Source organism: Arachis ipaensis, chromosome B4, assembly GCF_059453495.1.
Source record: "Arachis ipaensis isolate K30076 ecotype BB chromosome B4, ASM5945349v1, whole genome shotgun sequence".
Lineage (NCBI taxonomy): Eukaryota > Viridiplantae > Streptophyta > Magnoliopsida > Fabales > Fabaceae > Arachis > Arachis ipaensis.
In genome coordinates, this window is record NC_142439.1 from 122,142,550 (window position 1) to 122,214,638 (window position 72,089).

Genomic DNA, 72,089 nt, shown 5'->3' on the forward strand with positions numbered 1-72,089 from the left:
AATGCATATTTCAGGGATGGTGGTAGTGGTTTGAGCTCGGGTTTAGGAGGTTTCTCCTCTTCCTGAGGAAATTTCAGAGGCTCTTTCAGTTCCTCTGAACCCTCTAGATCAGGCTGAACATCTTTAAAGATGTCTTCCAGCTCTGATTTGAGACTCTTAGCCATGTTGACCTCCTCTACCAAAGAGTCAATGAGATCAACTTTCATGCAGTCTTTTGGTGTGTCTGGATGCTGCATGGCCTTGACAGCATTCAACTTAAACTCATCCTCATTGACTCTCAGGGTTACTTCCCCCTTTTGGACATCAATGAGAGTCCGTCCAGTTGCTAGGAAAGGTCTTCCTAGAATGAGAGTAGCACTCTTGTGCTCCTCCATTTCCAGCACTACAAAGTCAGTAGGAAAGGCGAATGGCCCAACCCTGACAATCATGTCCTCAATCACGCCTGATGGGTATTTAATGGAGCCATCAGCAAGTTGGAGACATATCCGGGTTGGTTTAACTTCTTCAGTTAAGCCAAGCTTTCTGATAGTGGATGCAGGTATTAGGTTGATGCTTGCCCCAAGATCACATAAAGCTGTCTTGGTGTAATTACCTTCTAATATGCATGGTATCAGAAAGCTCCCGGGATCTTTAAGCTTTTCTGGAAAGCTTTTTAGAATGACTGTACTGCATTCTTCAGTGAGGAGAACTCTTTCAGTTTCTCTCCAATCCTTCTTATGACTCAAGATCTCTTTCATGAACTTGGCATAAGAAGGTATTTGCTCAAGTGCCTCTGCAAACGGAATCTTTATTTCAAGAGTTCTGAGATAATCTGCAAAGCGAGCAAATTGCTTATCCTGCTCCTCTTGGCGGAGTTTTTGAGGATAAGGTATCTTGGCTTTATATTCCTCAACCTTAGTTGCTGCAGGTTTATTTCCTACAGAGGTGGTTGGAGAAGCCTTTTTAGAGGGGTTGTTATCAGCACTTGTGTGTGTCTGATCCCTCACTGGAATTTGAATTCCAGAGTTAGAAGCTGGAGTGGCATTGGACGCCCACTCCTTACTTGTTCCTGGCGTTTGAACGTCAGAACTGAGCTTTCATTGGGCGTTTGACGCTAACTCCTTGCTTGTTTCTGGCGTTTGAACGCCAGAGTTATTCCTCTCTGGGCTCTTACTGTTCTCAGAGGGATTTTGAATAGCAGTTTGTTCTTTTCTTGGCTTCCTGCTGCCTTGAATTGAGGTATTTAATGTTTTCCCACTTCTTAATTGAACTGCTTGGCACTCTTCTGTTATTTGTTTTGATAACTGTTGTTCTGTTTGCTTCAACTATACCTCCATATTTATATTAGCCATTCTTGTGTCTTGTAGTATCTCCTTGAATTCGACCAGCTGTTTTGTTAAAAAGTCTAATTGCTGATTGAATTCAGTAATTTGTTTGCAGGACTAATTTCAGCAGTTATTGTTTTAGCCTCTTCTTTCATGGAAGATTCACTATTTAGGTACAGATGCTGATTTCTGGCAACTGTATCAATAAGCTCTTGAGCCTCTTCAATTGTCTTTCTCATGTGTATAGATCCACCAGCTGAGTGATCTAGAGAAATTTGAGCTTTCTTTGTAAGCCCATAATAGAAGATGTCTAACTGCACCCATTCTGAAAACATTTCAGAGGGGCATTTTCTTAGCATCTATCTGTATCTCTCCCAGACATCATAAAGAGATTTATTATCTCCTTGTTTAAAGCCTTGGATGTCCAGCCTTAGCTGTGTCATCCGTTTTGGAGGGAAGTATTGATTCAAGAATTTTTCTGATAGCTGTTTCCATGTCCTTATGCTAGCCTTAGGTTGGTTATTTAACCACCTCTTAGCTTGGTCTTTTACAGCAAATAGAAACAGTATTAATCTGTAGACATCCTGATCTACTTCCTTATCATATACTGTGTCAGTAATTTGTAAAAACTGTGCCAGAAACTCTGTAGGTTCTTCCTGTGGAAGACCGAAATACTGGCAACTTTGATGCACCATGATAATGAGCTGAGGATTCAACTCAAAGCTACTGACTCCAATGGAGGGTATACAGATACTACTCCCATATGAAGCAGTAGTGGGGTTGGCATATGACCCCAGAGTCCTTCTGGACTGTTCAATTCCACTTAGATCCATGATGGAGAGAAGGGAATTGATATGAATAGCAAATAGAATATATTTTTATTTATTTATTTATTTATTTTTTTTGAAAACCAAAATTAAAATAAAAGAAAAGAAAAGAAATGAAAAATTAACTATAATTTCGAAATTTTGAAGAAAAATAAATAAAAGAAAATTGAAAACTAAATTAATTAATTAAAAAGATTAGAAAAAGATGTGGGTGAGGATTTTCGAAAAAAAAATAAAGAGAGAGAAATTGGTTATGAAGTTTTGAAAAAGATATGTCTTAAAATTAAAGATACTTGTAAGAAAATAAAATAAAATAAAATAAAATAAAAGATATGAAAAAGATTTGATTTTAAGATCTGAGATTAGAAAAGATAAGATTTTGAAAAAGATATTTTTTTTTTTGAAAAAGATTTGAATTTTGAAATTTTAAAACTAAGATAAGATAAAAAATTTTAAAATAAAATCTGAATTTTAAAAAGGAAAATTCGAAAAATCAATTAAAATAAAGGAAAAAGATATTTTTGAATTTAATGAGGAAAGAGAAAAAACAATAAAAAGACACAAAACTTAAAATTTTTAGATCTAATGCTCCTTATTTTCGAAAATTTGGAGGAAAAATACCAAGGAACATCAAACTTAAAAATTTAAAGATCAAAACACAAGGAAGACTCAAGAACACTTTGAAGACTAACAAGAACAACAAGAACATGAAGATAGAACACCAAACTTAAAATTTTTAGAAAACCTCAATAAAATTTTCGAAAAATTATAGAAAGATTAACAAGAAAACACCAAACTTAAAGTTTGGCACAAGATTTAATCAAAGAAAAATTATTTTTGAAAAAAAAGATTTTAAAAAGAAGATACCCAATTACCAAGAACATAAACCAACGCTCTAGCCAATTGAGCTGTAAATGTAACACTTGTTTTGAAGAGGTATTTTTAATAACTAAGAATAAATTTTTTTTTTTGAAAACTAATGTTTTGAAAAAGCACAAGAAAAACAAGAAAAGAAACAGAACAGGAAAAACTAAAGATCAAACAAGTGTTACAGAAAATGTAAATACCTGCCATTTTTTCTTAAATGAAAAATGCACCCATAGATATCAGTCAGATACACCCATAGATCAGCCACATACACCTATACGGTTTCTCATAAGTATTTAATTAGATCAGTTCAAAATGATGTTCAATTCACTCAAACATGCATAAATATACAAGGTCAAGCAATATACACCTAAGGACAAGCAATATTAGAATAGTTGCAACTGTTGATTACATTATAGTATATCAGTTCAGAAATATACACCCAACAAATTATGCCATATACACCCAACAAATTACTCTATATACACCCACCAAATTACGCAATATACTCCCAAAAATCAGTTACGAGAAGAACTAGAACAAGAAGAACAGTAAAACCTAGAACAACTAAGAAGACAGTAAAACCTAGAACCAAGAAGAAGGTAAAACCTAGAACAAAAAGAACATTAAAAATAGTAAAATGAGAGCTAGAACAAGAACACTAAAACCTAGAAGAACGTAGAAGAACAGTAAAACCTAGTTTTCGATTTTGAAATGTGGAAAATCTACAAGATGAGTAAAATAGTAACATACCTTGAGTAATATTTCTTCGTTTTTTCTGGAGATTATTGATGGAGAGTTCTATCTTTTGTTGATGGTTTCTGCTAATCTTCGCGACGAGTTCTATCTCTTCAGTTTGGAATGTTGCTCGATACTTGACGGTTTGTGTTTTCTTCGAAGCAGAAGAGGAAGAGTGCGCCATAAACGAGCGCTTTTTGCGAAGTGTAACCGTTGAGTGATGCGCGTGGCATTGACGCTCCATTCAAAGGGAGTGAGTGCGCGTGTAGTGTTTATGGGCTGGGCCAACTTGTAACGCTTGTAGGCCTTTTTTGCTTGTATGTGTAGCAGGCCCCTTTGTTATATTATATCTATTTCTTGTGCGTTAAGTTTGTAGCTTCATGTGTACAGTTTGCACTTTTCGAATCCTGTTTTTTAGCTGTATCCTTCATCGGGCTTCTTGAATATATTACTTCTTCTAGATATTATATGTATAAGCCTTAGACTTGTCGTAACCTTTGATTAACCTTTGCTTTATGACGTGAGGTAAGGCTTAGGGTAATTAGGGTGTTACAAGAGACACCCTAACACTCTTCTCATATACATAGAAGTGAATCCAAGAGAAGAGTTTCTGGCTCTCATTAGTTCCACGGAGGCTGAGCCTCGGATGGTACATATTGTTGAGGAACTAAATGAAGAAGGGACTCAAGAAGAGGCTTGGAGCACATTGTTGCATGCCCCTCTTATGGGAAGAAAGCCTGAAGTACCACACCCTCAGATGTCCCAAAAGGAGACCAAGGATGAGCAATGCCCACAATCCTTGGAAGGCTCTGAAAAGATGTAAATCAATATTTCTTTTGTTGAGGTTGTGGATCAATGGTCTCTATATACTGGAAAAAACCTCTCTGATGCTAAGAGAGGCGAATTAGTGATGAGGTTACAGAAGGATTACATGGTTATGAAGGTCCTTCAACCTCCACTACCCCCTGACAAAGGAGGTACTTTCATGCAGAGTACCATACTGGAGACTCCTCCCCTGGTAAAAACTCATATAGTTTTCCCAGACATCAAACTTAAGTTTGGTGTTGCGCAGTCATCACCCACCAAGGAGGAAGGTCCCAAGAGGAAAATACATAGGGGATGGAGAAACAATACAAGCCCTACCCTAACAAAAAAGGAGAATCAAGCTTATCACACTAAAAAAAAGCTTGTTAGGAGGAATTCAAATCTGATGGCACTAATCTCCTCCTCTTCTCCCATGGAGTCATTTTTGTTAACCAACTAGAAGAAGAGGAAGAAAGTTAGCAATCAAGTGTCAAGCTAATGACATTAAAGAAGCGCTTGTTGGGAGGCAACCCAACCATGAGTAAAGTATTTCTGTTCTTATTTCTTTTGTTTATTTTCATTTGAGCTTATTTTATTTATTTTTAGAGATTTCCCTTGCTTTCTAATGTTTGTGATCATGTACAGTAGTTAGAACAGAGTACAGAAAGGTTCAGCAATGAAAACAGAACACTCTGGATGGAGTGTCTTGCTGGCGATGAACGCCAACCATGGTGTAGTAGCTGGGTGTTCAACGCCCATATGGAGGGCAGGGAATTCAATTGCCCTAGCCTCTCAGGACCAGTAGGTCTCATAGAATCTCCACCTACACCATCCTCTTTTACTCTATTCTTCCCAATTGTTCATATTTGCTCGAGGACGAGTAAAACTCTTCAGTTTGGTGTTGCAAAAGCTTTGCTTTTTTACTTCTACTACTCCTAAGTATGGCACCAAAGAATGGTGAAACCTCTCTGGGAGAGTGGAGCTCAAACGTGGAGCAACTGAGGTTGGAACATCAAGAGCACTCCACCATCCTCCATGAAATAGAGAAGATAAGAGAGCTATGAGGGAAGAACAACAGAGACAAGGGCGTGACATTGAAGAGATCAAGCATTGGATCCTCAAGGAGGAGTAATAGCCGCCATCACTAAGGTGGATTCGTTCTCTTAATTCCCTTTTCTCATGTTACTTTTTTCTGTTTTCTATTATGTTTTATTGTCTGTTCTCTTGTTCTTGTTGCATGATCATCTATGTCTTAAGGCTATAAAATGTTCCATATATCCCTCACCTTGCTTAAAAGAAAATTTTTAATTGAAAAAGAATTGAGAAATACATGAATTTTGAGTTATATAATAAGAATAGTCAACTATTTTGATGTGGTGGTATTGTTTTTGTTTTCTGAATGTATGAATGAATAGTGCATATTTGAAATTGAAATTAAGAATATTGGCTCTTGAAAGAATGATGATAAAAGTGAAGTATTATTGATAATTTGAAAAATTCAAAAAATTGATTCTTGAAGCAAGAAAAAGCAGCAAAATGAAAAAGAAAAAGTATGTTGCAATAAAAGAAAACAAATATATATATATATATATATCAATAAATATATATCAATAATACTTCTCTAAATTCACTGTTCTTCAAGAGCCAACATATTCAACTCCAATATCAATCATGCACAGTTAATTCATACATTCAGAAGATAAATGAAAGGCCACCACATCAAAATAATTAGAATAACTTATGATATAATTCAAAACTTATGTATCTGAATATTTCTTTTTCAAATAAAATTTTTCCTTTAAGCATGGTGAGGGATAGATTGGATATCTTATAACCAAAACAACACAAGAAAATAAAACTAGAAAAGAACAAAAGACTACACGTGATGATTTATGAGCGGATATTTTATATGCTTTTTGGCATCATTTTCATATAGTTTTTAGCATGTTTTGTTTTAAGTTTTATTAAGTTTTCATAGGTTTTAGTGTAAAATTCACATTTTTGGATTCTACTTTGATTTTGTGTGTTTTTTTACAATTTCAGGTATTTTCTGACTGAAATTGACGAGCTGGAGCAAAAGTCTGATTCAGAGACAAAGAAAGCACTGCAGATGTTGTCTGGATCTGACCTCCTTGCACTCAAAAGAGCTTTTCTGGAGCTAAAAAAGTCCAAATGGAGCGTTCTCAATGGCTATAAAAATATGACTTCTAGAGCTTTCTAACAATGTGTAATAGTTCATACTTTGCTTCAGAATTAAAGGCCCAAAACTGGCATCCAATGCCAGCCTCCTGCCCCAGTCCAGGTGTCCAGCGTCCAAAGGAGGAGACCAGCAACCAAACGCCCAAAGAGGACCCCCTAACTAGCATTCAATGCCCTAGAGGCCTCCTAGCACATGGATCTCATCAAAGCTTAGCTCAAACACTCACCAAGTGGGCCCTAGAAGTGGATTTTAGCACTAAAAGACTGTTTTACCCTTTCTTATGTAATCCTTAGTCATTAGCTTAGTATTTAAAGAACTTTTACACCTCTCATCAGGGGGGATCTGTCATATTTTCATTTATCATTATGTTTTTCTATCAGTATGAGTTTCTAAACCTCTTAGGTTGAGGGGAGGAGCCCTGCTGAGTTTTATGGATTAATAAAAGTACTACTATTTCTCTTCAATCCGTGTTTGATTCAATTCTAAGATGTATCTTCATTCTTCAACTTGATGAATAGGATGACCCATGACAATTATCTTCGTTCTTCACACTAAGACTACGTCCCTAACAACCACCCGTGTTCTTCTTGGGTTCGTGTGAATATGTAACTAGAAAGCATCGAACCGCCAGCTTGATTATACATCTCTTAGACGGCTAATCCATGACTTCGTTGGGGACTTCTCGAGACACCATTTTAGCCGAGGTATGGGAAGATTAGGGTCTCTGTGGTAGAGGCTAGAACACAAAGGAGCAGCAATCTCTGATTCGGAAGATTTGTCATTGTCTATGGTGTTTTGAGTAGGATCATTAAGGAGGATGGACTGTAGGAGCTTTACCCTTAATCAGAATGGATCCACACTAACCCTGGGGTTCAGATCTGGAGTAGATTGCCAATCGCGACCATACAACATTGATCATAAATAGCCTGCCATAGAAGAAATCAGTCACAATTGAAGAAGACAGTAAGACCAGAGTTAATCCAGAAGGACAAAGCATCTCCAAGCCTTAACCATCTTCTTATCATTATAAACTTGTCAACCTAGTTTAGCTCTCGCAAATCCAACAACTCTTCTATCTGCCTGACTAAGATCTGCAAGATAACCATTGCTTTCTTCAAACCACAATCCTCGTGGGATTGACCCTGACTCGCTCAGGTATGACTTGGACGACCCAGCGCACTTGTTGGTACAGTTGTACAAAGTGTGGGGATTTGTGCACTGACGTCGGGTTTTCTACCAGTAAAGAAATTCATAGAAACGGTTGCGTTGTAGATATAGTTTCTAAACCGGCAAAAATCCCTTCGTACAAACGTGTTGGGTGTCACAAGTAACAAACCCCTTAAAAATTGTTAACCGAGTATTCAAACCTCGAGTCGTCTTCTCAAGGAACTGCGAGGAAGTATGTTCTTATTATTGGCTATAAAGGTTGTAATCGGGGTTTAGAAGGTAAGAAGCAAGTAATTTAAATGACGAGTGAATTAAATGGCAAGTAAAAATAAATAATAACTGTAAAACAACTTTTGGCAAGATAAGGGAAATTAGAAGTCCAACTTAGTTATCCTTCTCAACAATAATGAGAGTTGTATCTTAATTCCACTTGGTCAACCTTTACCGGAGCAAAGGAAAGTCAAGGGACTAATTAAATTGACCTTTGAATCCTAATTATTTCCTAAGAAAAGGTTGGGATTATTTAAGTTCAACTCAATTAGCAAGGTAACGATTATCAATTATGTTGAGTTTAATGACTGTTGAGTTACTGAATTCTTAACCAAAACCAAAAGGGAAAAAAGTAAATTGCTGAAATAATAAAAGTGTCCTTAGATGGGAAGCAATGGCAACTTAAATCAAAGAGAATAATCGTAAACTGAAAATACCTCAAATTATCATTAATTCAATTAGAAATCTGTAACATGGAATAATTCGTAAATTATAATAATCAATTCAAATGTTGGAATAAATAAATAAAAGTAAAACTAAAAGAACATTAAACCTGGATCCAGAGTTACTCCGAAAACAGGAAGAAATCCTAAATCCTAAAAGAGAGAGAGAGAAGATCTCCCTTTCAACTAAATCTAAATCATTGAAAGGTGAAAATATGCGAGCTCCCTTTGAATGGAAGCATTCCCACACTTTATAACCTCTGGTCTATGCTATCTGTACTTGGATCTGGGCCAAAAAGGGCTTCAGAATTTGCTGGGGGCGTATTCTGTAATTTCTGGTGCGTGGCCTCTGTCACGCATCCGCGTGGGTCACGCGGTTGCGTCATTCGGAGCTCTACCTTGCCACGCGGTCGCGTCAGTCATGCGACCACGTCATGTGTATTCTGCTTAAGGCGCGCGGTCGCGTCAGTCATGCGGCCGCGTCGCTGCTGATTCGTGCTTGGCACGCGATCGCATCATCCATGCGATCGCGTGGATACCAGTTTCTTTAAAGCTCCGTTTTGCTTCCTCCTTCCATTTTAGTATGTTCCCTTTTTCATCCTTTAAGTCATTCTGCCTTAGAAAATCTGAAACTACTCAACACACTAATCACGGCATCGAATGGAAATAAAGGTATTTAAAATAATTAATTTTTAAACCTTAGAAAACATGTTTTTCATTATATGACATAATAAGGAAGGAAAAGTAAAACTATGCAATTAATGTGAATAAGTAGGTGAAGAGTTGAATAAATCACTCTAATTAAGCACAAAAGAACTCATGAAATATGGGTTTATCAACCTCCCCACACTTAAACACTAGCATGTCCTCATGCTAAATCCAAGGTAAATAATTAAGGGTAAAGTGATGGAATGTTATGAAATGCAACCTATGCTAAATGCATCTACCTAATGAGTCATGCAATTCTAATTCATCCACTCATATATAAAGTTTACATGTAGCTAAGTTAATTCACATTCTCAAGGAGTTGTGTGTATATATATAGCCAACCCTTAAATAATAAAGCACTTTAGCAAATGAGATGGGAAAGAAAACATTGTACAAACTTGCAAAACAATTAGTAAATTTTAAGCACAGATATATGTTGATGAGTTATTGAACCCTCACTGGATTTTGTGTTTACTCTCTAGTCACTCAGTGTTTATTGGGTTTATTCACTCTATTTTTCTTTTTATTCTTAATTTCTACAGCTTTGTTTTTCATCTAACCAATCAACAGTTATAGAATGTAGTCATACCAAAAAGTCATGAGGTCTTAATTAAGGTTGTAATGGGGCCAAGGTAAAGGTAAGGATTTATGTATAGGGTTAAGTGAGCTAATAAGCGAATCCCTAATTAGACTAAGATCTCACCTAACATACACATCTAGTAAAATAAAATTTCTTTACCTAATTTCCCATAATTTTCCACTTATTGTTACATGCTTATGTTTCACTTTTTATTTTTTTTTATTTTTTTTATTCCATGTGCATTGTTTTCATTGGGGAATTTCCTTTTTGTATTCCCTTTTATTTAGATGCTGAAAAATAACTTTTTTTTAATGCACATGATAATTAAATCACTTAGATTTTGTCATGAGCATGCTTCCCAAATTTTATTTTATTCCTTTTTACTTTTTCTACCCTTTTTTGTTTCTATTACCATGTTTCCAAAAGGTTTCCCACATTTAACTCTATTTATAATTTTCTATCTTAAGCTAACTAAGGATTCACTTGGGATTTTCCTTTGTTTTTCTGCTTAAGGCTAGTAATTTGGCTAAATAGAATAAAGGGGTTTTAAAAGGCTCAAGGGAGTTAACAATGGTGATGTAAAAGGTAGGCTGATTTGGGGTGAGTGAGCTAAAATCAAATGATGGCCTCAATCATTCTCTTGGTATGTATCTATTCTATATTCTATAGTTGGACATATAAATTAAAGCAAAGTAAAGAACATCAGAATAAAAAGAAATGTGACACACAGAAATGAAATTATGGTTTGAATGCAACCATACAATTTAAGCTCAAGACTCACAGGCTGTGTGTTCTCTAACTCAAGCATCATATATCATTCATATATTGTATGCAGGTTTAGTTAAAAATTCCCATTATTCTCTTGAAAAAAATTATTTAGGGTAGCTTTTAAAGTTTTAATGTTCCTCCTTGATGAAATGTTGTCAACTAACATGTAATGCTATATATACAAGGTGTGGGTTGTTTTGATTCTATTAAAGTTTCTAGTTTACTTCTTTTTTATATTTTTCTATTTAAACTATACTATCTTATGCTAAAAAGGGTAAACTATACTAATTAATCCACTAATAAATCAGAATTGCAAACTAAACTAAATAACTAAAATATGAACAAAAAATGCAAAATGCAGAAAATGGAGTAAAATACACAAGTAGCAATGTATAAGTACTCAGAAAATAACAGTAAAAGAAAAAGAGGAAAATACAGAAAAAATATCCAAAATAAAAGAAAAAGTATGTAGTGGTTCACCAAAATAAACGCCAGAGATGGTGACCTCCCCACACTTAAAACGAAGCATCGTCCTCGATGCTCAATCAAGCCTGGTGTGAAGGAGTGTCATCAATGGTAGGGATGGTAGCTGGGGTCTCCGTGGCGGTGGTGGGCTGAGGGACTGGCTGCTGTGGAGGTGGGACGGACTGGAGCGGGATCTCCGAATCTGCAGCCTCTATCTGGGGCATAACCTCCTGATGCGGGGCAGCCTGCTCTGTGGCTGCCTGCTGATGAGTCTCCGCCTGGGAATGAGGCTCCTCCTCGTGCTCATCCTCCTCCTTGTGCTCATCCTCTGATGGCTCTGAAGGGGTGTCGGGCTCGGAGGGGATGTCGGCGCCCTGTCTGATCATCAGCTTCAGATGGGAATAGCGTCGCCTGCTGCGGCGCTCTAATCTCTCATACCGGCGCCTGTTACGGCGCTCCATCTGATCAAGCTGGCGGAATAGACGATGCACGAGGCGATAGACTAGCTCAGAGGCGGGTGGAGGTGCAGTGGTAGCAGCAGGGGCAGCTGGGGCAGCTGTGGATGAAGAGGGTCCAGCAGACGGAGGGGCTGTCTCATCAGTAGCAGTGACAGGTGGTGGTCTGTAGCCCAAAGCAAGGAAGTTCCTGCTGTGCGGGATGATCTTCCTGCAGTCCGCTGCTGGGGGTCTCTCATCGGCATCCTCCCAAGGCACATCAGCCTGACGGCCTAGCCGTGTAACCAGGTAAGGAAAGGGGAGGGTTCCTCGTACATGGGCCTTGGCCATATAATGCCGGATAAAACGAGGTAAGTATATGTCCTTACCCTCCAGAACACACCAAAGGAGGGTGATCATGGTAGCCGGGATCTCCGTCTCGTGAGTACTCGGCATCACAAAATTACTCAAGATCTGATGCCATAGCCGAGCCTCATCGTTCAAGTACACTCTCTTGATCCCTCTAGGCATAGTGGTGTTCTGACCCATCTCCCAAGGAACATCAGGGTCGAGAGCTATCCGTGCCTTTACGGCATCCCAGTCAAACTGCATCTGGCCCATGTCCTCCTCAGCCTGTGCAAAACCATCTGGCTGATCGGACTTGGCTGGGAGCTGGAGAATGGTCTCTATGGCCTCCTCTGTGACCAGAATTTGCTTTCCCCTCAGGTTCACTGCATCAAGGGTAGTAAGGTAGTAGTTGCAATAGAATTCCCGGACCCAAGATGCATTGACCTTTGTCAGTGATCTCTCCAGAAAGAACCAGCCCCTTTGCTTGATTTGCTCAGTAGTGTATTGCTGGAGGGCCTCTGGAATCTTCAAGGTACGTTCCAGGTGTAGGTTTCTGGAGTTTGCAAAAGCCGGGTACTTCAGTTCACAGTACCAGTTTGCAAATTTTATAGGATCATCTGCAGGAAGCAGCTGGTTAGCTTTCTTCTGCTGTGTGAAGTTCTTCTCCCACCATGATGAATCGTGCATTAGAGCAATGATGGACTGGGAGGAATCTCCTCTCTTGCGCTTGCCAGTAGCCTTGCCTTTGCCTTTCCTTTGTGAGGCAGACATCCTGAAAAACAGAAAATCAGGAATGGATAAAAAAAATAGGAAAGCAAATAGGCAATTAAACAAAGAAAACTCAAAGCGGTAAGGGAGAAATAGAATAAGGAAAATGAGTAATTGAATTGTGATTGAATGAATGTTAAATGGAAAGAAAAGAAGCAATATGCCATGGTTAGAAAGTTAGAGGAAAGTGAAAATAATCAGAAAAGAGACCAAAAGGGTTAGTATGGTTAGGATTTGAAAAAGAAATTAGTAAATTAAAAACAGTGAGTTAGTAAAGTGCGGGTTAAAGTAAGTGGCATAGAGAAAAAACCATATAACAAGGATTCATAGGTAAGAATAGAAGTACTCATAATTGAACAAGCAGTTTATGAACCAGGAAATCAAAAAGGGTGAGAAGGTCTGCCATAGCATTCATGTAATGGTTTGGGTAAAGCAGAGTAAAACAGATTTCAGAAATGCCAAACCAAGACATGAATGAAAACAAATTTAAAAAATTGGGCAGCATTCCGGCTAAAATTGGATTGTCCCGGAAAATAAACAGCAATTTAACCAGTTCATATGAATTAAAAAAAATTAAGCTGCATGTACATAAATATAAAATAAACATAAAAACTCAATGTAAACAGCAGCAACATACAAGAAAGCAGCATATGAATCATGATTATAGCAGCAACAGATTTGCACATAGGATAACATAGAAGTAAGAGCAGTGCAAGTAAACAGACCTAGATCCACTAACCACAGCCTAAGCTACCTAACAACCTAAAAATCCACTACAACATGCAAGTCTAGCTATCCTAATTATGAACATAAACGGAATAAAAAATACAGAAAAGTTACGAACAGATAAAAAAATGGTTGCGTGTTGCGGAACCTGGGAAGCGGAAGGGGTTGAACAGGGAAGAAGGTGGCTGCAGCGGCGTCCGACGCGGTGGCGGGGCGCGGCGTCTGGGTGGTAGCGGAGGGGGTTGGTGGCGGAGAAAGGGTTTAGGTTAAGTGTTGGAGGAAGAGGATAGGGGTGGGAGGTGGGGGTTGGGGTTGCTGGCTGAAGGGGTGGGGGGCGGTGGATGGCCGGCGGTGGTGGGCGGTGGTGGTGGCGAGCAGCGGTGGAAGGGGGAGGAGAGTGGAAGAAGGAAGGAGAGAGAAGGGGAGGGGGTGGTACGGCGGCGGTGGCGGGTCGGCGGCGGCGTCTGGGTGATGGTGCGGTGGCGGCTGGAAGGTGGTGGGTGGTGGTTGGAGGGAGAGGAGGCAGAGAAGGGGAAGAGGGTTGGGGGTGAGGGCTGCGCGACTGATAGGGTTCGCGGGCTGGAGGGTTATATTTTCGAATCCACGCGGCCGCGTGGGACACGCGGTCGCGTGGTTGGGACGAGAATAGGAGTGACGCGATCGCGTGGGGTGCGCGATCACATGAGAGGGGGAAAGAAGGGTGACGCGATCGCATGGGTCGCGCGATCGCGTCACTGGAAGTCGTGCTAAACACATGACTCCAGCGCCGTTTTAGCGCAACTCTCTGTCTCCTTTTGGGGTGATGTGCAATCCATGTGACGCGATCGCGTCGCTCACGCGGTCGCGTGGGATTGATATTGTACATGTGACGCGATCGCATGGGGCATGCGATCGCGTGGGCCAATTTGTGCGAAACGCACAAGGGCCACACGATTCCAGCCCAACTTTCTGTTCGTTGGATCCTTACGCCGATATATATATCACGCGGCCGCGTGGGTCACGCGGTCGCATGGGTGGTGTTTTTCGCGATATGACGCGATCGCATGGGGTATGCGGTCGCGTCATGCAACCTTCTTTTTTTTTATATGCATGAAAAGTGCAGAATGCAATGACTATCATGGATGCTTATGCATGATTCCAAGTTTAATAAATTAAAATGAAAAAGGAAAAATGAAAGCAATTAACAAGAAATAAATTGAAAAAGAAGCGACCATACCATGGTGGATTGTTTCCCACCTAGCACTTTTAGTTAAAGTCCTTAAGTTGGACATTGGAAGAGTATCCTGTTATGGTGGCTTGTGTTTAAATTCGTCCAAAAATCTCCACCAGTGCTTGGAATGCCAATAGCCTCTGGGGTCCCAAACTAGGCATGTAAAGCTTCTGCGCAGCTTTAAACAGATATCCAGCCTCCCGAGATGATGAATGTCAGAACATAATCCATGATCCCAAGCTGTGTTTTTAGATTCGCCTTCATTTTGATTTGTAAGTTTCCATTCGGGCGGGTTAAAGAGTAGAATCTCACCGTGGTGACCAAACGTTCTCCGTGATCCATGCAATTGAGCACGATACCAATCTGTGTACTTCGAGGTGAAGCGTGGAACCTTATTGAACCTGGTGCACCAGCTCTGAATACGAGCCATTTTCCTCTTACTCTTAAAGCCGCAGAGAGATCTAAGCTGGCCATCTGTTTCAAGCAAATCATATTCAAGTGAATAAGTAAAACTATAAGTTAAGGATTGTACCTACTTGAAGCTTGTATTGGGTGGTAATGGCCTTGGGACAGGTGTTTTTGGTAGTTCTGCGAGTTCCGTTTCTTTGTGTTCTTCTGTGAATTCTTCCACTTCCTTGCAAAGATCTTCAATTGTATCTGTATCCTGGTCAAAGTCTTCTATGTCTTCCTCATCACTCAAGTCATAGATTGGAGGTTGAGAAAAATCTACCTCCGCATCATCTTCATATTCACTTGGGGAAGATTCTTCGATCTCAGAGAATTCACTTGCGGACGCAAGTTCATCACTAGGAGAACTAGACTTGTGACTATCATCATCAAGGAAATTTGCTTCTTGGATTATTCCGTCTGATTCTTCGTAAACGACTTGCCTTGGAGATTGTACGGTATCCTCCTTAGCATCAACTGTGGTATCTCGGACGGAGTTTTCCTCAATTCTGTATTCCCAAGGAAGTTCAGCATCGCCTAGATCTTCAACCAATTCTTCTTCTTGAACAATGACAGCTTCTTCCACTTGTTCTAGTACGAATTCATTTTCTGTCTTGTCCACTGGAGTCTCTAGTATTTCTTTCATGCTACGCTCTTCATCGGGCTGTCCACATGGGGCTGTGGTTGATCCTTGTATACTTGAGCGCCTAGTGGCCCATTGAATTAGTGTTTTCTCTAGTTGTTGAATGGTTGTTTGAAATTTAGTTACTGTTTTTTTTAGGCGATCCTTTGCTTCGCGGTTTGCCAGACTTGGACATGATACAAAGGAAAATGGTGATGATTAGGAACGATTGGATTGGTATTGGGGTAAGGAAGGATCATATGATGGCGAATGGTGAAGAGAAGCTTGTGAGTGTGGTGGTTCGAGGTTATGTTGAAAGGATTGTTCATATGCACGGGGTGGGGCTTGTTGGTAGTTACAAGGTTGTCCACCATGTCTTACAGCTGGGTATGCATGGTAGAATGGTCTTTGTCCAGGATATCTCGGAGGGTGTTGCTGCCTAAAGGGTTGATTAGATCCTCTTGGCTCCATCCATCCTTGATTGGTCTGACCTTGATGCACATTCCTGCTATAACTTCTATTTCCTTTAACAATATTAGAACCAAACTCAAAGTGAGAGGGGTGAGAGTTCATAGTAGCAAATAAAGAGAAAAAGGAAAAACAACAATAAATAAACAAGCAAAAGAAAAATATTTACAATAACCAATAATAAGGCACACGTTAGCAGTTCCCCGGCAACGGCGCCATTTTGACGTCGGGTTTTCTACCAGTAAAGAAATTCATAGAAATGATTGCGTTGTAGATATAGTTTCTAAACCGGCAAAAATCCCTTCGTACAAACGTGTTGGGTGTCACAAGTAACAAACCCCTTAAAATTGTTAACCGAGTATTCAAACCTCGGGTCGTCTTCTCAAGGAACTGCGAGGAAGTATGTTCTTATTATTGGCTATAAAGGTTGTAATCGGGGTTTAGAAGGTGAAAAGCAAGTAATTTAAATGACGAGTGAATTAAATGGCAAGTAAAAATAAATAATAACTGTAAAACAACTTTTGGCAAGATAAGGGAAATTAGAAGTCCAACTTAGTTATCCTTCTCAACAATAATGAGAGTTGTATCTTAATTCCACTTGGTCAACCTTTATCGGAGCAAAGGAAAGTCAAGGGACTAATTAAATTGACCTTTGAATCCTAATTATTTCCTAAGAAAAGGTTGGGATTATTTAAATTCAACTCAATTAACAAGGTAACGATTATCAATCATGTTGAGTTTAATAACTGTTGAGTTACTGAATTCTTAACCAAAACCGAAAGGGGAAAAAGTAAATTGCTAAAATAATAAAAGTGTCCTTAGATGGGAAGCAATGGCAACTTAAATCAAAGAGAATAATCGTAAACTGAAAATACCTCAAATTATCATTAATTCAATTAGAAATCTGTAACATGGAATAATTCGTAAATTATAATAATCAATTCAAATGTTGGAATAAATAAATAAAAGTAAAACTAAAAGAACATTAAACCTGGATCCAGAGTTACTCCCAAAACAGGAAGAAATCCTAAATCCTAAAAGAGAGAGAGAGAAGATCTCCCTCTCAACTAAATCTAAATCATTGAAAGGTGAAAATATGCGAGCTCCCTTTGAATGGAAGCATTCCCACACTTTATAACCTCTGGTCTATGCTATCTGTACTTGGATCTGGGCCAAAAAGGGCTTCAGAATTCGCTGGGGGCGTATTCTGTAATTTCTGGTGCGTGGCCTCTGTCACGCGTCCGCGTGGGTCACGCGGTCGCGTCATTCGGAGCTCTACCTTGCCACGCGGTCGCGTCAGTCATGCGACCGCATCATTTGTATTCTGCTTAAGGCGCGCGGTCGCGTCAGTCATGCGGCCGCGTCGCTGCTGATTCGTGCTTGGCACGCGATCGCGTCATCCATGCGATCGCGTGGATACCAGTTTCTTTAAAGCTCCGTTTTGCTTCCTCCTTCCATTTTAGTATGTTCCCTTTTTCATCCTTTAAGTCATTCTGCCTTAGAAAATCTGAAACTACTCAACACACTAATCACGGCATCGAATGGAAATAAAGGTAATTAAAATAATTAATTTTTAAAGCTTAGAAAACATGTTTTTCATTATATGACATAATAAGGAAGGGAAAGTAAAACTATGCAATTAATGTGAATAAGTAGGTGAAGAGTTGAATAAATCACTCTAATTAAGCACAAAAGAACTCATGAAATATGGGTTTATCATGCACCAATCATGAAGTTAGATGAGAAAACAGACAATAAGTTAAAGTACAATGAAAATAGAAATAAAACAAATAGAGGGATAATGGGACTCAACAACCTCAGTGATGATGGCTGCTGCTTCCCCTGGAGAATTCAATGGAGCGTTTGAGCTCCTCTATGTCTCGCCCCTGTCTCAGCAGTTCCTCTTTTAGCCTTATCTGATCTTCTCTTAACTCATGGAGGGTAGTGGCGTGCTCTTTGTGCTCCACTCTCAGCTGATCCACGCTTGAGCTCAGCTCCCCTATTGAAGTATTCAGTTGATCCCAATAGTCTCGGAGAGGAAAATACACCCCTTGAGGTATCTCAGGGATTTCTGGTGAAGGCGGCTGCATAGGTTCTTGCTGTGGTTCATGTGTCGGCTCTCTCACATGCTCCATTCTCCTCTTTGTGATGGCCTTGTGGTACACGAAATTGCAATCATCAAAAATGGAGCCAAAGACTTGGTGCTCTCAAATGTGAATCACACTTTGTCACAACTTCGCACAACTAACCAGCAAGTGCACTGGGTCGTCCAAGTAATAAACCTTACGTGAATAAGGGTCGATCCCACAGAGATTGTCGGCTTGAAGCAAGCTATGGTCACCTTGTAAATCTCAGTCAGGCGGATTCAAATGGTTATGGTGAATTGATAATTAAAATATAAATAAAATATAGGATAGCGGTACTTATGTAATTTGTTGGTGAGAATTTCAGATAAGCGTATAGAGATGCTTTCATTCCTCCTAAGCCTCTGCTTTCCTGCTGTCTTCATCCAATCATTCCCACTCCCTTCCATGGCAAGCTGTATGTAGGGCATCACCGTTGTCAATGGCTACATCCCATCCTATCTGTGAAAATGGTCCAATGCGCTGTCACTGCATGGCTAATCATCTGTCGGTTCTTGATCATACTGGAATAGGATTTACTATCCTTTTGCGTCTGTCACTACGCCCAACACTCGCGAGTTTGAAGCTCGTCACAGCCATCCCTTCCCAGATCCTACTCGGAATACCACAGACAAGGTTTAGACTTTCCGAATCTCAGGAATGGCCGTCCATCGGTTCTAACTTATACCACGAAGATTCTAATATCTCGGACTCGGTCCCCTGTATTAGATATCTAAGAGATACTCATTCTATCTCATCTTCATGTAGAACGGAAGTGGTTGTCAGGCACGCGTTGAAAGGTGAGAATGGTGATGAGCATCAAATAATCATCACATTCATCATGTTCTTGGGTGCGAATGAATATTTTAGAATAGGAATAAGCTTGAATTGAATAGAAAAACAATAGTACTTTGCATTAATTCATGAGGAACAGCAGAGCTCCACACCTTAATCTATGGTGTGTAGAAACTCTACCGTTGAAAATACATAAGAATAAGGTTCCGGCATGGCCGAGAGGCTAGCCTCCCTAAATGGCATATGAATTCGAAAATAGGGAAAAAGGAACTCTCATTACAATAGTAAAAAGTTCTATTTATGCTAAACTAGTTACTAGGGTTACAGGAATGAGTAAATGATGCAGAAATCCACTTCCAGGGCCCACTTGGTGTGTGCTTGGGCTGAGCATTGAGCTTTACACGTGTAGAGGCTTCTCTTTGAGATACCTCAGTAGTAGCAAGGATTGTGGTTCGTCCCACTTGCTCCAGGTCAGTGATTGTAACACCTGGGTAGTAGAGGGGATTGTGGTTCATCCCGCTTACTCCAGGTTAGTGATTGTGACGCCTGGGTAGTAGCAACAGTAGTGGATTATTCCACTTACTCTAGGTTGAGCTTTTAAACACCCGCCTGGGTAGTAGCCACAGTAGTGGTTATTCTACTAGCTCTGGGTTAAGCAGGTAGTAGCAAGGGGGTTGTAGCTCAAACCTACTTGCTCCGCAATGGGTGTTTCTATCCATGGTTAGCTACCAGGACGTGTCGGGTTGGCTATATAACCGACGGATGATATCATCAGCCATAGGATAGGAATGCATCATATGCATTTGTGTGTCTTGTTTGATTCTGCATTAATTGGGCTTGCTTATGTGATTATTATGCTTACTTGCTAAATTTGCTACCTGCTGTAATTGTATTTTACTCGTGCTTCCTTTGTCTGTATTTTGGTTGTCTGTGCTATAGAGTTTTAGAGGAACGGAGAAAAGTTAAAGGCTAAAGGATCAAGTTAGGTTGAGTTAGAATTTTGAACCCTTAGCTACCCCACTTTGTTTATGGCTTATTTATGGTTGTAAAGAATAGTTTTAAGTTTGAATCTATTGTCGGAAGCTCTAGGATCGCCTTCGGCTTTCCCGAGACATTATATGTTAGTTATGTGGGCACTGTTACTATGCTGATAATCTCTGGTTCTCACCCCATACAATATTTGTAGTTTTCAAATGCAGGACACGAGGCACCTCGCTGAGGCATTCTGGAAGTTTCTGAAGCAAAGAACTCTTACCTTATGGGTTTCTATTTTGTTTTGATATATAAATGTAGATACGTTATATCTCCATTGCATTGATTAAGTTATGTCCCTCTTAGAGGATGATCTGGAGAAACAGGTTCTGCAAGCTATCTTTTGGGCCACTCTCAATTTGCACTCCTGAACCCAATGTCCTGCGTCCTTATTGAATTAGAAAATTCCAAGAGCACAAGACTTGTCAATTCACCAAATGAAGAAAGCGAATCATAGGAATTCGTGATCGATATGAGCATGATGAATTATACCATTTCATTATTGATATCTCTTGGAGTTGTTCCTTCATGTGCTTTTATGCTTTGAAGATGAAAATTATCCTTGCATTGCATATCAGGTCACAACGTCATTGAGTACCAAAAAACAATAAAACCTGTTAACAAGCTGCTATGTTTACAAGCTAAGTTCTTTTGGCAACGTGGCTGAGGCTTGTCCTAATGACAAATACAAGTTCTTTAGAATTAATATATGTGCTAAAGAGAACAATAGCATCATTCTTGGGTAGTATCATTAACCTAAGATATGATAATTCTTCATTATGTATTAAACTCTATCCCATTAGTACACAAACATGTTCTTACTTGTAAGAGTAACTAGAGAATCTGTAAGATAGCTAGGCTTGGCTTTACTTAGTTCTGGTGCATCAGCAGCATAATAGGAGGTGTAGTAGTTTAATCCAATAAAATCAAATGGCCCTCTTAAAATCCCTGATTGATATGAAGAGAACTTTGGCAACCTATTTCCCACCAAAAGCTGCATGGAACTTAGGTAGTCTCCTTTTGTTATTGGCTCCATAAACCTGAAATTTCATTATTTGAATAAGCTCTCATGTGATAGTGAATTCATATGACAAAATAAGCTACAGCAGCATATAATTGACAGTGAATTCAAATGACAAAAATTCTTGTGTTCTTGCTTTTATTCTAATTCACTAACTATATGTCATGTTAGTCTTCATTTTCTTCATCACCTAATTTTATATTACATCTTTATTTTTTTTAACCATGAAGTTCATCGGACGTTTAACCAACAGATTAGAGCAAGAAGCATATAAGAATTTCTCAGTGGCAAGATCATATAGTAAAATTCACAAATGAGCCTTTTTCTCATTAAGAATTTACACCATCCAACTATGAAATCAATGGCTCTCTGTGTAGCATGATGACCCAATTCTGTATCATGTAATGGCACTGATGATGAGAGAATTATGCCAATTTGGAATTCACAAATTAAATTCCATTGCAAGTATAGTCCAAATCGACAATGGATCCTCTCAATCAAATTTTAATATTTCTAATTCAAATCATAACCGAGAGTAATTAAACCTCGGGTCATCTTCCCTAGGAGTTGCAATGAGATGTACAATTATTGGCTATGGGGAAGTGGGGGATTGATGGCAGGAGACAAGGAATGTAAATGGTAAAAAATGTAAATGACAAGTAATTAAATGAAAGCTAGTAAAAGCAATGAAAATAAAATTTAAAGGATAAAAGAGATCTTGGCAAGAGTTGGGTAATTAAGGCTTGCTATCCTAGCTGTGGACCACAAACATGGTAATTGTGTGTGAATTAATCCCAATTAGTCAACCCTACATCGAGGATAAGTCAACTAGGCATAATTAATCTCAATCCACAAATCCTAGCCAACTCTATTAATGGGAGGCTTAGCGTTAGTGGTAACCAAATTAATTAACAATCTTCACACAATGTGGAATGGACATCCACCACTCAAGTTCACCCAAATACCCAATTTCCTAACCAAGAGTGAAAAAAACTAGGCTAAAACCAACCCAAGCATTTTATCAAGCACTTGGGAGGCATGAAAATAAAGCATAGTAAACTAACAAGAAATATAAATTCTACAACTACTAAAAGCAAGGAAAGTAAGATAACAACTCAATTGAACAATAAAGGGACATAAAACATAAATTGTATTAAATGTAAATTAAAATAACAAGAGTGTGCATAAACATAAAAGATAACTAAAATGAGAAATTGACAAGATAAACTAAGGAAATTAAGACAAGATAACAAAGAAATGTAGAAAAAGCTAGATGAAATCAAGAATTGAAAGCAGAAATTACAAGGAAATTAAACTAAAAACCCTAGGTTCTAGAGAGAAGGGGGAGCTTCTCTCTTTAGAAAATGAACTACATGATACTAAACAAACCCTAATTTCTCCCCCCTTCCACATGGAAAGAGGGCCTCTTTGATGTAGCAAGAATCAGCTTCAGAAAGTCCCAAAATTGGGTTCTGGAGGCCCAAAAATCGCCCCCAACGATTTGCATTAAGTGAGTCACGCGCTGGGACTTGTGCGTATGCAGAGGTGTGTGCGTATGCACACTTGGTTATTTTCTTCCTGTGCATGGGCACATGTGCTGATTTCCCTTCTGCCTTTTGGGCACAGATGCTAATTTTGACCTTTGTGCGTGGGCACAGATGGTGTGCGTGGGCACAGGCTGAAATGTTTTTCTCCTTTGATTTCTTCATGTTTTCTCCCAATTCCATGCTTTGCTTCCACTCTTATCAAGCCATTCCTACCTATTACACTTGAAATCATTCATCAAAACCATCAAGGCATCGAATGGGATGAAAGTGGGATAAAATTGATTAAATTAGGCACAAAATAGCATGTTTTCACAATTAAACTCAATTTAGGGAGAAAACACAAAAGTATGCTATATATGTGAATAAATGTGGGTTTATATGATGAAATCCACTCAAATCAATCCAAAATTTATCGTAAAATATGGATTCATTAGGCACCATCCAGAAACAAGCCTCAGCCACATTGCCAAAGAACTTGTACATCAAGAACAGACATCATGTCCTCATCCTTAATCATATTTGTCCTAACTCTATTCAAAATCATCTTTATGTCCCTAATTCCATCACATTCAAGCAAACCAGTAACCCTATCAGCATCTCTAAGGTAGCGTTTGTTTTGAGGTACTGGAACAGAGACTGGAAGACTGAGACACAGTATCATGTTTGTTAGCTCAGAGACTGGTACTAAAATTTCTGTCTCTGTCTCCAAAATTTCAGTATTTCAGTACCTCCAAAAAGTAGGGACACAGGGGACTGAAATTTTTAGAGATGGAGACTGAAATTTTAATAATATTTTATACCTAAAATACCCTCATTTCAATTAATTAATTTCAATTTTATCTTTTGTGTAAATTAAATTAGAGTTTTATTCTTGTTTCAATTTCTGTCTCTCACTTTGCACCAAACAAAATACTTAAATTTATTTCGGTCTCTGTCTCTTAGTCTCTATCTCTCAGTCTCAATCTTTTAGTATCTGTCTCTCTACTAAACGCTACCTAAGGAAAGTTATATCTGGTGTGATTATTAGAATTGCCTCGTTCACCGGCATTATGGCGGTGATGAATCCAGCGTCGATGCCGGCGGGACAATCAATGAGGATGAAGTCAGGGCAACCTTTTGTGCGTGATTTGAGAGCATCAATAAGCCAAATTAGGGCTTTTCCTCCAAACCCTAGGGAAAATTTTGACCTAAGTTTTGAAATGCAGAGCAATTCAGAGTTGGAGCAACGCCGGATCTTGACGAAGAAGGGTGGTTTTGTGCTTCTGCTTGGCTTGAGTGAGAGAGACCGAAGTTGACGAAGAAGAGCGATTGGAGTGAATAGGGTTAGAGGACTCAAGAACGATGATGGCCCGATGGACGGTGATAGTGTCCCCCTCCTTGCAGTGGATAAGCTAGTGTTTCTTTTTGGGAGAAGAGAGCTTCGTTTGAGAGAGTGGGAGTTGAGAGGAGTTGGAATGAACAGGGGTTTTGGATAGTTGAGAAACAATAACGGGGCCATGGACGGCGGCAGTGTACTCTCTGTGCGGTGGTGATGGAGGCTACTGCTAGGGTTTTTTTTGGGGGGAGGGGGAGAGCTTTATTTGAGAGAGTGTTGAAAGGAGAAGAAGGAGACTGTTGGACGTCTCACTTTTCCATTTTTATTTTTTATACAAAACGCAAAACCACACTGGTTTTTCTGGTGTGTCAATGCCAATGATTTTTGTAAATTTTTTTCAAGAATAATTATATAAATTAATTATTTTATGAATTAAATAAATTATTAATTTATTTATTGTCTAACCGATGTTGATTTGACAGTTATTTCATCTAAAAAACATAAGCATGAATATTGGAAGAATATATAAAATTTCATTAATAAAGTAAAAAAAATATAAATACAAATATGAAAGTGATTCTCTACGCAAAAATATTAAGTTTATGGAGGTTGCTAATTATCACTATCTAAATCAGCCTTCGGTTCGGTATACATGTCGCCATCATCCGAACCATTAGTTCCATCTTCTATAACGTTGTTGTCAATGTTCTTTTGCCAAGGACATGTTGTCTTCTTATGTCCTTCCATTTGATAAACACTACAATGTTGCCGCTTCTTCTTAGATGGTTGTCCTGAGCCTATATTGATTTCATGCACATACGGATTGTCACTTTTAGCTACACTTGACTGAGGTTGATTAATGCCTTCGTCTGCAGCCTTGTAAGATGAGTACAATCCCATAATTATGTCACGTGTCTCTTCATATCTCTCTAGGAATTTAGCAGCAACAGCAACCAATTGTTTATAAAATTCCATTAAGGCACTTTGACGACTAATAACAACAGCATCCCTGGTGAACCCACTTGCATCATTGAGTGCTGATTTTACTTTTTTTGTCCATCTATCCAATACTAATGACCGACGAATCTCACAAATGTCTCTGTCAACTAGAACTTTCACAATATGTTCATAAGGAATTCCAAATGACTCCATTCTTAAACAGGTACACATGAAGATAATTTCTTCTTGACAAAATTCAATAGTGCACATAAAATCGGGCCTCCCATGCTTACACACAATGTACTTTATGCAATCATCGTTATTCTCTATGTTTAGCACCCGCATTGATCCAGCTCTAGAGAGAAATGGCCATAACAATAGAAATATCTCATGAGTGTATACCTCAGCAGCAAATCTCTCTAGCAACTCTATACAAGTCTGCATGACGGGCGCCCCACGTGTAGATTCATAATCAGCATTAAATTCTTTAAAGCGCAGGTGTGCAACACACCTTTCAAAATGCTCTACAAAACTTGTCAAATCATACCGCAACCCCACATACCTTGCCACAACTGAGTGTAAACCTTCACATCTTGAGGTAGTTCTAAAGCCAGCAAAAAATTTTCCTATTATATATGCAGTAGCCCACATATGCTTCTCTTCATACATGTTGTTCACCCACAGCTTATCCTCAAAGCCAAATTCTTCAATAAGCTGAACCCACTTACGCTTAAACATGGGAATCTCGTAGTTGCCCAACATGATTTTTCTGAATTTATATGTAAATGATGGATTTCCAACATTGCTAGTTGCATTTCAAATAAGGTGCCAAGCACATAATCTATGTCTGACTTCGAGAAATACATCTCTTACTGCATTCTTAATCGCCATGGCCCCATCAGTTATTATTGAGGTCGGGGTCTTACCCTTCATTGCAAACATGAGCTGACGTAGGAGCCAAATATATGTATCAGTAGTTTCGTCCACAATTAACGCAGCAGCAAAAATAATTGTTTGGTTATGGTGGTTAATACCGCTGAATATGACTAATGGACAACTATACTTGTTCTTCTTGTACGTAGCATCAAAAGCAATAAATCCCCGAAGAGTTGGTAGTCTAGCTGGCTAATCCCATCAGACCAAAACAAGTTACGTAACAAACCTCTTGAATCATGACATGCCTTGAAATATAATTGTGGATCCTTCAACTGCATATCCTCCAACTTCTTCAACACTTGTGTTACATCACCAGGAATTTGACGCCTTTTTCCAAGCAATCTCATTGTACATATCTCTAGGACCATAGCCAACAAATTCATACCCGCCTGCTTGACTAGCTAGAAAACCAAATATCTGTGAAGTGCTAATCCCAGACTTTAGCATGTTCATCAATTGCATAATATCTACCTCTGACATTTTTTGTGGGCAGGCAACATAGCACTGAATTGTGTATCCAATAGATCATGGTTGTGTTCGTAAGAGAAATAAAAGATATGCCATCTTCCAGTTTCTAGTACAAATTTAATATCCATTCGGGCTTCACACCCAGTTCTTATTTCCAATCTAGGCTCCTTCTTCCTTTTTTCGATCGTGTAATAATTCTCCTCCCTGAATCCTTGCCTATGACATACAAACTTTGGTTTGTAAATCTCGCCAATACTATTCTTGAAAGTCTGACTCTTCCTTGCACTAAAACCTTTCGACTTTGAGTACTTCAGATAAAAATCAAATACAAGCTGCAAAGTAGAAAAGTGATATTTACCAATTTCTTCCGCACAATTTTCACTGAAATTCAAAGTTGTAATGTCTTGCACAGAGTCAACCACATAAGCAGCTTCAAGGGTATTTTCTGACTGATCAGATTCAGAAAAATATGCTCCCTCAGTAAATTCATCTCCGAAATCTTGTTCGAATTCATTCTGTTCATCCATCATATCTTGGTCACAAACTAGCTCTTCTTGTTGGTTAATGTCATCGTCCTCCTCGTATTGCTTATCCATCTCAATGTCCGTAAATATATCTGACATCTTAAAAATGTCCAATGAAAAAAAAAGTTTCAGTACACTCCGTCTTATAACATTAAAAAAAATAAATAGCTTCTAATATTGCTAGCAGGGACAAATCCATAAATTTTAATATGGAGGGGCCAAATTTTAAATATTTTTTTATTCTATAAAAATAATTAACATATAGTTATTAGAGTTAGTTTTTTAAAAGATTTCTTAAAATATATATATATATATATATATATATATATATATATATATATATAATTTTTTTTCACAATTTTATTTTTAATATGATAATTACATAAAAAAATATAACAATATCAATAGTACATTCTAAAATTATAAAATACCAATAATTTATAGCATGTTTAGTTAAAAATTATCACATATCTTATTAATTAAAATTAATTCTTTCAAAAATTTTAAAAAATTTGAAAATAAATTATTAATTATTAATTATTTGAAAGACACAGTATCCTTATAGAATACAAGATATAAGATATCTTGATAAAATTTTTCTTTTAACAGTGTAAATTTAGAAGAAAAATGAGTATTTTTTACAAGAAAATAATATCTAAAGTACATAATGTGATTACCAAAATATAACTACGTAAGTTATTATTAATATAATAATATGAATGTTAAATATATTAATATAAAAAAACTAAAAGATTTTTTTAAAAATAAATATAGAGATTATTATATAAAAACTAATTTGAAAGATACAAAGACTTGAGGGCAGATATTAAATTAGTTAAGTAAAAAATATTAGTGAATTAAACAATTAAGACATAAATCCATTACATAGTAAAAAATTAATACATATAAAACTATTAAATTATATAATATTTTTTTATTTTTTAAACACATATCTTATATATAAGTATAGCTTCTTAAAATTTGGGGGGAGGGGGACCGAGGCCACTACTCCCCCTCTAGGTCTGTCCCTGATTGCTAGCTAATTAATAATAAAAAAATAATAAAATTTATTTACTTTTTAGTATTTCTCAATGTCTGTGAATTAGTAAAAGATAAAAAAATATTTTTTCATTACGAAATCAATTTCACGAATAAAGTATCGAAACAAAGAATTGCAAAATTAGAGATTCTATTCACTAACCTCGATTTTGTAATCAAAATGGTGGATTATTTTCTAAACACTACAATGAAAAAATTGATTGGACCTTTGTTGATTGTTGCAACTGTGATTATCAATTAATGATGAACAAATATTGGTTATTAAATAGACAGATAAAAAATAAAGAAAAATTAGATATTAAATAGATGGATATTCAAAAGAAAAATAATGAAATTTTTTATAATCAAAGAGATTGATACACGATTCCAATTGTGGGATTGAATAATTGGTGATAGATTATTCTTCAATTTATAATATTAATATTAAAAAAAGATAAGATTAGAGTATCTAAATCAAAATAAAAATTTAAAAATTGAAGATAGAATTTTAAAGATAAGATACATGAATAATAAGATAATAATTTATAAAAAAGATAAGAAAATTGAAAAGGGCGTAGTGCATAATTCAATCGATTGGGTAACACAACCAATCAATTGAATTGGGCAAATCCATATTGCTTTCAAGATTTCAATCGATTGGGTAACACAACCAATCAATGAATTGTGAAACCTCAAGTTGCTATGAAGCCTTCAATCGATTGGGTAATATAAACAATCGATTGAATTATAAAAAATTCACATTCTAGTCAACGTTCAATCGATTGGGTAATATGATAAATCGATTGATTTTTGGGCAAACTACACTGCCTTGCAACTTTCAATCGATTGTTTTGTGATAACCTGAAGTCCAATTATGAGAAACCTGAAATTCAATCGATTATTTTGTTATCCAATCGATTGATTTTCTAAGAAACACGATTTCACAACCCTCTACGGATGTAACGGATCAAAAATAAACTTTTAATCGATTGAGATTGCGAAAAAGTTATTACGATCAATGGAAAATCTAATTCGTTATTGTTTTTATTTTGATTGTTAATAAACATCATAGATGAATGATAAAATAATAATTTATAAAATAAAAAATAATTTTTATAATTAAATAAAGTATATGGGATTAATTTGTAATTAAAACTAAAAAAAATTATTTAACAATTTTTGTTATGAGACTATTTAATAACCCAAATGTTTTGGAACCATCTAATCTTTTGCTTCTTTTTACCACCACCATGCACTTTACTGTAACACTCAGGAAAAATTGAAAATTTCATCCAGCAAACCCAAAATAAAAAAATAAAAAGAAAAATATGATACCAAGCTGGTGCACAAAATTATGATCTCTGTAACGGCGCCAAAAACTTGGTACACACAATCGTAATCTCAATTCTTCTTCACAACTTCGCACAACTAACCAGCAAGTGCACTGGATCGTCCAAGTAATAAACCTTACGTGAGTAAGGGTCGATCCCACGGAGATTGTCGGCTTGAAGCAAGCTATGGTCATCTTGCAAATCTCAGTCAGGCAGATTCAAATGTTATGGGATTTTGATAATTAAAAGATAAATAGAACATAAAATAAGATAGAGATACTTATGTAACTCATTGGTGAGAATTTGAGATAAGCGTATGGAGGTGCTTTGTCCCTTCTGAATCTCTGCTTTCCTACTGCCTTCATTCAATCATTCATACTATTTTCCATGGCAAGCTGTATGTTGGGCATCACCGTTGTCAATGGCTACTTCCCGTCCTCTCAGTGAAAATGGTCCAAATGCGCTGTCACCTCACGGCTAATCATCTGTCGGTTCTCACTCATGTTGGAATCGGATCCATTGATCCTTTTGCGTCTGTCACTACGCCCAACACTCGTGAGTTTGAAGCTCGTCACAGTCATCCCTTCCCAGATCCTACTCGGAATACCACAGACAAGGTTTAGACTTTCCAGATCTCAGGAATGGCCGCCAATAATTCTAGCCTATACCACGAAGACTCTGATCTCACGGAATGGAAGGCTCGGTTGTCAGGCGAGGCAACCATGCGTCGTGAACCAGGAGGCTAAGCTATTGCAAATAGAACAGAAGTGGTTGTCAGGAACGCGTTCATAGGTGAGAATAGTGATGAGTGTCACGAATCATCACATTCATCAGGTTGAAGTGCGAGTGAATATCTTGGAATAAGAATAAGCTTGAATTGAATAGAAAAATAATAGTACTTTGCATTAATTCATGAGGAACAGCAGAGCTCCACACCTTAATCTATGGGGTGTAGAAACTCCACCGTTGAGAAATACATAAGTGAAAGTGGTCCAGGCATGGCCGAATGGCCAGCCCCCTAAACGTGATCAAGAGATCAAAAGTGATACAACGAGTCTCAAAAATGATCAAAAGATGTGAAATAAATCACTAAAAGTAGTTTTTATACTAAAGTAGTCACTAGGGTTTACAGAAAATGAGTAACTAAGTGCAGATAGTGCAGAAATCCACTTACGGGGCCCACTTGGTGTGTGCTTGGGCTGAGCATTGAGCTTTACACGTGTAAAGACTTCTCCTGGAGTTAAACGCCAGGTTGCAGCCTATTTGTGGCGTTTAACTCTGGTTTGTAACCTGTTTCTGGCGTTTAACTTCAGAATAGAGCAGGAAGTTGGCGTTTGAATGCCAGTTTGCGTTGTCAAAACTCGGGCAAAGTATGGACTATTATATATTGATGGAAAGCCCTGGATGTCTACTTTCCAACTCAATTGATAGCGCGCCAATTGGGTTCTTGTAGCTCCAGAAAATTCATTCCGAGTGCAGGGAGGTCAGAATCCAACAGCATCTGCAGTCCTTTTTCAGCCTCTGAATCAGATTTTTGCTCAGATCCCTCAATTTCAGCCAGAAAATACCTGAAATCACAGAAAAACATACAAACTCATAGTAAAGTCCAGAAATGTGAATTTTGCATAAAAACTAATAAAAACATAATAAAAACTAACTAAAACATACTGAAAACTATGTAAAAATAATGCCAAAAAGCATATAAATTATCCGCTCATCACAACACCAAACTTAAATTGTTGCTTGTCCCCAAGTAACTGAAAATCAAATAGGATAAAAAGAAGAGAATATACTATAAATCCCAAAATATCAATGAAACTTAGCTCCAATTAGATGAGCGGGACCAGTAGCTTTTTGCCTCTGAACAGTTTCGGCATCTCACTTTATCCTTTGAAGTTCAGAATGATCGGCATCTATAGGAACTCAGAATTTAGATAGTGTTATTGATTCTCCTAGTTCAGTATGTTGATTCTGGAACACAGCTACTTTATGAGTCTTGGTCGTGGCCTTAAGCACTTTGTTTTCCAGTATTACCACCGGATACATAAATGCCACAGACACATAACTGGGTGAACCTTTTCAGATTGTGACTCAGCTTTGCTTGAGTCCCCAATTAGAGGTGTCCAGGGTTCTTAAGCACACTCTTTTTGCTTTAGATCACGACTTTAACCGCTCAATCTCAAGCTTTTCACTTGACACCTTCACGCCACAAGCACATGGTTAAGGACAGCTTGGTTTAGCCGCTTAAGCCAGGATTTTATTCCTTTGGGCCCTCCTATCCATTAATGCTCAAAGCCTTGAATCCTTTTTACCCGTGCCTTTTAGTTTAAAGGGTTACTGGTTTTTTGCTCTTGCCTTTTAGTTTAAAGAGCTCTTGGCTTTTTCTGCTTGCTTTTTCTTTTTCTTTCTTCTTTTTTTTCTTTTATTTTTGCCATTTTTTTCGCAAGCCTTGTTTTTCACTACTTTTTCTTGCTTCAAGAATCAATTTTATAATTTTTCATATTATCAATAACATTTTTCCTTTTTCATCATTCTTTCAAGAACCAACAATTTTAACATTCATAAACAACAAATTCAAAAGACATATGCACTGTTCAAGCATTCATTCAGAAAACAAAAAGTATTGTCACCACATCAAAATAATTAAACTAATTTCAAGGATGAATTCGAAATCATTTACTTCTTGTTCTTTTGTGATTAAAAACATTTTTCATTTAAGAGAGGTGATGGATTCATAGGACATTCATAGCTTTAAGACATAGACACTAGACACTATTGATCATGTAATAAGACACAAACATAAATAAAACATAAAGCATAATTTTTGAAAAACAGAAAGATAAGCGCAAGGAGATTAAGGAACGGGTCCACCTTAGTGATGGCGGCTAGTTCTTCCTCTTAAAGATCCAATGGAACGCTTGAGCTCCTCTATGTCTCTTCCTTGCCTTTGTTGCTCTTCCCTCATAGCTCTTTGATCTTCTCTAATTTCATGGAAGAGGATGGAATGCTCTTGGTGCTCCACCCTTAGTTGTCCTATGTTGGAACTTAATTCTCCTGGGGAGGTGTTAATTTGCTCCCAATAGTTTTGTGGAGGAAAGTGCATCCCTTGAGGCATCTCAGGGATTTCATGATGAGAAATTTCCTCATGCTCTTGTTGAGGTCCATGAGTGGGCTCTCTTGTTTGCTCCATCCTTTTTTTAGTGATGGGCTTGTCCTCTTCAATGAGGATGTCTTCTTGGCCACAACTTAATAGAAGTGGTCTTGATGGACCTTTGAGATGAATCTCTCCATCTCCCATGACTCAGAGGTGGAAGCAATTGCCTTCTCTTTCCTCTTTCTTAAGGTTTCTCTGGCCTTAGGTGCCATTAATGGTTATGGAAAAACAAAAAGTAATGCTTTTACCACACCAAACTTAAAATATTTGCTCGTCCTCGAGCAAAAGAAGAAAGAAAGTAGTAGAAAAAGAAGAAAATGGCAGAGATGGAGGGAGATATGTGGTTCGGCCAAGGGATAGAAGTAGTGGTTGTAATGTGTGAAAATGAAGGAGTGGTGAGGGGTTTATATAGGGGTGGGGGGAAGGTTAGGTTTCGTGTATTAGGGTTGGGTTTGGGAGGGAAAGGATGTTGAATTTGGAGGTAGGTGGGGTTTTTGGGGGAGAGTGGATGGATGTGATTGGTGAAGCGTATTTGGGAAAGAGATATGGAGGTGATTGGTAAAGGGTATTTGGGGAAGAGAGAGGGAGAGGTGGGGTAGGTGAGGATCCGGTGGGGTCCACAGATCCTGAGGGGTCAAGGACTTATCATCCCTGCTCCATTTAGGCATGTAAATGCCCTTAGAGTGCAATCCTAGCATTTAACGCCAGACTGCTGCTTGTTTCTGGCGTTAAACGCCAGCTTTTCTCCCTTTATTGGTGTTTAACACCAAGTTGGTGCTTGTTTCTGGCGTTAAACGCCAGACTATAGCTTGTTTTTGGTGTTTAACGCCAGCTTGATGCTTCTTTCTGGCGTTAAACGCCAGTCTGATGCTTCTTACTGGCGTTTAAACGCCAGTAAGCTCTTCCTCCAGAGTGAGCTATTTTTAATGCTATTTTTCATTCTATTTTTGATTTTTCAGTTGTTTTTGTGACTTCACATGATCATCAACTTAAAGAAAACATAAAATAACAATGGAAAATAAATAGATATAATTAAATAACATTGGGTTGCCTCCCAATAAGTGCTTCTTTAATGTCAATAGCTTGACAGTGAGCTCTCATGGAGCCTCACAGATAATCAGAGCAAGGTTGGGGCCTCTCAACACCAAACTTTGAGTTTGGTTGTGGCCTCCCAATACCAAACTTAGGGTTTGAATGTGGCCTTCCAACACCAAACTTAGAGTTTGAATGTGGGGGTTTTGTTTGACTCTGTATTGAGAGAAGCTTTTCATGCTTTCTCTCCATGGTTATAGAAGGAGAACCTTGAGTCTTGAATACAAGGTAGTCCTCATTCAACTTAAGGACCAACTCTCCTCTGTCAACATCAATCACAGCTTTTGCTGTGGCTAGGAAGGGTTTGCCAAGGATGATGGATTCATCCTCAGCCTTCCCAGTGTCTAGGATTATGAAATCAGCAGGGATGGAAAGGCCTTCAACCTTCACTAGCACGTCCTCTGCTAGTCCATAAGCCTGTTTCATTGATTTGTCTGCCATCTCTAGTGAGATTCTTGCAGCTTGTACCTCAAAGATTCCCAGTTTCTCCATTACAGAGAGTGGCATGAGGTTTATCCCTGACCCCAGGTCACACAAAGCCTTCTCAAAGGTCATGGTACCTATGGTACAACATATGAATAATTTTCTGGGATCCGGTTTCTTCTGAGGTAATGTCTACCGCATTAATGCATTCAGTTCATTGGTGAACAAGGGGGGTTCATCCTCCCAAGTCTTATTACCAAATAACTTGGCATTCAGCTTCATGATTGCTCCTAGATATTTAGCAACTTGCTCTTCAATGATGTCCTCATCCTCTTCAGAGGAAGAATATTCATTAGAGCTCATGAATGGCAGAATGAGGTTCAATGGAATCTCCATGGTCTCTATATGAGTCTCAGATTCCTTTGGTTCCTCAAAGGAAAATTCCTTTCTGTCCAGAGGATGTCCCATGAGGCTTTTCTCACTGGGATTCACGTCCTCCTCACTCTCTCCAGGGTTGGCCATGTTGGTCATGGTTATGGCCTTGCACTCTCTCGGGATTTTCTTCTGTATTGCTTGGGAGAGTACTGGGAGGAGTTTCAGTAATCTTCTTACTCAGCTGACCCACCCGTGCCTCCAAATTTCTAATGGAGAACCTTGTTTCATTCATGAAACTTAATGTGGTCTTGGATAGATCAAAGACTATGGTTGCCAGGCTAGAATAGCTCTATTCAGAATTCTCTGTCTGTTGCTGAGAAGATGATGGAAAAGGCTTGCTATTGCTAAATATATTTCTTCCACCATTATTATTGAAGCCTTGTTGAGGCTTCTGTTGGTCCTTCCATGAGTAATTTGGATGATTTTTCCATGAAGGATTATAGGTGTTTCCATAGGGTTCTCCCATGTAATTCACCTCAGCCATTGCAGGGTTCTCAAGATCATAAGCTTCTTCTTCAGAAGATGCTTTTTTAGTACTGTTGGATGCAGCTTGCAATCTATTCAGACTCTGAGAAATCATATTGACTTGCTGAGTCAATATTTTGTTTTGAGCCAATATGGCATTCAGAGTATCAATTTCAAGAACTCCCTTCTTCTGAGGCGTCCCATTGTTCACAGGACTCCTCTCATAGGTGTACGTGAACTGGTTATTTGTAACCATTTCAATGAGTTCTTAAGCTTCTGCAGGGGTTTTCAGATGAAGAGATCCTCCTGCAGAATGGTCCGTTGACATTTTTGACAACTCAGACAGACAATCATGGAATATACATATGATGCTCCATTCTGGAAGCATGTTAGTAGGACACCTTTTGATCAATTGCTTATATCTTTCCCAAGCTTCATAGAGGGACTCACCTTCCTTCTGTCTGAAGGTTTGGATTTTCACTCTAAGCTTGCTCATTTTTTGAGGTGGAAAGAATTTGGCCAGGAAAGCACTAACCAGCTTTTCCCAAGAGTTCAGGCTTTCCTTGGGTTGTGAATCCAACCATGTTCTAGCTCTGTCTCTTACAGCAAAAGGGAAAAGCATAAGCCTGTAGACCTCGAGATCAACTCCATTGGTCTTGACAGTGTCACAGATTTGCAAGAATTCAGCTAAGAACTGATGGGGATCTTCCAATGGAAGTCCATGAAACTTGCAATTCTGTTGCATTAGAGAAACTAATTGAGGCTTAAGCTCAAAGTTGTTTGCTCCAATGGCAGGAATTGATATGCTTCTTCCATAGAAGTTAGAAGAGGGTGCAATAAAGTCACCAAGCATCTTCCTTGCATCTCCACCATTGTTATTGGGTTCAGCCATGTCTCCTTCTTTTTCGAAAATTTCTGTCAGGTCCTCTCCAGAGGGTTGTGCTTTAACTTCTCTTAGTTTCCTCTTAAGAGTCCTTTCAGGTTCAGGATCATCTTCAACAAGAATGTTCTTATCCTTGCTCCTACTCATATGAAAAAGAAGAGAACAGAAAAGAATAGGAATCCTTTATGTCACAGTATAGAGATTCCTTTATGTGAGTAGAAGAAAAGAAAAGAAGAGTAGAAGAATGAGAAGAGAATAATTCAAACACAGAGAGGGGGAGAGGGTTCGAATTATAAGAAGAAGAGAAGAGTGTTAGTAAATAAATAAATAAATAAATAGAAAGAGGTGAGAGAGAGAAGAATTCGAAATTTAAATTAAAATAAAAAAATATTTTTGTTTTTATTTTAATTATTAGTTGGTATTCGAAAATTAAAAAAAGGAATAAAATAAAATTGAATTTTTAAACAATTAGTTAATTAAAAAAGAAATTTTAAAAAAGAGGGGAGGAATTTTCGAAAATTAGAGAGAGAAAAGTAGTTAGGTGGTTTTGAAAAAGATATGATTGAAATAGAAAACTTTTTAAAATCAAACAAAAAGTTAAGTGGTTAATTGAAAAAGATTTTGAAAATCAATTTTGAAAAGATAAGAAGTTAGAAAAGATTTTGAAATTAAGTTTTGAAAAAGATATGATTGGAATTTATTTTGAAAAATATTTGAAAAAGAAATTTAAAAATATTTGATTTTGAAATTAAAGTTGATTACTTGACTAACAAGAAACTAAAAGATATGATTTTAAAATTTAAAGATTGAAACTTTTCTTAAAAGGCAAGTAACAACTTGAAATTTTTTAATCAATCACATTAATTATTAGCATTAACTTCGAAAATATGAAATAAAAATGAGAAAAGATTTTGAAAGTTAATTTTTAAAAGATTTCGAAAATAAAGTAAAAATGAAAAAGATTTGATTTTTGAAAAAGATTTTGAAAAGATAGAATTTTTAAATTGAAAATTTTGACTTGACTAATAAGAAACAACTAAATTTTAAAAATTTTTGACTAAGTCAAACCAAATTTTCGAAATTTATGAGAAGAATAAGGGAAAGATATTTTTTTTATTTTTGAATTTTTAATGAGAAGAGAGAAAACATCAAAATGACTCAAACACATGAAAATTCAAGATCAAAACACATGATGTATGCAAGAACACTTTGAATGCCAAGATGAACACCAAGAACACTTTGAATGTCAAGATGAACTCCAAGAACTTATTTTTGAAAATTTTTAAGAAAAGACACACATGCAAGACACCAAACTTAGAAATTTTCAATGTTTAGACATTAACAAATTGAAAATGCATATGAAAAACAAGAAAAGACACAACATGAAAATGCAAAGATCGAACAAAGAAGATCATCAAGAACAACTTGAAGATCATGAAGAACACATTCATGAATTTTCGAAAATTTTTAGGAAATTAAAAAGATGCAATTGACACCAAACTTAAAAATTGACACTAGACTCAAACAAGAAACATCAAATTATTTTTGGTTTTTATGATTTTATTAAAATGTTTTTGGTATTTTTCGAAAATTAATTGAAAAAAAATAAGGATTTCAAATTTTCTAATTAGAATTCCAGGAATCATGCAATGTTAGCCTAAAACTCCGGTCCAGGAATTAGACATGGCTTACTAGCCAACCAAGCTTTCAGTGAAAGCTCCGGTCCAAAACACTAGACATGGCCAATGGCCAGCCAAGCTTCAGCATGACATTCAACAGCAAGATTGATACAAATCAACAAGCTCTTGTGATGATAAGTTGAAACATCGGTCCAAAAGATTAGACATGGCTTCACAGCCAGCCAGACTTCAACAGATCATCATGAAACTCTAGAATTCATTCTTAAAAATTCTGAAGTCATAGAATAATTTTGTTTTTGAAAATTTTTTGAAAATAAAAAGAATAAAAACAAAAACTTAAAATTAAAATAAAATTACCTAATCTGAGCAACAAGATGAACCGTCAGTTGTCCAAACTAGAACAATCCCCGGCAACGGCGCCAAAAACTTGGCGCACGAAATTGTGATCTCAGTAACGGCGCCAAAAACTTGGTACGCAAAATCATAATCTCAATTCTTCTTCACAACTTCGCACAACTAACCAGCAAGTGCACTAGGTCGTCCAAGTAATAAACCTTACGTGAGTAAGGGTCGATCCCACGGAGATTGTCGGCTTGAAGCAAGCTATGGTCATCTTGCAAATCTCAGTCAGGCAGATTCAAATGGTTATGGGATTTTGATAATTAAAAGATAAATAGAACATAAAATAAGATAGAGATACTTATGTAATTCATTGGTGAGAATTTCAGATAAGCGTATGGAGGTGCTTTGTCCCTTCTAAATCTCTGCTTTCCTACTTCCTTCATTCAATCACTCATACTCCTTTCCATGGCAAGCTGTATGTTGGGTATCACCATTGTCAAAGGCTACTTCCCGTCCTCTTAGTGAAAATGGTCCAAATGCGCTGTCACCGCACGGCTAATCATCTGTCGGTTCTCACTCATGTTGGAATAGGATCCATTGATCCTTTTGCGTCTATCACTACGCCCAACACTCGCGAGTTTAAAGCTCGTCATAGTCATCCCTTCCCAGATCCTACTCGGAATACCACAGACAAGGTTTAGACTTTCCGGATCTCAGGAATGGCCGCCAATAATTCTAGCCTATACCACGAAGACTCTGATCTCACGGAATAGAAGGCTCGGTTGTCAGGCGAGGTAACCATGCATCGTGAACCAGGAGGCTAAGAGATACACACTCAAGCTATTGCAAATAGAACGGAAGTGGTTTTCAGGCACGCGTTTATAGGTGAGAATGGTGATGAGTGTCACGGATCATCACATTCATCAGGTTGAAGTGCGAGTGAATATCTTGGAATAAGAATAAGCTTGAATTGAATAGAAAAACAGTAGTACTTTGCATTAATTCATGAGGAACAGCAGAGCTCCACACCTTAATCTATGGGGTGTAGAAACTCCACCATTGAGAAATACATAAGTGAAAGTGGTCCAGGCATGGCCGAATGGCCAGCCCCCTAAATGTGATCAAGAGATCAAAAGTGATACAATGATAGTCTCGAAAATGATCAAAAGATGTGAAATAAATCACTAAAAGTAGTTTTTATACTAAAGTAGTCACTAGGGTTTACAGAAAATGAGTAACTAAGTGCAGATAGTGCGGAAATCCACTTACGGGGCCCACTTGGTGTGTGCTTGGGCTGAGCATTGAGCTTTACACATGTAAAGACTTCTCCTGGAGTTAAACACCAGGTTGCAGCCTATTTGTGGCGTTTAACTCTGGTTTGTAACCTGTTTCTGACGTTTAACTTCAAAATAGGGCAAGAAGTTGGCGTTTGAATGCCAGTTTGCGTTGTCGAAACTCGGGCAAAGTATGGACTATTATATATTTCTGGAAAGCCCTGGATGTCTACTTTCCAACGCAATTGATAGCGCGCCAATTGGGTTTCTGTAGCTCCAGAAAATCTATTCCGAGTGCAGGGAGGTCAGAATCCAACTGCATCTGCAGTCCTTTTTCAGCCTCTGAATCAGATTTTTGCTCAGGTCCCTCAATTTCAGCCAGAAAATACCTGAAATCACAGAAAAACACACAAACTCATATTAAAGTCCAGAAATGTGAATTTTGCATAAAAACTAATAAAAACATAATAAAAACTAACTAAAACATACTGAAAACTATGTAAAAACAATGCCAAAAAGCGTATAAATTATCCGCTCATCACAACACCAAACTTAAATTGTTGCTTGTCCCCAAGTAACTGAAAATCAAATAGGATAAAAAGAAGATAATATACTATAAATCCCAAAATATCAATGAAACTTAGCTCCAATTAGATGAGCGGGACTAGTAGCTTTTCTCCTCTAAACAGTTTCGGCATCTCACTTTATCCTTTGAAGTTCAGAATGGTCGGCATCTATAGGAACTCAGAATTTAGATAGTGTTATTGATTCTCCTAGTTCAGTATGTTGATTCTTGAACACAGCTACTTTATGAGTCTTGGCCGAGGCCCTAAGCACTTTGTTTTCCAGTATTACCATCGGATACATAAATGCCACAGACACATAACTGGGTGAACCTTTTCAGATTGTGACTCAGCTTTGCTTGAGTCCCCAATTAGAGGTGTCCAGGGTTCTTAAGCACACTCTTTTTGCTTTAGATCACGACTTTAACCGCTCAGTCTCAAGCTTTTCACTTGACACCTTCACGCCACAAGCACATGGTTAGGGACAGTTTGGTTTAGCCGCTTAGGCCAGGATTTTATTCCTTTGGGCCCTCCTATCCATTAATGCTCAAAGCCTTGGATCCTTTTTACCCTTGCCTTTTAGTTTAAAGGGTTACTGGCTTTTTGCTCTTGCCTTTTGGTTTAAAGAGCTCTTGGCTTTTTCTGCTTGCTTTTTCTTTTTCTTTCTTCTTTTTTCTTTTATTTTTACCATTTTTTTTGCAAGCCTTGTTTTTCACTACTTTTTCTTGCTTCAAGAATCAATTTTATGATTTTTCATACTATCAATAACATTTCTCCTTTTTCATCATTCTTTCAAGAACCAACAATTTTAACATTCATAAACAACAAATTCAAAAGACATATGCACTGTTCAAGCATTCATTCAGAAAACAAAAAGTATTGTCACCATATCAAAATAATTAAACTAATTTCAAGGATGAATTCGAAATCATGTACTTCTTGTTCTTTTGTGATTAAAAACATTTTTCATTTAAGAGAAGTGATGGATTCATAGGACATTCATAGCTTTAAGACATAGACACTAGACACTATTGATCATGTAATAAGACACAAACATAAATAAAACATAAAGTATAATTTTTGAAAAACAGAAAGATAAGAGCAAGGAGATTAAGGAACGGGTCCACCTTAGTGATGGCGGCTAGTTCTTCCTCTTGAAGATCCAATGGAACGCTTGAGCTCCTCTATGTCTCTTCCTTGACTTTGTTGCTCCTCCCTCATAGCTGTTTGATCTTCTCTAAATTCATGGAAGAGGATGCAATGCTCTTGGTGCTCCACCCTTAGTTGTCCCATGTTGGAACTTAATTCTCCTGGGGAGGTGTTAATTTGCTCCCAATAGTTTTGTGGAGGAAAGTGCATCCCTTGAGGCATCTCAGGGATTTCATGATGAGGAATTTCCTCATGCTCTTGTTGAGGTCCATGAGTGGGCTCTCTTGTTTGCTCCATCCTTTTTTTAGTGATGGGCTTGTCCTCTTCAATGAGGATGTCTTCTTGCCTACAACTTCATAGAAGTGGTCTTGATGGACCTTTGAGATAAATCTCTCCATCTCCCATGACTCAGAGGTGGAAGCAATTGCCTTCCCTTTCCTCTTTCTTGAGGTTTCTCTGGCCTTAGGTGCCATTAATGGTTATGGAAAAACAACAAGCAATGCTTTTACCACACCAAACTTAAAAGATTTGATCGTCCTCAAGCAAAAAAAGAAAGAAAGTAGTAGAAGAAGAAGAAAATGGAGGAGATGGAGGGAGATATGTGGTTCGGCCAAGGGGTAGAAGTAGTGGTTGTAATGTGTAAAAATGAAGGAGTGGTGAGGGGTTTATATAGGGGTGGGGGGAGGGTTAGGTTTCGTGTATTAGGGTTGGGTTTGGGAGGGAAAGGATGTTGAATTTTGAGGTAGGTGGGGTTTTTGGGGAATAGTGGATGGATGTGATTGGTGAAGGGTATTTGGGGAAGAGATATGGAGGTGATTGGTAAAGGGTATTTGGGGAAGAGAGAGGGAGAGGTGGGGTAGGTGGGGATTCTGTAGGGTCCACAGATCCTGAGGGGTCAAGGACTTATCATCCCTGCTCCATTTAGGCATGTAAATGCCCTTAGAGTGCAATCCTGGCGTTTAACGCCAGACTGCTGCTTGTTTCTGGCGTTAAACGCCAGCTTTTCTCCCTTTATTGGCGTTTAACGCCAAGTTGGTGCTTGTTTCTGGCCTTAAACGCCAGACTGTAGCTTGTTTCTGGTGTTTAACGCCAGCTTGATGCTTCTTTCTGGCGTTAAACGCCAGTCTGATGCTTATTACTGGCGTTTAAACGCCAGTAAGCTCTTCCTCAAGGGTGAGCTGTTTTTAATGCTGTTTTTCATTCTGTTTTTGATTTTTTAGTTATTTTTGTGACTTCACATGATCATCAACCTAAAGAAAACATAAAATAACAATGGAAAATAAATAGATATAATTAAATAACATTGGGTTACCTCCCAATAAGCGCTTCTTTAATGTAAATAGCTTGACAGTGAGCTCTCATGGAGCCTCACAGATAATCAGAGCAAGGTTGGGGCCTCTCAACACCAAACTTAGAGTTTGGTTGTGGCCTCCCAACAGCAAACTTTGAGTTTGAATGTGGCCTTCCAACACCAAACTTAGAGTTTGAATGTGGGGTTTTGTTTGACTCTGTATTGAGAGAAGCTTTTCATGCTTTCTCTCCATGGTTATAGAAGGAGAACCTTGAGTCTTGAATACAAGGTAGTCCTCATTCAACTTAAGAACCAACTCTCCTCAGTCAACATCAATCACAGCTTTTGCTGTGGCTAGGAAGGGTCTGCCAAGGATGATGGATTCATCCTCATCCTTCCCAGTGTCTAGGATTATGAAATCAGCAGGGATGTAAAGGCCTTCAACCTTCACTAGCACGTCCTCTACTAGTCTATAAGCCTGTTTCATTGATTTGTCTGCCATTTCTAGTGAGATTCTTGCAGCTTGTACCTCAAAGATTCCCAGTTTCTCCATTACAGAGAGTGGCATGAGGTTTATCCCTGACCCCAGGTCACACAGAGCCTTCTCAAAGGTCATGGTGCCTATGGTACAAGGTATGAATAATTTTCTGGGATCCGGTTTCTTCTGAGGTAATGTCTGCCTCATTAATGCATTCAGTTCATTGGTGAACAAGGGGGTTCATCCTCCCAAGTCTTATCACCAAATAACTTGGCATTCAGCTTCATGATTGCTCCTATATATTTAGCAACTTGCTCTTCAGTGATGTCCTCATCCTCTTCAGAGGAAGAATATTCATCAGAGCTCATGAATGGCAGAAGGAGGTTCAATGGAATATCTATGGTCTCTGTATGAGTCTCAGATTCCTTTGGTTCCTCAAAGGAAAACTCCTTTCTATCCAGAGGATGTCCCATGAGGCTTTTCTCACTGGGATTCACGTCCTCCTCACTCTCTCCAGGGTCGGCCATGTTGGTCATGGTTATGGCCTTGCACTCTCTCTTGGGATTTTCTTCTGTATTGCTTGGGAGAGTACTGGGAGGAGTTTCAGTAATCTTCTTACTCAGCTGACCCACCCGTGCCTCCAAATTTCTAATGGAGAACCTTGTTTCATTCATGAAACTTAGTGTGGTCTTGGATAGATCAAAGACTATGGTTGCCAGGCTAGAATAGCTCTGTTCAGAATTCTCTGTCTGTTGCTGAGAAGATGATGGAAAAGGCTTGCTATTGCTAAACCTATTTCTTCCACCATTATTATTGAAGCCTTGTTGAGGCTTCTGTTGGTCCTTCTATGAGAAATTTGGATGATTTCTCCATGAAGGATTATAGGTGTTTCCATAGGGTTCTCCCATGTAATTCACCTCTGCCATTGCAGGATTCTCAAGATCATAAGCTTCTTCTTCAGAAGATGCTTCTTTAGTACTTTTGGATGCAGCTTGCAATTCATTCAAACTCTGAGAAATCATATTGACTTGCTGAGTCAATATTTTGTTTTGAGCCAATATGGCATTCAGAGTATCAATTTGAAGAACTCCCTTCTTCTGAGGCGTCCCATTGTTCACAGGACTCCTCTCAGAGGTGTATGTGAACTGGTTATTTGCAACCATTTCAATGAGTTCTTGAGCTTCTGCAGGGGTTTTCAGATGAAGAGATCCTCCTGCAGAATGGTCCAATGACATTTTTGACAACTCAGACAGACCATCATAGAATATACATATGATGCTCCATTCTGGAGGCATGTCAGTAGGACACCTTTTGATCAATTGCTTATATCTTTCCCATGCTTCATAGAGGGACACACCTTCCTTCTGTTTGAAGGTTTGGATTTCTACTCTAAGCTTGCTCATCTTTTGAGGTGGAAAGAATTTGGCCAGGAAAGCACTGACCAGCTTTTCCTAAGAGTTCAGGCTTTCCTTGGGTTGTGAATCCAACCATGTTCTAGCTCTGTCTCTTACAGCAAAAGGGAAAAGCATAAGCCTGTAGACCTCGGGATCAACTCCATTGGTCTTGACAGTGTCACAGATTTGCAAGAATTCAGCTAAGAACTGATGGGGATCTTCCAATGGAAGTCCATGAAACTTGCAATTCTGTTACATTAGAGAAACTAATTGAGGCTTAAGCTCAAAGTTGTTTACTCCAATGGCAGGAATTGAGATGCTTCTTCCATAGAAGTTAGAAGAGGGTGCAATAAAGTCACCAAGCATCTTCCTTGCATCTCCACCATTGTTATTGGGTTCAGCCATGTCTCCTTCTTTTTCGAAAATTTCTGTCAGGTCCTCTCCAGAGGGTTGTGCTTTAACTTCTCTTAGTTTCCTCTTAAGAGTCCTTTCAGGTTCAGGATCAGCTTCAACAAGAATGTTCTTATCCTTGCTCCTGCTCATATGAAAAAGAAGAGAACAGAAAAGAATAGAAATCCTCTATGTCACAGTATAGAGATTCCTTTATGTGAGTAGAAGAAAAGAAAAGAAGAGTAGAAGAATGAGAAGAGAATAATTCAAACACAGAGAGGGGGAGAGGGTCGAATTATAAGAAGAAGAGAAGAGTGTTAGTAAATAAATAAATAAATAGAAAGAGGTGACAGAGAGAAGAATTCGAAATTTAAATTAAAATAAAAAGAAAATATTTTTGTTTTTATTTTAATTATTAGTTGGTATTCGAAAATTATAACAAGGAATAAAATAAAATTGAATTTTAAAACAATTAGTTAATTAAAAAAGAAATTTTGAAAAAGAGGGGAGGAATTTTCGAAAATTAGAGAGAGAAAAGTAGTTAGGTGGTTTTGAAAAAGATATGATTGAAATAGAAAACTTTTTAAAATCAAACAAAAAGTTAAGTGGTTAATTGAAAAAGATTTTGAAAATCAATTTTGAAAAGATAAGAAGTTAGAAAAGATTTTGAAATTAAGTTTTGAAAAAGATATGATTGGAATTTATTTTGAAAAATATTTGAAAAAGAAATTTAAAAATATTTTATTTTGAAATTAAAGTTGATTACTTGACTAACAAGAAACTAAAAGATATGATTTTAAAATTTAAAGATTGAAACTTTTCTTAATAGGCAAGTAACAACTTGAAATTTTTTAATCAATCACATTAATTATTAGCATTAACTTCGAAAATATGAAATAAAAATGAGAAAAGATTTTGAAAGTTAATTTTTAAAAGATTTCGAAAATAAAGTAAAAATGAAAAAGATTTGATTTTTGAAAAAGATTTTGAAAAGATAGAATTTTTAAATTGAAAATTTTGACTTGACTAATAAGAAACAACTAAATTTTAAAAATTTTTTACTAAGTCAAACCAAATTTTCGAAATTTATGAGAAGAATAAGGGAAAGATATTTTTTATTTTTGAATTTTTAATGAGGAGAGAGAAAACATCAAAATGACTCAAACACATGAAAATTCAAGATCAAAACACATGATGTATGCAAGAACACTTTGAATGCTAAGATGAACACCAAGAACACTTTGAATGTCAAGATGAACTCCAAGAACTTATTTTTGAAAATTTTTAAGAAAAGACACACATGCAAGACACCAAACTTAGAAATTTTCAATGTTTAGACACTAACAAATTGAAAATGCATATGAAAAACAAGAAAAGACACAACATGAAAATGCAAAGATCGAACAAAGAAGATCATCAAGAAAAACTTGAAGATCATGAAGAACACATTCATAAATTTTTGAAAATTTTTAGGAAATTAAAAAGATGCAATTGACACCAAACTTAAAAATTGACACTAGACTCAAACAAGAAACATCAAATTATTTTTGGTTTTTATGATTTTATTAAAAACTTTTTTGTATTTTTCAAAAATTAATTGAAAAAAAATAAGGATTTCAAATTTTCTAATTAGAATTCCAGGAATCATGCAATGTTAGCCTAAAACTCCGGTCCAGGAATTAGACATGTCTTACTAGCCAACCAAGATTTCAATGAATGCTCCCGTCCAAAACACTAGACATGGCCAATGGCCAGCCAAGCTTCAGCATGACATTCAACAGCAAGATTGATACAAATCAACAAGCTCTTGTGATGATAAGTTGAAACCTCGGTCCAAAAGATTAGACATGGCTTCACAGCCAGCCAGACTTCAACAGATCATCATTAAACTTTAGAATTCATTCTTAAAAATTCTGAAGTCATAGAATATTTTTTTTTTTGAAAATTTTTCGAAAATTAAAAGAATAAAAACAAAAACTTAAAATTAAAATAAAATTACTTAATCTGAGCAACAAGATGAACCGTCAGTTGTCCAAACTCGAACAATCCCCGGCAACGGCGCCAAAAACTTGGTGCACGAAATTGTGATCTCTATAACGGCGCCAAAAACTTGGTACGCACAATCATAATCTCAATTCTTCTTCACAACTTCGCACAACTAACCAGCAAGTGCACTAGGTCGTCCAAGTAATAAACTTTACGTGAGTAAGGGTCGATCCCACGGAGATTGTCGGCTTGAAGCAAGCTATGGTCATCTTGCAAATCTCAGTCAGGCAGATTCAAATGGTTATGGGATTTTGATAATTAAAAGATAAATAGAACATAAAATAAGATAGATATACTTATGTAATTCATTGGTGAGAATTTCAGATAAGCGTATGGAGGTGCTTTGTCCCTTCTAAATCTCTGCTTTCCTACTGCCTTCATTCAATCATTCATACTCCTTTCCATGGCAAGCTGTATGTTGGGTATCACCATTGTCAATGGCTACTTTCTGTTCTCTCAGTGAAAATGGTCCAAATGCGCTGTCACCGCACGGCTAATCATCTGTCGGTTCTCACTCATGTTGGAATAGGATCCATTGATCCTTTTGCATCTATCACTACGCTCAACACTCGCGAGTTTGAAGCTCGTCACAGTCATCCCTTCCCAGATCCTACTCGAAATACCACAGACAATGTTTAGACTTTCCGGATCTCAGGAATGGCCGCCAATAATTCTAGCCTATACCACGAAGACTCTGATCTCACGGAATAGAAGGCTCAGTTATCAGGCGAGGCAACCATGCGTCGTAAACCAAGAGGCTAAGAGATACACACTCAAGCTATTGCAAATAGAACAAAAGTGGTTGTCAGGCACGCGTTCATAGGTGAGAATGGTGATGAGTGTCACGGATCATCACATTCTTCAGGTTGAAGTGCGAGTGAATATCTTGGAATAAGAATAAGCTTGAATTGAATAGAAAAATAATAGTACTTTGCATTAATTCATGAGGAACAGCAGAGCTCCACACCTTAATCTATGGGGTGTAGATACTCCACTGTTGAGAAATACATAAGTGAAAGTGGTCCAGGCATGGCCGAATGGCCAGCCCCCTAAACGTGATCAAGAGATCAAAAGTGATACAATGATAGTCTCAAAAATGATCAAAAGATGTGAAATAAATCACTAAAAGTAGTTTTTATACTAATCTAGTCACTAGGGTTTACAGAAAATGAGTAACTAAGTGCAGATAGTGCAGAAATCCACTTCCAGGGCCCACTTGGTGTGTGCTTGGGCTGAGCATTGAGCTTTACACGTGTAGAGACTTCTTCTGGAGTTAAACGCCAGGTTGCAGCCTGTTTGTGGCGTTTAACTCTGGTTTGTAACCTGTTTTTGGCGTTTAACTTCAGAATAGGGCAGGAAGTTGGCGTTTGAACGCCAGTTTGCGTCATCAAAACTCGGGCAAAGTATGGACTATTATATATTTCTGGAAAGCCCTTGATGTCTACTTTTCAACGCAATTGAGAGCGCGCCAATTGGGTTCCTGTAGCTCCAAAAAATCTATTTCGAGTGCAGGGAGGTCAGAATCCAACAACATCTGTAGTCCTTTTTTAGCCTCTGAATCAGATTTTTGCTCAGGTCCCTCAATTTCAGCCATAAAATACTTGAAATCACAGAAAAATATACAAACTCATAGTAAAGTCCAAAAATGTGAATTTTGCATAAAAACTAATAAAAACGTAGTAAAAACTAACTAAAATATACTGAAAACTATGTAAAAACAATGCCAAAAAGTGTATAAATTATCTGCTCATCACAAGCCAATAATTCGTCGTTTAATTAAAAACTACTACTCTAACTTAGCTATAACAAGATCAGATTAAAAAAAGTGATCTAAAATCCAGAAAAATGAAAAACAAAAAATTGAAAATTAAAGGATCAACCATCAGCCATAAAGACCTTCGTATACTATAAATTTGAACACAAAAACCCAATGCAAGTCAACATCTTTGATCTAAAATCACTGCAAAACCCAAAACGAGTTAGATTCATAGAATGAATAAACAAAAAAGGTGTTATTTTTCAAGCTAGCAATGATATCACTCCCTCATTTTGTTTGGAGAGATTCTTCAATGCTCTTGGAGGTTTTCCTCTATTGCTTGGAGATATGTGCTGCTGCCAACAACCACGTTTGCGGTGGCCTCTGAATCACCTCTCGCAGGAGACTCACTGACAAGTTGCATGAATCCAAATCCAAACGTCAGGATGCAGAAACGAAATCATTGAACAATAGGGCGCGGTGGAGGTGTGACGACATGATGTTAAGCATTTATCGTCGATCTAGAAATTCTCAAAATAGAATATGTTCGTTGCAAGTATAGTCTAGACCAATAATTAACGCCCAAATCAAATATTCCAATTCAAAACAAAATATAATCGAGAGTCTTTCAACCTTGGGACGTTCTCCCTAGGACGCAATTGAAAGTGTTTCTCTTTCGGTTGTGAGGAAAGGCAAAAGGGGTTTTGTAATTAAAGAACAAAAGATTAAAGAAACTAAGCAATAAAAGAACTAAACAATGATCAAAATTGGAAATTGGTGCAAGCAAGGGTAAATAGAATCAAAACTAGTGAAAATGCATGAAAGAAGCCTTGACTTGGGAATGAGAGTCCAAGGAATCCTATCATCGCCATAACCATAACTATGATAATTATGATGAGTCAATCTCGCCTAGTCAACCCCAACCATCGAGGAGTAAGTCAAGCAAGCATAATTGACCTTAATCCATAAGTCCTAGCTAACTTACCAAGCTAGTTGGTAAAAAGCTAGCGTCAATGGAAATAAGGGTCAACTAACTACCCAAGAATTACCACTAAATGTCGGACATTATGACTCTAGTATCCTAGGAACTCAAACCACAAGCCAAGGTGTGAAAATCTACTCAAAATCTAAGGTTGGCATTTTCACAAACACCTTGTGTGCATAAAAATAAAACATGGGAAATTGTAAAGGAAAATGGAAAGCAGTAACCAACTATGCACAAAATCAACAATAAACATCCAAACAAGCATAAAGAAATCATGAAATAAGAAATTCATTAATCAAAACTTCAAGAACTCAAAATTGCATATATAAACAAAGCACTTGAACCATAGGAAAATAAAAGCAACTATGATGTAATTAAAGAGAAATTAAAGAGTACTTACAATTTAAAGAAGCAAAATCTAAAGTCAAACTTGCTATAAAATGCTACAATTGAAATTGCATAAACCCTAAGAGAGCAATGCTACACTACTCCTACTCCTACTCCTATGGAAGCTTCCTAATACTAAGAAAAACTAAACTAAAACCTAATAAAAAGCTCTCCTTCATATGTGTTGAATCCACCTTATATAGCACTCCAATTTCAGCCTCAAGCCTTCAAAATTTGGGCCAAGAGACCTCCAAATCCGCGCAGCACATGTTTCATTAATGCAATCACGTGCAGGGACCTATGCGTACGCACAGGTGCGTGCGTACGCACGCGTGGAAATTCTCGCTTGTCTGCGCGCACGCAGGGTTGTGCGCACGCACACTTCACTGTGTGTGCTTTTCCTTGTTTTCTTCATATTTTCTCCCTTGTACATGCTTCCTTCCACTTTTACCCATCCATTCTTGCCTTCAAGGCCTGAAATCACTCACAAACCATATCACGGCATCAAATGACATAGAAGTGGAATTAAAAATCACTAATCTAAGCATTAAAATGCATGTTTTCACATTTAAGATCAAATTAGGGATCAAACACAAAAGTATGCTATTTTGGTGCTTAAGTGTGAGTTCATATGCTAGAATCCATCCAAATTAAGTAAAAAATATACCATCAAATATGGACTCATCAACTCCCCCACACTTAAACAATAGCATGTCCTCATGCTAAACTAACAAGGATAATGATCAAAGGGGTAATCAACTTATTGAATGCAACTATCTATATGCATGCAAGTATGTAACTACTATCTATACCTATATATCTGTCTATAGTATCTATATGAAATTGGTGAAAACAAACAATCAAATTCCCAAGTAAGTATAGACAAATAGGGCTAAGCCAAGACGTAATCCAATGCATCTAAAATCTAAAGAATTGATTTAACTCATCAAAGTGAGGCAACTTGAAAGAATACATGATAAGAAAAAATTGAAATATAGAATTGAGTAGTTGAACCCTCACTAGGTGTGTATACACTCTAATCACTCGGTGTTTAGAGTTTCAATCCCTCATGTCTCCTCTAATCATGTTTTCAAGGAATTGCTTTTCATCTAACAATCAACAACAAGTGATGCATGAATGCACTTATTATGAGGACTTAATATGGTTGTAATGGGGTTAGGATAAAGGCGGGATAGATATGGCTAAGTGGACTAAATTGGTTGAATCCTTGATTAGTTTAAGTCATCCACATCAACCTATATCAACCAAATCAAAACAAAATGCAATCCTAACCTTCCATCAATTCTTTTCACTAACACTCATGTATGCTTTTCTCACAAGAACATCACATATGCAATTCTTTATTCATTTCTTTTTCACTTTAGGGTGACTTTTGTACCCTTTTTATAATGAAGAGTATTTTTTATTTTAGAATTGCATATGGTTAAGTAGTTCATCCATGAATGTTCCTATTTTCCAAAATTTTCAATGCAATACCCTAATTCAACATTTTCATTCACCACCAATGTTTCCCAAAATTCCCCCACACTTAAATGAAACACACTCCTCAACCTAAGCTAATTAAGGATTGGTGCACGAAATTGTGATCACACTTTTCACAACTCTATACAACTAACCAGCAAGTGCACTGGGTCGTCCAAGTAATACCTTACGTGAGTAAGGGTCGATCCCATGGAGATTGTCAGCTTGAAGCAAGCTATGGTCATCTTGTAAATCTTAGTCAGGCAGATTCAATTGGTTATGAGTTGTTGATAGTTAAAAGATAAATAAAACATAAAATAAGATAAAGATACTTATGTAATTCATTGGTGGGAATTTCAGATAAGCGTTTGGAGATGCTTTGTTGCTTCTGAACCTCTGCTTTCCTATTGTCTTCTTCCAATCATGCGTGCCTCCTTCCATGGCAAGATGTATGATCTTCTAGGATGAAAAATACCAGGTACGGTTTCTGCACGGCTAATCAACTGTCAGATTTCTCGTCTCGGATGAAAAATACCAGGTACAGCTACCGCACGGCTAATCATCTGTCGGTTCTCACTAGCGTCGGAATAGGATCTCTCTATCCTTTTGCACACTGTCACTGTGCCCAACATTCGCGAGTTTGAAGCTCGGCACAGTCATCCCTTCCCAGATCCTACTCGGAATACCACAGACAAGGTTTAGACTTTCTGGATCTCAAGAATGCTGCCAATTGGTTCTAGCCTATACCATAAAGGTACTAATCTCACGGACTCGGTCCGTGTATTAGAGACCCAAGAGATTATACTCCGGCTGTCATCCAATGACTACATTGAACATCATGTAGACCGCTTGGGGTTGTTAGGCACGCGGATCTTGGCTAAGCGAGTAACGAATATAGTGAGTGATTGTCAAGGGTCACCCCTTCATTCTGATTTAACTGAATTAAGTACGAGAGTATATCTTGGAGAAGAAGTAGGCGTGAATTGAAAGAGAAACAATAGTACTTCCATTAATTCATGAAGAACAGCAGAGCTCCACACCTTAATCTATGAGGTGTAGAAACTCCTCCGTAAAAAATATATAAGAGTGAAAGGTCTAGGCATGGCCGAATGGCCAGCCTCCAATGTCTCAAGATAGATCAAAGATAAGAATACAATAGTAAAAAGTGCTATTTATACTAAACTAGTTACTAGGGATTACAGAAAATAAGTAACTAAGTGCAGATAGTGCAGAAATCCACTTCCAGGGCCCACTTGGTGTGTGCTTGGGCTGAGCATTGGAACTTTCACGTGCATAGGCCATTCTTGGAGTTAAACGCTAGCTTGGGTGCCAGTTTGGGCGTTTAACTCCAGTTCTGGTGCCAGTTCTGGCGATTTACGCCAGAAAAGAGTCTCTGGCTGGCGTTTGAACGCCAGTTTGGGCCATCAAATCTCGGGCAAAGTATGGACTATTATATATTACTGGAAAGCCCAAAATGTCTACTTTCCAACGTAATTGAGAGCGCGCCAATTGGGCTTCCTGTAGCTTTAGAAAATCCACTTCGAGTGCAGGACGGTCAGAATCCAACAGCATTAGCAGTCCTTTCTCAGCCTCTGAATCAGACTTTTGCTCAGGTCCCTCAATTTCAGCCAGAAAATACCTGAAATTAAAGAAAAACACACAAACTCATAGTAAAGTCCAAAAATGTGATTTTTGCATAAAAATTAATAAAAATATAATAAAAAGTAACTAAAATATGCTAAAAACTACCTAAAAATAATGCCAAAAAGGGTATAAATTATCCGCTCATCACAACACCAAACTTAAATTGTTGCTTGTCCCCAAGCAACTAAAAACAAAATAGGATAAAAAGAAGAGAATATACAATAAATTTCAAAATATCAATGAAGCTTAGTTCCAATTAGATGAGCGGGACTAGTAGCTTTTTGCTTCTAAACAGTTTTGGCATCTCACTTTATCCTTTGAAGTTTAGAATGATTGGCATCCATAGGAACTCAGAAATACAGATAGTGTTATTGATTCTCCTAGTTCAATATCTTGATTCTTAAACACGGCTACTTTATGAGTCTTGGCCGTGACCCTAAGCATTTTGTTTTCCAGTATTACCACCGGATACATAAATGCCACAGACACATAACTGGGTGAACCTTTTCAGATTGTGACTCAGCTTTGCTAAAGTCCCTAGTTAGAGGTACCCAGAGCTCTTAAGCACACTCTTTTTGCTTTGGACCACGACTTTAACCGCTCAATCTCAAGCTTGTCACTTGACACCTTCACACCACAAGCACATGGTTAAGGACAGCTTGATTTAGCCGCTTAGGCCAGGATTTTATTCCCTTAAGCCCTCCTATCTATTAATGCTCAAAGCCTTGGATCCTTTTTACCCTTGCTTTTTAGTTTAAAGGGTTACTGGCTTTTTTGCTCTTGCCTTTTGGTTTAAAGAGCTATTGGCTTTTTCTGCTTGCTTTTTCTTTTTCTTTCTTTTTCTTTATTTTTTTCGCCCCTTTTTTTTTTGCAAGCTTTGTGTTCTTCACTGCTTTTTCTTGCTTCAAGAATCAATTTTATGATTTTTCAGATTATCAATAATATTTCTCCTTTTCATTATTCTTTCAAGAGCCAACAATTTTAACATTCATAAACTTCACTATCAAAAATATGCATTGTTCAAGCATTCATTCAGAAAACAAAAAGTATTGCCACCACATCAAAATAATTAAACTATTTTCAAGATAGAATTTGAAATTCATGAACTTCTTTTCTTTTTTAGAAAACATTTTTCATTTAAGAAAGGTGAGCAATTCATGGAATCATTCATAGCTTTAAGATATAGACACTAGATACTAATGATCATGTAATAAAGACACAAACATAGACAAAACATAAAGCATAAAAATCGAAAAACAGAAGAATAAGAACAAGGAAATTAAAGAACGGGTCCACCTTAGTGACGGCGGCTAGTTCTTTTTCTTGAAGATCCTATGGAGTGCTTGAGCTCCTCTATGTCTCTTCCTTGCCTTTGTTGCTCCTCTCTCATGGCCTTTTGGTCCTCTCTGATTTCATGGAGGATGATGGAGTGCTCTTGGTGCTCCACTCTTAGTTGCTCCATGTTGAAACTCAATTCTCCTAAAGAGGTGTTGAGTTGCTCCCAATAGTTGTGTGGAGTGAAATGCATCCCTTGAGTATCTCAAGGATTTCTTGATGAGGAACTTCCTCATGCTCTTGTTGAGGTCCATGAGTGGGCTCTCTTATTTGCTCTATCATCTTCTTAGTGATGGGCTTGTCCCCTTCAATGAGGATGTCTTCCTCTATGACAATTCCAAATGAATTGCATAGGTGACAGATGAAATAAGGAAAGGCTAACCTTGCCAAAGTGGAGGGCTTGTCAGCCACCTTGTATAGTTCTAGAGATATGATCTCATAAACTTCTACTTCCTCTCCAATCATGATACTATAGATCATGATAGCCCGGTCCACAGTAACTTCAGATCGGTTGCTAGTAGGAATGATAGAGCGTTGGATGAACTCCAACCATCCTCTAGCCACGGGCTTAAGGTCAAGCCTTCTCAGTTGAACCAACTTGCCTTTGGAGTCTCTCTTCTATTGCACTCCTTCCACACAGATGTCCATGATGACTTGGTCCAACCTTTGATCAAAGTTGACTCTTCTAGTGAAGGGATGAGGATCTCCTCTCATTATTGGCAAGTTGAATGACAACCTTACAGTTTTCGGACTGAAATCTAAGTATTTCCCCCAAACCATTGTGAGCCAATTCTTTGGGTTCGGGTTCACACTTTGATCATGGTTCTTAGTGATCCATGCATTAGCATAGAACTCTTGAACCATTAAGATTCCGACTTGTTGGATGGGGTTGGTAAGAGCTTCCCAACCTCTTCTTCGAACCTCACATCGGATCTCTGGATATTCACTCTTTTTGAGCATGAAGGGGACCTCGGAGATCCCCTTTTTCTTGGCCACAACTTCATAGAAGTGGTCTTGATGGACTTTTGAGATGAATCTCTCCATCTCCCATGACTCGGAGGTGGAAGCAATTGCCTTCCCTTTCCTCTTTCTAGAGGTTTCTCCAGCCTTAGGTGCCATTAATGGTTATGGAAAAACAAAAAGCATAGCTTTTTCCCACACCAAACTTAAAAGGTTTGCTCGTCCTCGAGCAAAAGAAGAAAGAAAGGAGTAGAAGAAGAAGAAATAGAGGAGATAGAGGGGTGTGGTAGATTCGGCCAAGGGGGGTTTAAGTGTTTATGATGTGTGAAATTGAAGGTGGAAAGGAGGGGTATTTATAGGGTAAAAGAGAGAGGGAAGTCATGTATGAAGGGATTGGGTTTGGAAGGAAAATGGTTTGAATTTGAATGGTGAGGTAGGTGGGGTTTTATGATGGGTTTTTGGGGAATATTGGATGGATATGAGTGGTGAAGAGATGATGGAGAAGAGGGTAGGATTGGATAGATGAAGGGTATTTGGGAAATAGTATTATGGAAAGGTGTGAAGAGGAGAGAAGGAGAGGTGGGGTAGGTGGGGATCTTGTGGGGTCCACAGATTCTGAGGTGTCAAGGAATTCTGGTCCCTGCACCTTTCTGGCATTTAAACGCCCTCTGTGTGCCATTTCTAGCGTTTAACGCCATCTCTACTACCTTTTCTGGCGTTAAACGCCAGGCTGATGCCCTTTTCTGGCGTTAAACACTAGGCTGATGCCCTTTTCTGGCATTTAACGCCAACCAGACACACTTTTCTGGCGTTAAATGCCAGTCTGTCTGCCAATTCTGGCGTTTAACACCAGCCTCCAACTAGACACCCTTTTCTGGCGTTTAACGCCTAGAATGCTGCCAGACTGGGCATTAAACGGCCATTCTGCTATCCTTACTGGCGTTTAAACGCCAGTAAGCCTGTTCTCCAGGGTGTGCTATTTTGATGTTGTTTTTATTCTGCTTTAATTCTGCAGCTGTTTTTGTGATTCCACATGATCATCTACCTAAAGAAAACATAACATGACAATGGAAAACAAATGTCTATAAAAATAAATATAATTAAATAACATTGTGTTGCCTCCCAATAAGCGCTTCTTTAATGTCAATAGCTTGACAGTGAGCTCTTAGAGAGCTTCACAGAGACTCAGAGCTTAATGGTGGCCTCCCAACACCAAACTTAGAAGTTGAGTGTGGGGGCTCTGTTTGACTCTGTATTGAGAGAAGCTTTTCATGCTTCCTCTCCATGGTTACAGAAGAAGATTCTTGAGCCTTAAATACAAGGTAGTCCTCATTCAATTGAAGGACTAACTCTCCTCTGTCCACATCAATCACAGCTCTTGCTGTGGCTAGGAAGGGTCTTCCAAGGATAATAGACTAATCCTCTTACTTCCCAGTGTCTATGATTATGAAATCAGCAGGGATATACAGGCCTTCAACCTTCACTAAGACATCCTCTACAAGTCCATAAGCCTGTTTCCTTGATTTGTCTGCCATCTCTAGTGAGATTCGTGCAGCTTGTACCTCAAAGATCCCTAGTTTCTCCATTACAGAGAATGGCATGAGGTTTATACCTGACCCCAGGTCACATAGAGCCTTCTCAAAGGTCATGGTGCCTATAGTACAAGGTATTAAGAACTTTTCGGGATCCGGTTTCTTCTGAGGTAATTTCTGTTGAACCAAGGCATTCAGTTCATTGATGAGCAATGGAGGTTCATTTTCCCAAGTCTCATTACCAAATAACTTGGCATTCAACTTCATAATTGCTCCTAGATACTGAGCAACTTTCTCTTCAACAATATCTTCATCCTCTTCAGAGGAGAAATACTCATCAGAGCTCATGAATGGCAACAGTAAGTTCAGTGAAATCTCTATGGTCTCTGTATGAGCCTCAGATTCCTTTGGTTCCTCAATATGGAACTCCTTATTGGTCAGTGGACGTCCATTGAGGTCTTCCTCACTGGAAATCACTACCTCTTCCTCCTCTATAGCTTCGGGCATTTTGGGTATATTGATGGCCTTGCACTCTCTCTTTGGATTCTCTTTTGTATTGCTTGGGAGAGTACTAGGAGGGATTTCAGTAACTCTTTTACTCAGCTGACCCACTTGTGCCTCCAAGTTTCTGATGGAGGACCTTGTTTCAGTCATGAAACTGAGAGTGGTCTTAGATAGATCAGAGACTATGGTTGCTAAGTCAGAGAGGCTCTGCTTAGAATTCTCTGTCTGTTGCTAAGAAGATGATGGAAAAGGTTTACTATTGCCAAATTTATTTCTCCCACCATTATTATTATTGAAGCCTTGTTGAGGCTTCTGTTGATCCTTCCATGAGAAATTAGGATGATTCTTCCATAAAGGATTATAGGTGTTTCCATAGGATTCTCCCATGTAATTCACCTCTTCCATTCTAGGATTCTCAGGGTCATAAGCTTCTCCTTCAGAGGAAGCTTCTTTAGTACTGCCGGATGCAGCTTGCATTCCAGTCAAATTTTGAGAAATCATATTGACTTGCTGAGTCAATATTTGATTCTAAGCCAATATGGCATTTAGAGTATCAATCTCAAGAACTCCTTTCTTCTAAGTCATCCCATTATTCACAGGATTTCTTTCAAAAGTGTACATGAATTGGTTATTTGCAACCATGTCAATGAGTTCCTGGGCTTCTGCAGGCGTTTTCTTCAGATGAAGAGATCAACCAACAGAGTGGTCCAATGACATCTTGGACAATTCAGACAAACCATCATAGAATATACATAAGATGCTCCATTATGAAAGCATGTCAGAAGGACACCTTCTGATCAATTGCTTGTATCTTTCCCAAGCTTCATAGAGGGATTCACCTTCCTTCTGTCTGAAGGTTTGGACTTCCACTCTAAGCTTGCTCATCTTTTGAGGTGAAAAGAATTTGGCCAAGAAAGCATTGACCAACTTTTTCCAAGAGTTCAGGCTTTCTTTAGGTTGTGAGTCCAACCATATCCTAGCTCTGTCTCTTACAGCAAAGGGGAAAAGCATAAGTCTGTAGACCTCGGGATTAACCCCATTGGTCTTAACAGTGTCACAGATTTGCAAGAATTCAGCCAAGAACTGATGAGGATCTTCCAATGGAAGTCCATGAAACTTGCAATTCTACTGCATTAGAGAAACTAATTGAGGCTTAAACTCAAAGTTGTTTGCTCCAATTGCAGGAATTGAGATGCTTCTTCCATAGAAGTCAGAAGATGGCACAATAAAGTCACCAAGCAGCTTCCTTCCATCTCCACCATTGTTGTTGGGTTCGGCTGCCATGTCTACTTCTTTTTCAAAAATTTCTATAAGGTCCTCTCCAGAGTGTTGTGCTTTAGCTTCTCTTAGCTTCCTCTTCAGAGTCCTTTCAGGTTTAGGATCAGCTTTAACAAGAATGTCTTTATCACTGTTCTTGCTCATATGAAAAAGAAGATAACAGAAAAGAAGAGGAATCCTCTATGTCACAATATAGAGATTCCTTTATGTGAGTATAAGAATAGAAGAATAGAAGAGTGAGAAGAGAGAGAATAAGAGGAATTCGAACACAGGGAGGGGGAGAGGGTTCGAATTATGAGTAGAAGAGAAGTGTTAGTAAATAAATAAAATAAATAGAAAGAGATGAGAGGGAGAGTTTTCGAATACTAATTAAAAGAAAAAGAAAAATATTTTTGTTTTTATTTTATTTATTGGTTAGTATTCGAAAATTTTAAAAGAAATAAAATAAAATTAGAATTTAAAACGATTAGTTAATTAAAAAGAATTTTAAAAAAGTGGCTAGTTGTTTTCGAAAAATGAGAAGTGGAAAAGTAGTTAGGTGGTTTTGAAAAAGATAAGAAATAGTAAACTTTTTAAAATTAAAACAAACAAGTCAAGTAGTTAGTTGAAAAAGATTTGAAAATAAATTTTGAAAAGATAAGAAGTTAGAAAAAGATTTTGGAATTAAATTTTGAAAAAGATATGATTGAAATTTATTTTGAAAAAGATTGAAAAGGAAATTAAAAAGATTTTATTTTTAAAATTAAAGTTGATGACTTGACTAACAAGAAACTAAAAGATATGATTCTAGAATTTAAAGATTGAACCTTTCTTAACAGGAAAGTAACAAACTTGAAATTTTTGAATCAAAACATTAATTGTTAGTAAAGTTTTTGAAAATGTGAAATAAAAATAAGAAAAAGATTTTGAAAATTTATTTAAGAAATTCAAAAATATTAGTAAGAAAAATGAAAAAGATTTGATTTTTGAAAAAGATTTGAAAAGATAGAATTTTTAAATTGAAATTTTGACTTGACTAATAAGAAACAACTAAATTTTAAAAATCTTTGACTAAGTCAACCCAAAATTTCGAAATTTATGAGTAAAACAAGGGAAAGATATTTTTTTTATTTTTTGAATTAATGAAGAAAGAGAAAAATAACAAAATGACACAAGACATAAAAATTTTAGATCAAAACAAATAATGCATGCAAGAACACTTTGAATGTCAAGATGAACACCAAGAACACTTTGAAGATGAAGATGAACATCAAGAACATATTTTTGAAAAATTTTTTAGAAAAAAAAGACATGCAAGACACCAAACTTAGAAATTTTTAATATTTAGACACTATGAATTCGAAAATGCATATGAAAAACAACAAAAAACACAAAACAAGAAAATCACAAGATTAAACAAAAAAAATCATCAAGAACAACTTGAAGATCATAAAGAACATAATGCATGAATTTTCGAAAATTTTAAGAAAATTAAAAACTTGCAGTTGACACCAAACTTAAAATTTGACACTAGACTCAAACAAGAAACACAAAAAAAAATTTTAGTTTTTATGATTTTATTAATTTTTTGTATATTTTTCGAAATTATTTTGGAAAAAGGAAATAAAGAAATTCAAAATTTTTAATAAGAATTCCAGGATTCATGCAGTGTTAGTCTAAAGCTTTGGTCCAAAAGAATTAGACATGGCCATTAGTCAAGCTTTAGCATAACACATACAGACATGTCCTTTCTACATTGGAAGGTGGAAACCTCAGTCCAAAATATTAGACATGACTTAACAGCCAGCCAGGTTTCAACATGTTTCATGAAGCTCAAGAATTCATTCTTAAAAATTTTTGAATGATTTTTCGAAAACTTTTTTCTTTTTTTTTGTATATTTTTCGAAAATAAAATAAAAATAAAAACCTTAAACATAAAATAAAATTACCCAATCTAAGCAACAAGATGAACCGTCAGTTGTTCAAACTCGAACAATCCCCGGCAACGGCGCCAAAAACTTGGTGCACGAAATTGTGATCATACTTTTCACAACTCTGCACAACTAACCAGCAAGTGCACTGGGTCGTCCAAGTAATACCTTATGTGAGTAAGGGTCGATCCCACGGAGATTGTCGGCTTGAAGCAAGCTATGGTCATCTTGTAAATCTTAGTCAGGCAGATTTAATTGGTTATGAGTTTTTGATAGTTCAAAGATAAGTAAAACATAAAATAAGATAAAGATACTTATGTAATTCATTGGTGGGAATTTCAGATAAGCGTTTGGAGATGCTTTGTTGCTTCTGAACCTCTGCTTTCCTAATGTCTTCTTCCAATCATGCGTGCTTCCTTCCATGGCAAGCTGTATGATCCTCTCGGATGAAAAATACCAGGTACGGTTTCTGCACGGCTAATCAACTGTCGGATTTCTCGTCTCGGATGAAAAATACCAGGTACAGCTACCGCACGGCTAATCATCTGTCGGTTCTCACTAGCGTCGGAATAGGATCTCTCTATCCTTTTGCACACTGTCACTGCGCCCAACATTCGCGAGTTTGAAGCTCGTCACAGTCATCCCTTCCCAGATCCTACTCGGAATACCACAGACAATGTTTAGACTTTCCGGATCTAAGAAATGCTGCCAATTGGTTCTAGCCTATACCACGAAGGTACTAATCTCACGGACTCGGTTCGTGTATTAGAGACCCAAGAGATTATACTTCGGCTGTCGTCTAATGACTACGTTGAACATCATGTAGACCGCTTGTAGTTGTCAGGCACGCGGATTTTGGCTAAGCGAGTAACGAAGATAGTGGGTGATTGTCACGGGTCACCCCTTCATTTTGACTTAACTAAATTAAGTATGAGAGTATATCTTGGAGAAGAAGTAGGCGTGAATTGAAAGAGAAACAATAGTACTTGCATTAATTCATAAAGAACAACAGAGCTCTGCACCTTAATCAATGAGGTGTAGAAACTCCACCGTAGAAAATACATAAGAGTGAAAGGTCTAGGCATGGCCGAATGGCCAGCCTCCAATGTCTCAAGATAGATCAAAGATACAAATACAATAGTAAAAAGTGCTATTTATACTAAAATAGTTACTAGGGATTACAAAAAATAAGTAACTAAGTGCAGATAGTGCAGAAATCCACTTCCAGGGCCCACTTGGTGTGTGCTTGGGCTGAGCATTGGAGCTTTCACGTGCATAGGCCATTCTTGGAGTTAAACGCCAGCTTGGGTGCTAGTTTGGGCGTTTAACTCCAGTTCTGGTGCCAGTTCTGGCGTTTTATGCCAGAAAAGGGGTCCCTGGCTGGCATTTGAACGCCAGTTTGGGCCATCAAATCTCCTGCAAAGTATGGACTATTATATATTGATGGAAAGCCCAAGATGTCTACTTTTCAACGCAATTGAGAGCGTGCCAATCAGACTTATGTAGCTCTATAAAATTTACTTCGAGTGCAAGAGGGTCAGAATCCAACAACATCAGCAGTTCTTTCTCAACCTCTGAATCAGACTTTTGCTCAGGTCCCTCAATTTCAGCCAAAAAATACCTGAAATTACAGAAAAATACACAAACTCATAGTAAAGTCCAAAAATTTAATTTTTGCATAAAAACTAATAAAAATATAATAAAAAGTAACTAAAACATACTAAAAACTACCTAAAAATAATGCCAAAAAGGGTATAAATTATCTAAACCTCTAAACCCACCAACCCTAAACCCTAAACCATAAACACTTTTGAGTTTGATTATCATGTTTTATTGAGTTTGATTATACTCAAATTTAGTGCTATATTGAGTATATGTCTACTGAATTTGATTAGTATATGTCTACTGATTTTGATTATACTAAGGTTCAGTGCTTGACTATTGAGTTTGATTATAAATAACTAATGAGTTTGATTATAAATGTTTATCGAGTTTGATTATAGTCAAGTTCGGTTCTATATTTGAATACTGAGTTTGATTATAAATGTTTATTGAGTTTGATTATAGTCACGTTCGGTGCTATATTTGACTACTGAGTTTGATTATAACTGTTTATTGAGTTTGATTATAGTCAGGATTGGTGCAAACTCAGGTTCAATGCTTGACTGCTGAGTTTGATTATAAATGTTTATTGAGTTTGATTATAGTCACGTTCGGTGCTATATTTCACTACTGGGTTTGATTATAAATGTTTATTGAGTTTGATTATAGTCACGTTCGGTGCTATATTTGATTACTGAGTTTGATTATAAATGTTTCTTGAGTTTGGTTATAGTCAGGTTCGGTGCAAACTCAGGTTCAGTGCTTGACAACTGAGTTTGATTATAAATGTTTATTAAGTTTGATTATAGTCATGTTTGGTGCTATATTTGACTACTGAATTTGATTATAAATGTTTATTGAGTTTGATTATAGTCACCTTCGATGCTATATTTGACTATTGAGTTTGATTATAATAAAATTCGAGTAAGAAGTTGTGGATTTCATTTATAATATTCAATAAGCCTTGTTAGATGTTACTATTTATTAAGTTCACCATAGCTAGAAGTGTATAGTTAAATATTTGTTGTGACTTAGAGAATAGAGATCACCAATCATTTTGTTCCTAAGCCAATAATAACTCAGAATTTTAGATAACTCAGAATGTTTCAGTGTAAATTCACTAACCACATGTAAAACTATTACAACTGGAAAAAATGCAAGAGTTCTCTTGCTTGCATGCTCCTAGTTTTTCTGAAATTTTTTTTGTGATATGCCAAATACACCATCGATGTCGTGTCATTGGTAACGATTTTTCAATGGCATTCCGCATAACTTTGCATTGATCCGTCAATATGCCAATAGGCGGCTTGCCCCCCATACATCGTATCCAACAATCAAATAACCAAACAAAGGAATTCTCTTCTTCGCATGAAAGAAGAGCGAAACCAAGTAGCAATGATTGGCCATGGTGGTTAACCCCAACAAATGTGCCAAAAGGCATATCATACCTATAATAAAAATATGCAAAAACAAGAGTACATAATCAAACTTAGTATAACATGCACAGCAGCAGCAAAATCATTCTATTGTACCTATCTATACATCAAACATATGCAAAAACAAGAGTACATAATCAAACTCAGTATATCATTCACAGCAGCAGCAACAAACTCATTCTAATGTACGTATCTATACATCAAACATATGCAAAAACAAGACTACATAATCAAACTTAGTATATCATGCACAGCAGCAGCAAATTCATTCTATTCTGCCTATCCCTATACATCAAACACATGCAAAAACCAAAGTGCATATAATTAACTTGAAATATATAATTGTGGTGTCATACCTATTTGTTAGGTACGTCATATCAAAGCTCACAACGTTGCTAAAGTACTCATAAGCAGCACGACTTCTAGCATCAACCCAAAAAGCATGCTTTATGTGATGTTGCTCGTCCAATTTAACTTTATAAAAGAAGTTGCGGTTTTGTTCTTGCATCCTATGAAAATACTGCATTAATTATTGCGCATCCCCTTCTTTTTCTATGACTCTGACACTTCTTGCTACATGATTCTGAAGATCTTTTTGAGTAAAAGTTAATTTATCATAGACACCAACAGCAGTTGCTAAGCTTTGATAGGTGTTTCTTATTGTAACACCAGCTTGATCATTGATCTTAGCTATCCATTTGGCATGCAAGCTTAGTTCTATGTTCTTTCTCAGTGTATTTGCCATGCTAGGACCAATAGCATGGTTGTGCTGGAGATTCACAAAGGTTAACACATATTCCATCTTCTTATCCCTTTTCACAATAATCCTAGCTTTACAATTTTGCTCGAAAGTTAGATTTGTTTTCTTTAGTGGATCAATTTTTGATCTTCGATAACCAACTCTAGAACATACCAAGATTTGGTATGTAGTTTGTCTATTTTGATCCCATTTAGTAGTTCTTATATTCCATGAAAAACCAACCCTTTTTGCATAATTGGTATAAAAAGTTTCATAATCTTTCACAGAGGAGAATGCCATTCCTATGTTTGGAACAACCTAAAAATATAGATAATAAAAAATTTAATAAAATCAAATCAGGTATAAAAATGCTCTCAATTTTCTATGAATGAACAAAACAAATTAGTAGTCAAGCACTGAACTTGAGTATAATCAAACTCAGTAAACATGTATAATCAAACTCAGTAGTCAAATATAGCACTGATCCTGAATATAATCAAACTTGGTAAACATGATAATCAAACTCAATAGTCGAATATAGCACTAAACTCCAACACATTCATAGAATCAACATCATCATCTAATCTAAGCAAATGCAGAAATTTTAAACAAAACTACCAATTTGACTCCAATCCATAAGCTAAATATTTTTCTCACTACACAAATTTATAACATAAATTTTTCAGGATATAATCACACAACGTACATGATGTAAAAAGATCTAAATGACATAATGAAGCCACATATCAGAAGCATAACTATTAGAAATTTGCCTATGGAATAAGCTTGTGTATCAAAGGCAATTACTTTTGTATATGCAAATGCTTCCATTGGCATAAGCTTGTGACATGCTCCTCTTTCTAACAGGCTTATGCTACTAAAATTTTCTGAAAAGTAATATTGCTTGGTGTATGATAATTTACTAAATCAATGATGTCGCTCAAATCAAAGCATAAGCCAAATCAGAAGAAAGTAAAACATGGATAATCAAAAAATTATAGTCAAATCAAGAATAAAAAATTAACAAATGAAGTAAATTAAACACAAACCTCATCATTCAAGCTTGTGGATTCCATTGAATCAAAAGTTATAATCAAAATCCTAAGATAACAAGAACCAAAAACGGTGCAAAGCAAAGCAGAGGAAACCGCGGAGAAGAGAAGAAAGTGAGGAGTGAGGTTGGTGCAATCGAATAGAAGAGAAGAGAATTGAGGTGCATGCAATGGAACCCGTGAGAAGAGAAGAAAGCGCGAGAAATTTTGGCGCGATGAAGAAACCCACGTGCTGATGAAGAAACCCACTCCCAGCGCGGTTGTTACTGTAACGTATATGCTCTCATAACCGTATTTTTTTACTTCCTTATACATAACGTATTTTTTACTGTATTTTAGTGAGAGTGGCTGAATTGGTGGCTGAAAAGTAGTGTACAAATAGCATTTTTGAAAAAGAAATTCTCTATCAGTTTTTATATCACAAACAAGTGTAATTACCCGTGTTATGCACGTGATAAGATTAAAATTATAATTTTAAATTATTTTTAAAATTATTTTGAATTATAATAATTTGATTAATAAAAAATAACATGTTATATATTGTTTGTTTTTTTTTAATCTAGTGTTAATTGGATTCACTCTAAAATAGTTATTAATAAAGATATTTCTTAAATTAGTATAATTATGTATTATTTATTAAATATTAATTGTAATATAGTAATATAATTATAATAAAGTTATTTTCTAAATAAATTTATTTAGAGAAATATAAATTGGTTATTAATAACCTGTGCCATTATCATATAATTATCATATTATTATTATTATTATTATTATTATTATTATTATTATTATTATTATTATTATTATTATTAAAATGATTAAAAATATTTTCGATTGATAATTGATAAGTAGTTTAATAATGCATTAAATAGTAATTTTATATAACTATAATAAAGATATTTTTCTAAATTAGTATAATTATGCATTATTACTTAAATACTAATTATAGTATAATTATAATAAAGATATTTTTATAAAATAAACTTAGAAGAGAAAATAGTGCATCTATTTTGGCGGGAAAATGGATTCATGAGGAATCGACACCTCACTTCCATTAGCGAGAAGAAAAACTCAGTTTTAATATATTAAGTAGACAATAAATAAAAACTGAAAGTATTTTTCTCTTCTCTATTAAAAAAATAATTTTAGTCATTATTGTGATTTTTTAATTAATTAATTAAAGTAATTAAAATTAACGCAGTTACGATTTTTTATAATAATATGATTAAAATTTATAATTTTAAAAATAATTTAATATTAAAAATACAAAAATAGATAACTTAAATTTGGTTAGTATTTTAATATTTTAAAAATAAAAATAAATAATCTAATAAAATTTATTTTTTATGTAAATAAATTTAATTAATTATAATTTAATATAATAATATAAATAATATTTGATATTAATTTCATATAATTATTTATATTAATTATGATTTAATATAACTAATTATAAAATAATTAATTAAATAGATATATAATTATTTAATATAATAAATTATTATAATTATTAATTATGATTTTATTATTTAATATAATTATTTAATTAATTATGATTTTATATAAATATTTATTTTTATAATAACTAATTAAATAATAAAATTATAATTAATTAATTAATAATTATATTAATTTATTATAATTCTTAATAAATTAATTATAATATAATTATTTAATATAATTATTTAAATAATTATAATTTCATATCATTATTTATTTTAAAGATAACTTACCACATAATAAGTTGTTATTGAACATTGTAAGTTTTTATTTAGATAAATTTTTTTCTCTCAAAAATTGTATAAAAATTCTCCTTTTTTTTAATGGTTAGTTTTTTTTTTTTGTGTTAAAAAAAGTGTAATTAAAACCAAATCATTAGAGTTGTTCTTAGGACATGAGGTTAGAGTGGTGGCAGCGAAAAAGTTTGAGATAATAGAAAAAAAGTGGAGTTAGAATTCGGACCAGTTAAGACAAGTTAAAAAGGTAGTTTGAAAATTTTAAATAATTTTTTTGAGTTTAAAAAATCTTATTAAAAAAAAACTCATTTTTTATAACTATATATTAGTTTTCGTTTTTTATAGTCAAATTTGTCAGTAATACAATATTTTATAGTTAATTTTAATATTTTAATCAGTTCAAATATGAACAATTTTATATTTATAATTCGGACCTTAATCATATATTTTTTCATTGAATTCAGTGTAAGTAAATTTTTGCATATTATGTAATAAAAATACAATAATATATATTTATAATAATTATTATTTACATATTTTATATATTATTTCTTACATATACAAATTATAATTTATATAGTTAATACATGATTTTGCTTCGTACATAAAACGGGCTATTAAACTTGTAATAGCACAATTTGTATTTATTCATGAATTATCTTAATAAATATTAAATTGTTTGATCTTAATAATTACAATGGTCAGACATTCTAAAATTATTGTTTTATAAAGTGTATCATATCATATAGCTAAATAAATAGAGGATTAACATTATTATTAATAAAAAATTATAAAATTTTTATTTAAATAAATAATTTAATTTTAATACATTAATAATATAAAATATTTTACACAATTTAAATATATTTATTTTTTTAAATAATTATTTCAAAGTCAATAAAAAATATAATTATCTTATTGATATAAACTATACATAATTTAATATATATGTAAAACTACTTTATATTACTAATGCATCAAAATTAAATTTTTAAATAAATATATAACAAATACATTAAAAATATAAATTTTATAAATTGTTATAAAAAATTAATTAGTGGTGGAAAATAAATTAAACATGGATGGGGCAAGTATGTTATGAATTCATAGTTCATGAATAATTAATGTGAGAAAATATGTAACCGCTTACTTCCCCACTCATTTCGCCATTTCTCTCTCTCACACATTCATCTCATCTGCGATTCTTCCATCTCTCATGCTTCCTTTGGCCATACTCCAATTTTTTCCCAGAAAACTCACTGCATTTTCGCTCTCTTTCTCATCCTTTTGTTTTTCTGGATCAAGTGCATGGAAATACTGCTGGTTCCTCTCTTGTATTTTGTTCCAATATTCGTATCAGAGGACAGAGAAGAAACCACCAGCCATCTATGGATATTTTGATCGTCATGTCCACCAGGTTAGTTGCGCCAAAGTTTCTTCAATTGGCAAATTCATTTTCCTCAACATGTCTAAAATTGTTCCGTTCATGATCGATTTCTCTCTGTTTATTTATATATATATTTTTTAAATTCAATTGCATGTGAATTAAATGGTTCTATTATGCAGTATTGACCATTGGTAGTTTTTCTTAGTGTAGAATTGTGTCTTTCTATGCTTAAAATCAATTTGGCTAAAAAAAGTAGGGTGAATTGCGGTTTCTTTGATAACAAGGAAAAAAATGTTGGAAGAAGATTCAAAAGAAAATAAATAACAATACAATTTCAGCCATTGCATTTTTTGTACATAATAGAATTGAGAAATAGAAGCAAATCAAAGCCAAAATTTGATCATAGTGGTAATGAGAAGTGGGAAGGATGTTTTATAATTGAATGGTTTAACAATTAAAAGTATTGGAAGAATGTGAAGAAACTAGAAAGAAGTTTATGAGTTTATATGTAGGTAAAACGATGTAACAATGGATCATATTACTTGACATAATATCAAGAGCTGGCTGAGATTCATAGAGGGACAAGCTGAGAATTTGCAAAACGAGGTTTACATTTCGTTGCTCAATAATAAAATCACTTCATTGGGAAAATTAAGGAAAAAAATATATCGTGCAGTCACTACAAGTATGTTTATAGATGTCACCCGTGATCTGTTTTTATTTTAATATAGATTTCATCATTTAGGATTTCGGTAATGTTTGCTTTTAGCTTCTATTAAAGGAACTCATTGCTCTAAAGATTGGTACTCACTTTGCCCATTCGAACTCTCGTGGTGAGGCTTCAATGTAGAATCATGGGCATGCATACTCCAATATCTAGAGTTGGCATGTGTATGATGAATTTGACATATTTAGTGGCCTTAATGGGATGAAACAACAATGATTGGCTATCTTGTGAAAAGGAAATAAATTTAAAATTTTCTTCGGTATCATGCTCTGTAAGTTAAGTAGGTCTTTAGACAACAGCTAATATTTCTGGTCATGTTAACAATCTGTTAAGATATGTAACAATTGTAATGATCATTTCTAGGTAGATTGTTTTCAGAAGATATTTGCAACCCAAAAAAGATTATCTTTCCTTTTAACTTGGAATAGACATTTAATCAGGTTAGGAAAAATTATTTGAATCATAGAATGTATTTGATTTTCTCAATTCCTTGAGGAAAAAAAATTGAAGAGTGATTTTTTTTTTTTTTTTGGATAGATGTGCAAGTACAAAATTGGGGCAGATTTAGACATTGATTTCTACTGGAAAACTTAATAGATGGAATACTAAAGAACTATGTAGTGTAAGTTCTAACAGAAATCCATTGAATAGTCATTTTGTCCTTTTTCTCACAATTTATTTTAAAAATTGTATCAATTAAATGAGTAAGCCCTTAGGTGGCTATGAATTTCTTTTCCATTAGAACATGCATAATTCCATCTCATGACATACGTGCTTCCTAAGATTCATGTTGTTTATGTGTATCCTGCATGGTAATTTGTTATTTCATAACTCAAGTGCCTTTTTAATTTTAGTTTCAGGATCAGGTTGATATTATTTCAAATGGTCATCATTTTAGTGCAGCGCTAGAGTTTACTTCAAGCATGGTGTCAATTCAATTTCCTGTCAACCTCATTGCATTCAATAAGCTCAAATGAGAGGGTAGAGCAAGCAAGTATGCTACCTAGGACAAGTATTGATGGTTTTCGTGTTAGTGTGTCAAGTACACCTAGCTGTTCAAGTGGGGGATCGGGACCAGAGGACATCGAGTCTCTAGGTGATCTTTATATATGGGGACAAATTTGGGCAGATGTTTCACCTGATAGTTTTGGGACTCAGCTCCCTCCCATGACTGATGTTTTGCTTCCTAAACCGTTAGAGGCAAATATTGTTCTTGATGTTCAACAGATTGCATCTGGTGTCCACCACATTGCTTTAGTTACAAGGCAAGGTGAAGTTTTCACTTGGGGAGAGGAATCTGGGGGAAGACTTGGTCATGGAATCGATAAAGATTTTGGTCAACCCCATCTTGTTGAGTTCTTGGCAGTTACTAATGTGGATTATGTTGCATGTGGAGAGAACCATACATGTGCTCTGACTACATCAGATGAGCTATATTCTTGGGGTGATGGTGCATATAATGTTGGACTTCTTGGCCATGGTTCGGATTCTAGCCATTGGATACCAAAGAGAGTTAGTGGCCCTCTAGAAGGACATCAAGTTATATCTGTTGCGTGTGGCACATGGCATTCGGCATTGGCAACTGCCAATGGAAAACTTTTTACGTTCGGTGATGGAACATTTGGTGTCTTAGGTCATGGAGATAGAGAGAGTGTGTTATATCCAAAGGAAGTGCAGTTATTAAGTGGATTGAGGACACTTAAAGTTGCATGTGGAGTATGGCACACTGCAGCTATTGTAGAGGTAACACTTCAGTCTAGTTCAAATGTTTCATCAAGGAAGCTCTTTACTTGGGGTGATGGTGATAAGTATCGTTTGGGGCATGGAAACAAGGAAACATACCTTCAACCGACTTGTGTCTCATCTCTTATAGAATTAAATTTCCACCAGATAGCATGTGGAAACACTATGACTGTTGCCCTCACTACATCGGGTCATATTTTCACTATGGGAGGCACTGAACATGGTCAACTAGGAAATCCTTTGTCCGATGGAAAAGTACCAATGCTAGTACAAGATAAGTTGGTAGGTGAGTATGTTGAGGAAATATCATGTGGATCTCATCATGTGGCTGTATTGACATCAAGAAGTGAACTATATACATGGGGGAAAGGTGCCAATGGAAGATTGGGACATGGAGACACAGAAGATAGGAAGGGTCCAACAATAGTGGAAGCCTTGAAAGAAAGGCATGTAAAAAACATTTCGTGTGGGTCGAAGTTTACAACTTGCATATGCATCCATAAATGGGTCTCAGGAGTTGACCAATCTAGTTGTACTGCATGTAGGCAACCATTTGGATTTACTAGAAAAAGGCACAATTGTTATAATTGTGGGTTAGTGCATTGCCATGGTTGTAGTTCAAAAAAGGCATTGAGGGCAGCGTTGGCTCCAACACCCGGAAAACCTCATCGTGTGTGTGATTCTTGTTATACTAAGATTAAAAATGTTGAGTCGAATTCTGGTGCCATTTTTAATAGGAGAGCTACTACTCCACCTCGTACTTCTATAGATGGAAGGGAAAGATTTACCCTGGGAGAAATAAGATCTTCAAGAACTCTCTTCCCTCTCTCAAGGATTCACAAGACTACTACAGAGCAAGTTGTTCAGGTTCCATCACTAGTGCAATTGAAAGATGTTGCATTCCCAAGTTCAACAGGTTCAATAATGCAAAATCTTTTGAAGCCTACCATCGCTGCCATACCTCCAACTCCAAGTCCACCACCAACTCCACCACTCATTTCAAGGCCCGCATCCCCGTATGCAAGAAGGCCAAGCCCTACGCGTTCCGGCACTGGTGGATTCTCTAGAAGTCTTATTGATAGTTTGAGGAAAACAAATGAGCTTAAGAATCAAGAAGTGTCAAAATTGCAGAAACAAGTAAGTTTCCTGTTGATTCACTTTCCATATTCTCTGAAAAACCTCAAGGATCACCAATATTAAGTTAATGAATATTATTTTTATGTAGATTCAAAGTTTGAAACAGAAAAGTGACATGAAAGATGTGGAAAATCAAAAGCTTCGCCAACATATTAAGGAAGCTACAACATTGGCAGCAGATGAGTCTTCTAAGCATAAAGCAATGCTAGAAATTTTTGAGTGCACTATTATTCAGGTATCTTCATTCTATTTACCAAGGATATAGTTGAAATCGTTGACTTATATATGTAAATGTCTCGATTGCTCAACTTTCAATTCCACACTTCTTACTACAAACTGCTTTAGTATTTGAGCATCATATTTCTTTATAAAAAATTCTTAGTCGCCCAAATTACTGGCGTAAAATACTTCAATAAGAATATATGAGAAATAGAACAAATTCCTTGATCAGAATTTCAAGTACATCATCCTGATTAAGTATACTTGCCTTTTGTTCAATCTA

General features: G+C 36.6%; 3 protein-coding genes and 3 non-coding genes across 6 annotated transcripts in view; 4 read left to right on the forward strand and 2 right to left on the reverse strand.

Annotated features, from left to right (window-relative positions):
- Window positions 1-24,609: 24,609 nt before the first annotated feature.
- Window positions 24,610-25,698, reverse strand: LOC107636837 (protein FAR1-RELATED SEQUENCE 5-like). Its single transcript, XM_016340312.1, has one exon. It carries the CDS (start codon window positions 25,696-25,698, stop codon window positions 24,610-24,612), a length of 1,089 nt encoding a protein of 362 aa, XP_016195798.1.
- A 54-nt stretch (window positions 25,699-25,752) lies between these two features.
- Window positions 25,753-26,963, reverse strand: LOC148569029 (protein FAR1-RELATED SEQUENCE 2-like). Its single transcript, XM_088484860.1, has 3 exons — window positions 26,568-26,963; window positions 26,099-26,273; window positions 25,753-26,057 (listed from the first exon to the last, which is right to left on the reverse strand). The coding sequence occupies exons 1-3, from the start codon at window positions 26,961-26,963 to the stop codon at window positions 25,753-25,755; spliced, it is 876 nt and encodes a 291-aa protein (XP_088340986.1).
- An 8,221-nt stretch (window positions 26,964-35,184) lies between these two features.
- LOC148569030 (small nucleolar RNA R71) lies at window positions 35,185-35,292 on the forward strand. Its single transcript, XR_015881984.1, has one exon. It is a non-coding gene; the product is annotated as a small nucleolar RNA R71 (small nucleolar RNA).
- Window positions 35,293-43,715: 8,423 nt separating this feature from the next.
- Window positions 43,716-43,819, forward strand: LOC148569031 (small nucleolar RNA R71). The gene has a single exon (XR_015881708.1). It is a non-coding gene; the product is annotated as a small nucleolar RNA R71 (small nucleolar RNA).
- A 13,789-nt stretch (window positions 43,820-57,608) lies between these two features.
- On the forward strand, window positions 57,609-57,716 carry LOC148569032 (small nucleolar RNA R71). The gene has a single exon (XR_015882214.1). It is a non-coding gene; the product is annotated as a small nucleolar RNA R71 (small nucleolar RNA).
- Window positions 57,717-67,721: 10,005 nt separating this feature from the next.
- The window catches only part of LOC107636836 (PH, RCC1 and FYVE domains-containing protein 1), a 5,847-nt gene continuing 1,479 nt past the window's right edge, over window positions 67,722-72,089 (forward strand). The window contains exons 1-3 of the mRNA XM_021121541.2: window positions 67,722-68,010; window positions 69,562-71,587; window positions 71,676-71,822. Coding sequence (XP_020977200.1) covers window positions 69,704-71,587; window positions 71,676-71,822 — 2,031 coding nt within the window. The 5' untranslated portion in view covers window positions 67,722-68,010; window positions 69,562-69,703. The remainder of the gene's footprint in view (window positions 68,011-69,561; window positions 71,588-71,675; window positions 71,823-72,089) is intronic.

What these genes read in the sequence shown, in the direction of transcription:
- LOC107636837 (XM_016340312.1), bottom strand. Translation starts at nt 25,698, where the DNA reads ATGTTGGGCAACTACGAGATTCCCATGTTTAAGCGTAAGTGGGTTCAG.
- LOC148569029 (XM_088484860.1), bottom strand. Translation starts at nt 26,963, where the DNA reads ATGTCAGATATATTTACGGACATTGAGATGGATAAGCAATACGAGGAG. An exon ending in AGATTTACAAACCAAAGTTT is followed by an intron (nt 26,274 to 26,567) that starts GTATGTCATAGG and finishes TTGGTTTTCTAG; the next exon opens with CTAGTCAAGCAGGCGGGTAT. An exon ending in GGCATGTCATGATTCAAGAG is followed by an intron (nt 26,058 to 26,098) that starts GTTTGTTACGTA and finishes GGGATTAGCCAG; the next exon opens with CTAGACTACCAACTCTTCGG.